The following is a 72,089-nucleotide window of genomic DNA, read 5'->3' as shown; positions in this document are numbered from 1 at the left end:
TTTAGAGGTGTCAACTAATTTAGAGTCTTCCTTAAGTCATATAATTTTTATTTTGTTTAATTAAGCATAATTAAATTTTAGTTAAGATTTAATTAATAGTTAATTAATTATATTTTAAGTTCAATTTAAGTTTTAATTTTGAATTAATTAAGTTAATTAAATTGTCCTTCTGTAAAGAAGTGCACTTAAATTTTTTTTTTTTAATTTTAAATTTATTAAATTAATTAAACTATTTTTATTTAAAAAATTTTATTTACTACTTAAGTTTTTATTAATTTTTTATTTATTAAATTGTTTGAATTATCTTTTTTTTTTAAATTTATCTTTAATGTTTAACTTTTTATTAATTGTTAATTTTAAATTTGCTAGATTACCGTTATTTAAGAGTATCACATCAGCTACCTTATCTAAAGATTTTATCCAAAATTTTAGATAGGATAGCTAAAAACCCTTTGCATAAGTTACCCTATCCATTCCCTAAATTTAGATTTGATGAATAATGATTCTCTAAATTTAGGGAATGAAACTTCTATCCTAAAAATAAAATAATATTTCTTTTTAATCTCTCTCTTTCCACTCAATTTTTTCAATCTCTCTCCTTCCACTCATTCTGTAACGACCACCCTTCTTACTACTACTACTACTCTCTAAGAGTGACCGTTACTTATCTACTACTCTACTTAACCGGTTTATTAAAAATCACATGGAAAACCCTACCGAAAAATTTCGGCAGAGTCTCCCCTGTACCGGTGACCATTTTCCATAATACAAGCATAATATACTCAGCCACAGGCGGCTGGAAATATATTCCAATCAACCACGCAGTTTAATAAGAAATGAAAACTAACCACAACCACGCAGTTTAATAATTCAAATCATGCAGATAATGAAAAACCGAAAACATAACCTCTTACTACATAATTCTCTTATCAACTTAATAAGAAATTAAACTAAACAAATTCTTAAACTAAATGAGTTCTTTAGCTAAGTCCCAAGGACCTCCATAGTCCACACATCACACACTCCTCTTGCATCTCCTTGTCGCCTTCCTTCTAAAAGCTTAGTGAGCGCTATCTACTCACAAAAACTCGATATGCATGTATATAAATAAAAACATGCTAAAACTGAATGCTAACATATAAAACTACTCATGCCCATATATAGCAAAGGAATCATGCTAACTGAAATACTAAACATGTATAGCTAATCATGCTCATAAGAATGAAACTATAAAAGAAGCATACTAAACATGTAAAGCTACTAAACATGTAAAGCTACTAAACATGTAAAACTTCTAAACATGTAAAACTACTAAACATGTAAAACTTCTAAACATGTAAAACTACTAAACATGTAAAGCTAAACAGGCTGAATAATCTAGTAGCAAGGAAACAATTGAAACCACTACTGCATGCTTCAAATAACAAGAAAACTAACTTTCTAATTCTAGACAGATTTGAAGCTCGTTTCATTTGTTTCAAAACTTATACTTTAATACTTCAAAATAATAATAAACTTCTTTTGGGCTCGAGGTAGCTAATCCCGAAACTACTAAGATACTTCTAGGCCTTGTGCCTAGGGGCATCTTGGAGCTCATCCCTTGGACCTTGTGTCCGGTACATGCCCTTTAAAAGTAAAATACTTATTTTCTTTTTTAACTATTACTTCCTTATACTTGTTATTCTTCAATTCTCTTATAATAAAATGTCTTGGCATTTATTTGAGCACTTGATATGCTACTGATCCCAATTCTTAAAATTAGGGATCCTATTAAGACCTTGGTCTCTCTTTCTTATAACTTCTTATAAACCTCTAAAGAATTTATTAAAACTCTTATTTTTCCCACCTACAGGTAGATACTAGAGTTTTTATAGAGCAACAAGATTCTTTAAAAATGTATAAACAGAATCAAGCAAAAGAAAACAAATCAAACTTCTTTAAACATGCTACAATAAACATAAATCAAAAGAAAGAAAACTGAGCTCTCTAAGCATGCTACAACATATATGAATCAAGAAAAACTGAATTTGATTTCTTTAAGCCTACTCTAAAATAAAACTGCTCATGTTAAACTGATCATGCTTAATTATTAGCAAATGGAAAAATTGCTCATGCTTTACTAACAGCAAGGAAAAACTAAACTGTAATACTCATTATATATGGACTGCCCCTGTTAAAGAATTGCAAAGAGGAAAACACAAATCTGTAAGCCTAATGTACTGGACAATTTTGTTCCATGGCAGGGCAAATTGTAAGCTTTATTATAAAAGCCGAACTCCATAATTAAGAGGTTGTTCATGCTTGCTAAGTGGTAAATACAGAATTTCTAATTCACCCGGCAGTGCATACTTATTAAGCTATAAACTCAAACGAAACTAAATCTTTTCATGATCGGTACCACAACAAGAAGACAAAAAGAACCAATTACTACGACATTTATTCCTCCTATCACGTGCTACAGCAGTGAAGAAGAAAAACAATTGCCACATACTAATCTAATTAATTCTTTCATTTTTTCCCAGTCCAACAAATTGAATTGTGATACCCTGTAGCAAGGAAAACTAATTACTGCTATTAAACATGTAACTCGTTTTTGCCCATTGCCCTAATCCATAAAATCACAGCATACAATTCCTCCCGGAATTTTTGAGGCACGGTAGGTTACCAAAAGGAGCTAAATGCTCCTCACACTTCTCCCTTAATTTTCCTTCTCCATCTTCTTCCTTTCAACCTCACGGCAGAACCCTTTAACCCATCAATCCTCACAGAAATACAGAAATCCTTAGGCAGGTTACAACCAAAATGCAAAGGAAATCAATTCAGGTTCATGACAGTAAATCCAAATACAACAGCAAGTTCCGAAACCAAACAAAAAGAGAAGATCAATATCGCGGAACCACTCCTACTGCAGGTGAGAAGCAACTCACCGGGATTTGCTTGGACTTACAACTGAAGGAGAGGAAGGAGAGATCTAGGGTTTGGGTAAAGCTTCAAATCTCGGCTCTTCTTCGTGCTCAAAGCTTCTCCTTGACGAGAAGTGAAGAAAAACCCCTCGGAGAACAACCTCGCTGGCCACCGGAGACGAGTTCACTCGCTGCCACAATTCTGCCCGAGAAGAAGAACAGCGCCGTCGTGAGCACACGAGAGGGAGAAAGGATTTTAGGGCTCGGGAAAATACTTAACCCTTTATAACCTAGGTTTTATCTCTGCCCTTTACAATAACTTAAATATATCTCGCTACATATTTGGTTAACAAATCACGCACAGCCCAGTTGGTCAGCCAGCTTTTAACCAAATCAAAGGTTTGGGCTTCGATTCCTCCGCCGTGCACTTTTATTCCAATTTATTTTAAACGTTCCAACTATAGCTTAAATCTATTTCTCTCCATACTAGGTTAATAAAACCGTGTAGCTCAGCTGGTTGGGCTGTTTTTGTTTGGGCCACAGATCGCAGGTTCAAAACTCGCTGCAACCCCTTTTTTTTCCGAGTATTCTCTATTACTAACTTCTACCTTATATACATTTTATTCTATATATAATTAACAAAACAACTACAGACCGGTTGGTTGGGTTGGGTTCATCTGAGATTCGGCTCGGGTCAAAGTCTCGGGTTCGAGTCTCACATTTAATATTTTTTTATCAAAACTTCTTTCTTTTTGTAACCCTACTAAACGACCTCCAAAAATTACATAAAAATACTCTAAAAATTCCTAAAAATATCTAGAATATTTTAAAAGTATTTCCAAATATTTTTATGGACTTTTAGAACTTAAAATAGGGAAAATTGGGTCGTTACACATTCTATAAATATAATAATTAAAAAAAAATAGAAGAAAGAGAAGAAAATAATAAAAAAATTAATGATGATGGAAATTTTAGGATATTTGATGTAGTGTGTAATGAAAAGTGATTATCTAAATTTAATAAAGTGAGTCATTTACCTTAAATTTTAGATATAGTAATAGAGAAACTGATGTGGATGCTCTAAGATGTTATTTTTAATATTTAATTTTGAAATTTATTAAATTTGGTTATGATTTTATCAAAGTGTTTGATTTTATCCTTATATTTTCATTGTCTTTAAAATTTACATTATTAGTTGAATTTATTATATTAGTTTCATCTATATTAATATTTTTTAATTTTGAATTTGTTAAATTATCTTTATCTTGGATAAAATTCCTTAGCTTGACATTATCTAGATTATCAAATGCATTATTAAGAATTTTATTAATTTTATCTATATTAACTTTGTCATTTTTAAGTTCTTCATTAATTAATTTATTTAAGTTTGAATTAATTGAATTTGAATTTTTATTAAGTTAATATGATTGATCATAATTATTCAAAATTTTCAACCCTAATTTATCATGCAAAATATTATCTAATTTATTGCCCAAATTATTCTCTAATGTATAATTTATTGAGACATTTTCGTAATAAAATGTACTAATCAAAATCGCAACCCCTAATTTGTAGGTTTCTCCATTGGATTTGACTCGAGCTTGGATTCATTTTTGTTTTATTCCTCCGACTTCAACGACTCCTTGTGAAACTTGGTCAAGTGGGTCCAAAACTTATAGGCATTTTGACCTTTCCTACCCTACATGTAACTTTGTTAGATAATAAATATGAAATTAACTTTATTACCTTTTGGTTTGATTTCTAGTTCTGAGAAGATCACTGCAGTACCATGCCACCATTGAAGTCATTTATCAGGACAAAGCTTTCCATTTACATCCTCCATAGGTTGAATTCGTCCTTCTTGTATATCTCGTATGAAGGTGGTATGTTGACATTCCGCCTGAGCATCTCTTTGTGCCCTATTTTTTTTCTTAGACAATACAATTTCAAAGAGAGATTTCAAGACTAGGTCTTGGGATAAGTAGTATGGGAGGAAAAATAAATAAAGATGGGCTTGAATGGTGTTGCACCAATTTTAAGAAAAAATAATAACAAATTTTGTCAGAAGGGATATTTCATTAATTTTGACTAATGGTGAAAAAAATAAATATAGAAAAAGGCATAAGAATGTTATATATATATATATATATATATATATATATATATATATATATATATATATATAAAGAAACCCCCTATTCGATGGTGGTTTTACCGATTCAAAGCAACTTTACTCTGATACCACTTGTTGGATCGTATCGCACATGAGAGGGAGGGGGTTGAATTACACGGTTTTAAATACTTTTCTATTTAAACTTTTTTGAAAACAAAGTACGTATAGCAGAACAAAAAATAGAAATGAACATGCACAAGAACTCAAGCAATTTTACTTGGTTCGGAGCATTCGATAACTTCTACTCCAAGACCCATGCCCCTCGGACCTATCAATGGATAATCCACTAAAACTTCTTTTGTTACTGTCGGAAGTGGAAATTGAGTACAAATAAAAGAATAGGGAAGTGTAATAAACCTACACTTTCCTTTTGTAGATATTTAAAGTAAGTATAAAATTGAAACTAGTTACCAACACAAACACATCAGAGTGAGAGTTCTCGTATCAGTGATGGCCTATCTACAGTAGTCGGGCATGACGGTGTTGTAGCAGGATAGCAGCACGAAGTCGGAGCAGCCGAAACGTCGAATGAATGCATAGATGCCTGTAGAGGAGATGTGTCTTGAAGGCTGGCCGAAACACTCTTTTATTGAGCATTGAATGTAGCTTCCATAGCACTGAAGGCGCCTTCCATCTGCTAAGTTTTATTCCGAACAGTTCACCTCTTATCGTTGACAAAGTCCAATTTTATCCCACCAAAGGCACCTTCCAAGCCAACTTAAGGTGTCTTTTGTTGCATGAAAGACACCTCGGGTACTGTTCACCAGAGGTATTTTATACCTTTTTTACCGTAAAAAAATGTGTTAGTCTAGCACAAAATATCTAACCTGTAAAACAAAGTTAACATAATAAATATAAGTAGTTTAGTAATTAGATCCCGTTTTCATGAGACCAGAATCTAATTATGGTTTCAATTTAGGTTTTCAAAATAGACCTAAATTGGACCTGTGCCTAAAGTCCCCAAATGAAACTCATTCTCACTAGATCACTCTCCTCTAATACTTATCTTACTTACCAATCGCAGACTTCCTTGATACTAGGTCCCTTGATCCACCAAGACTTCCTGTCAGATCTCAACCAATTTAGACTTCCTTCTACCAAATCTCAACAAATCTGGACTTCAGCTGGTTGCTAACCCAACTGGACTTTCTTTTGCCAGATCTCAACCAATCTGAACTTCATGCCAACTATTAACCTAGCTGGACTTCAGCCTGGTGTGTTTCGGTCTTCTAGACCTATCAAGTTTATATCCTGCACACTTGGTAGATTAGGCAAACATAATATCTAACTTTAATTCATTTGTCATTCATTAAAACTCAGTTTGATTATTGGTGCCAATTGCACCAACACACTCTATCATGGATGGTCCCGTGGGCAGTCAGGATATGTAAATAGTTATTATCTACAGGAGTACACTCTATCACAAATAGTCTCGTGGGTAGATAAAATGTATAAGTGGTTACTGTCTGTGGGAGAACACTCTACCACGAATAGTCCTATAGGTAGATAGGATATATACCTATACTAAACCATAATAACAAAATAAGTAGTAATAATCCATCCAAGGATAATGCTCTTCAAGCTACCCTACGGTCTAACCTCACTAGCGTATAGACATGGGCTTAAATGACAACCAAAGGTCTAGTAGGATACTCGATATCCCACACTAGGGTATAATATTACTAATGTATAGACATGAGCCAATATAACAAATAAAGATATAGTAGGATACTTGATATTCTACACTATGGTATGGTCTTTCTAATATATTAACATAACAACAAGGTCTAGTAGGATATTCGATATCCTACACTATAGTATAGTATAATCTTACTAATGTATAAGCAAAAAATAAATAATCACGCCCACAAAATGATAGTCAACCAATCTCATCAAGAGAATACTAGTCATTTAGTCATAATATCTCAACTAACTCCATGATATCATCATATATATAATAAAATAATAGGATCTAAATCAAGTAGTCCTAGATGTCAGTCAGAAGAAAATAACCTAGTGGGATACTCCTATCACTCGGCGAGGGTAAGATATCCATCTCATATAAGCAGGTATAGTTTCACTAATATATATGCACTCATATAAGTATACAACTATACTATAATATCACTAACATATATGCACTCACATAAGTATTCAACTATACTACCCATGATATTGCTAACTTGTAGGCACAAATATAAATACATAACTATACTATGATATAAATGCATGAGAATAAGTCTACAACTACACTATGGTATGACATATCTTATATATATATAACCAATCCTAGCATGAAAACAACGAGACTGCATAGATGTCAATATCGACAAACAAATAAGTGTAAGTACCCTATGGTAATTTTGATGTGATCAACCAAGTCAAGTTTGACCCTGTGTATATTTGATGCCTTGTATCTAAGTATGCAGGAACTTAGAAGTACAAGAAGTCGAGTGAAAGACGCAGCTAGCAAGAAGGATGACACGAGAGGGAGTCGACTGGCTTGGTGCGTCCGAGGGAAGAGGTGCTACGAAAGAGTACGCTGGCAGACGAGAAGAAACACGACATTTCTAAGGGATGAGAGGTCGGAGCAGAAGATTGCTTGAGGAGAAGGCTGAAAAATGAGTTCAAGTAAACCCTATTTCGGATGGCCGAAATCATCCAAGCAAACAAAGCTGAAATTGAGGAGAAATTAGACAGTCAACACTATGTTGACTTTCTAGGCACCTAGACCAAGTCTAGCCGCTCGGATGGTCTGCACCTGGACGCCCTGGGCACCCCAGGGAGCCTCCCTTAGCGAGGCTTCGAACAGGCTAGTCAGCACAGTTAGAGCACTCGGAGCTACTCTAGGTGTCCAGACCAGATAAGCTTGATCCGTTGCGGACTTTTATGACAAGGATAAAGTTTTATTTACACCCAGATGCTCAGAGCCCTTCAAGATGCCCGGAGCTGCCACATTAGCAAATGGTCAGATTCGACTAGCATGCTATAAATAGAGTCATGGTCTCAGTAGTTCAAAACAACACTTGTAAACAAGTTCTGTACTTCAATTTCTAGTTCTATTCTCTATTGTTCTGAGTTTTCAACGTTGTAAGGAGATTTTACAAGTGTTGCTACTCCGCCTTTGAAAGGAGATTTTTAGTGAACTACATTTACCTTGGATTAATAATCCTCTGATTGCAAATCAAGTAAATATTCTTGTTTCTGTCCTTATTTTATGTATTTACTTTTTGTTTCTTAACAAGTGTTTGTCTAACTTAGTCCAAATATCGAGAAAGGATATTATTATAATTTTAGGCAAGTCACCCCCTCTTGCCAGCTGCTCAGGGACCTACAATTGGTATTCTGAAGCAAAGAGTGAGGTCACTTTAGAGGGATTGACCGCCTACCGAAGTAAAGAAATCAATGGCCGGACCAAGCCTCAACCCGCCAAAGTTTGATGGGGAGTTCACACACTAGAAATGCCAAATAGAGGTATTCTTATAATCTGATTTTGAAATTATTTTAGTAATAAAATATGATTTTACAGTTCCTAAGGATCAACAAGGAGAAGGGAAAGAAGAAAATCAATGGACAAAGAAGGAACAAAGTGATTTCGTAGCCAACAGCAGAGTGGAATCCACTTGCTAAGTGTATTACTGTCTCAAAAAGTCAACCACATCAGAAGCTACTTCTTAGCCAAAGAACTCTAGAAAAATTCTTGGAGCTCCATGAAAGCACATTTGAGGCAAAGCTCGCATGACGAGACATTCTTCGGAATCAACTAATAAACATCAATCTAAAAAAGGTGAGAAGATAGCTCAACTATATGCGAAGATCAAGGAGCTGGTCATTGGACTGGTCAACCTTGGTGAAACGGTAACCAATCGGGACTCGATACGCTACACGCTCAACGCCTTTCCCAGAACTCCAGAATGAAAGTCAATCATAGACGCCTACTACATCTCTAAGGACTTGGAGATAAGTGTCTTAAAAGAATTTCTTTTTTTGACCTTATAATTACTTGAATCTAGATGTGCAGGGATGAGTAAAGAGTCAAGCCAGAATCTGACACTAAGAGCCTCCAAGAAGGACAAACCCCAGTCAGACTTAGATATTGATACAGACTAAGAAGCTTATATAGTAAGGAAATTTTAAAAGTTTTTTAAATCTAACAAATTTAAAAAAATACAGACTAGAAAAAATTCAAGAAATAATAGAAATATTCGATGCTACCATTGCCAAAAAGGACATATAAAAGAAGATTGTCCAGAGCATAAGAAGGAGAAAGACAAACAACCAAAGTGAAACAAGCACAAAAATCTCAAAGCCACTTGGGATGAAAGTTCATCATCCGAGTCCGAGATAGAATCATATGCTGGACTAGCATTGATGGCTAGTCATGAAGATCCAAGCAACTTAGAAATTAACATTGATGAAGGGGGAACGACATCAGATGAATGCAGTGATACAGGGGGAGAAACTAGCTTCAGATCTGACATAGTAAGTGAGGTATGTCTCTTATCTCCTAATCAATTGTATTTTGGTATAAAATCGTTATCTAAATCAATGTGTAAATTGAAAACCAAAAATGAAATTTTGTAAAAGGAGAATTTAGAAATAAAAATAATCTTAGCAAAGTAATATTTAATAGAGAATTTTGATAAATTTAAAATTAAAAAATTCTAATTTGAAAGAACAAATAGAAATTTAAATTTTACTACTTTAAATTTTTAAAATTAACAAAGATTAAATTGGTATTATAAATTCCATAAGGGTCAAATCAAAAAAAGTACATTCTAAGAAAATTTCTAATTTATCTAGTAGGTAGAAACCTATATTGAGTTTTAAAATCATGCAAAGATTAAATCCTTATGCATATATTTTTTTAAATTTGATTTAATATTTTTTTGGTTAAAATTATCTAACTTTTACAAATTAATTGTTTCATATAATTTCTATTTGAAATAATTAGAACTCAATTTTTCTGAGAAAAAGAATTTCATTACTTATCTATAGAAAATTTTAAAATTTTTTTTACTGTTATTAAAATTTCTATGATTTTTTTTTTATCAAAATGCTAATTTTTAATATTAAAAAATCTCAAACATTCCATTTTTGCAACTTTTTTTTTTGTAAAAATACTTACTATTTTACATACTCAAAAAATTTTGAGTGATTTTTAGAGCTTAAAATCTATTTTTAAATATTTTTTTATGAAAATATATCTCTCTATATAGAATAATTAATTATTGCTCTAATTAATATTATTTTTCATAAAAAATTTACCACTATTTTGGATAAGTATGATAAACCATTATAATTTTTTTTAGAAATTTTCAATAATTAAAAATAATTTTAAATTTATTCTTTTAAAAATTAAATTTTAAATTATAAAAATTCAATTTTTTTTAAAAAACTTTCCAAAATTTTTTTTCTGAGTGTTAGTCACTAATTTGTGTAACCCTTGGTTTTTTTATTCCCTTATTTTTTTATTCCCCTATTTATGTGATTAACCCTTCTCATACGCGGGCGGACGAGAAGGAAGCACATGATATTTTTGAGGGACGAGAAGCCAGAGCGAAAGATTGCTTAAGGAGAATGCTAGAAAATGTGTTCGGGTGAGTCCTATTTCGAATGGTCAAAATCACCCAAGCGAACAGAGTCTTAACGGAGGAGAAACCTGACAGTCAACACTATGTTGACTATCCAAGCATCTGAACCAAGTCCAGGTGCTTGGACGGCTCGGGCGCTAGGACTCCCGGACACCCCCAAAGCGCCTCCCTTGGTAAGGCTTCGAATGGGCTAGTCAGCACAATCTAGGCGTCCGGAGCTGCTCCAGGCACCTAGACAGATAAGCTTGATCCGTTGTGAACTGTTGTGACGAGGATAAAGTTTTATCCACGCTCAGACACATAGAGCCCTTCCAGGCATCCGGAGCTATCACACTAGCAAATGGTCATATTCAACCAGCAAACTATAAATATAGTCCTGGTCTCAGTAGTTCAGAATAAACGAGTTATGTAATTCAATTTCTAGTTCTGTTCTCTACTATTCTAAGTTTTCAACATTGTAAGAGGCTATTCTGCCTTTGAAAGAAGAAAATTTTTAGTGAGGTACATTTACCTTGGATTAGCAATCCTTTGATTGCAAAGCAAGTAAATATTCTTACCTCTGTCCTTATTTTATGTATTTACTTTTTGTTTCTTAACAAGTATTTGCCTAACTTAGTCCAAAGATTAAGAAAAGATATTATTGTAATTTTAGACAATTCACCCTCTTCTTATCGGCCGTCCGGGGACCTACAATAAGGACAAACAACAAAGATCAATTGCAAAACAATAAATAGTTATATATATATATATATATATATATATATATAAATCAATCAACTTCTATTTAAGTGATAATCTAAACCGATTTTCTCAAAGTCTAATTAATGATTTATCCCCTTAAATATATCATAGGTCTCTGTTTAAATTCTAAATTTTTTTAAAATTTTTTAGAGAAATCTATAAAGTTATTTCTCAAATAACACATATTATTTAATTATCGTATCATACAAATACATTCTGTTAACCTTTAGAGTGCGTTTGGTTCGGGGTTATTCTTGATAACCTTGGTTATCCATCCAAGGTTATCAACAAAAACCTTGTTTGGTTTAGGTATTCGATGATTCCCGAGTAATGTTCCATGCCCGATTTTTTTTTAATTTAAATTTTTTATTTTAAAATTTAATTTTTTTAAAAAAAAATTAAAAAATTTTAAAAAAAAATAAAAAATTTTAAAATTTTAAAAAAATAAATAAATAAATAAAATTTAAAAATGTAAAAAAAAAAAATAATATAAATAATATAAAAATATAAAAACATTAAAAAAATAAAAAAAACATAAAAAATTACCAGGTAATTTGAACCTTATAATTGATAACTTAAATCAATCGCACCCTTAATATTATTATTTTTGATAATATAGGTATTTAATTCTTATAGTTGATTCATTGAAAATTTTCTATCGCCATTAAGATAAATTAAAAAATACAGATGAATTTTAACGAACTATCCAGTGCCATAAATTTTTAAACTCAAGTGTAATGTACTCCAGGTATATTTGAACCTTTATTGTCTAGATTTTTTTTTTTAATTTTTTATTTTTTATCATTACCTCATAACCCTCGTAAAAATTATAGGTAACATTTATGAAACATAATAATAGTAAAACCATCGGGTTATTTTAAAAAACAGCTACATATGAGAAATTGATTTTTGAAGTATAAAATTGAGTATTTTTATGGGCCAAGAGATTGGTGACCATGTTAACGGCCCAAGTTTAAACCTCGATTTTCAAGTATTACAAGGGTAGGAAAAGGGAGAGGTCGCGAGAAGTAACGGAGTGGAAGGCGGCGATGGTGGACGTTGCGAGCACGGTGCTGCACGAGGTCTTGGGCCAGAAGCTGCAGGAAGTAGATGAGCCCATCGTCAGCTACATCATTAACGTCCTCGCCGACGACGATTTCGACTTCGGTGAGGACGGTGATGGTGCCTTCGAGGCCGTCGGTGAGCTCCTTGTTGACTCCGGTTGCGTCCAGGACTACGAAGAGTGTCGATATGTACGTATCCACCTCCTTCCCTCCCTCCCTCCCTCCTCTATCTCCTCAACCTCCCATACCACTACCAATATTTGACGATGCTGTGCCAATTTGGAGTTAAGTTCATCTCTAGTGCTTTTCCAATATGAATAGCCACTGAACTTATAAATCGATAGTAATCTAGTTGCTGATCTGTCAATATGAGGGCTTTGTTCATAAACTAATTAGATTTTTTTTGTGGTAGGCGTATGGACTTTTTACATTTCAAAATTTTAGGACTTATTTGGGTGACATTTATTGTTTATTTTTTACTGAATTCTACGCGGATGTTTGAGAATCTTCCACTGCTATATCAAATTGTAGTGTTCACCAAAAGAATAAATGTGGAAAATCATATTAATTGACTATGGGGAAAGAATTAATCATATGGAGTCATTTGCGATAATTTGGGATGCCAATAATGAAAAAATAGTTTAGTTGTGGTTCCTTCTTTTTTAACATATATTTTGAATGGATCCAATGCAAGATGTATCACGATTGTGTTGATAGGTTTTCCTGCTTTTGTTTTTTTAACATATCCAATTGATATACATTGCCAAAAAATGTCTTCATAATTGATCAATTAGCTATATGCATGCAAATGAGTATCGAACTCTTCTTTTCTAAACTAACACTATTGCTCCCTAATTTCTGAGCTTTTACCACTATTAAAAATCTATTACAAAATCTCTGGCATACTGGCATACTTCATGTTGGTTCATTTCTGAATATACAATGTGGAATTGTGCATTTTCTCCTTTTATCCTAGAGAATAGCTTAAGAGTAGTATATTTACCTTTGTTCCTGATGCCTATAATTTCATTCAAGATAAAATACAGGTTTGCAACAGGCTTTCAGAAAGATTTGGGAAACATGGTCTCGTGAAACCTAAACAAGCTGTTCGAAGTTTAGCAACACCGATGCGGATGTTTGATGGAATGGATGATGAAGTACCAAAGAAACAACCAGAAGTTTTTGATGGTCCATTGCTATCTGAACGTGATCGAGCAAAGCTTGAAAGAAAGAAAAGAAAGGACGAGCGGCAAAGAGAAGTAAGTGTTTGGTTGACAATATTAGATTCTTAAGGATAAGTGAAGTGTGTACCATTTTCCCTTGCAACTTGTTGCATTTGGTTCTGTATTCTGTATTCAAAAGAACCAGAATGCTTATTGATGTAAGAAAAATGATAAAATATTCAAATTTTCTGTCATAGAATCAAAATTCTTAGCATATGCTTCTGAGATAGTTTCATCCAGTAAATAATTACCATGTGTTATATTTGTAATAGTTAGAATGTGCTATGCATGTTGAGATTTGTATTAATAATGTTGCTGTGCAGGCCCAATACCAAATTCATTTGGCAGAGATGGAAGCTGTAAAAGCAGGGATGCCAGTTGTCTATGTAAATCATGGTGGCAATGAGAATGGTCCAGCTATTAGGGACATCCACATGGAGAACTTCACAGTTTCGGTTGGTGGAAAGGATCTCATTCAAGATGCTTCAGTAACCCTGTCATTTGGAAGGCATTATGGTTAGTTCCTGATGGATGTCAGTTGTACCTTTTATGCAACATTTGGTTTGTTCTCTGCAGTGAATTTGGGAATACTGCATTCTTTCACATTTAGTGATGTTATAATTGATATTTTTCAGAGATGGCATTTATCTATGCACGATCACTAGTCCTTAATCTTTTGTACTAGACATCTCTAACTTGTTTAGACTTTTTTGCAGCAAAGTTCTCTCTTGCTTTCATTATTATAATTAATTGAAAATGACGAAAGAAAATAAAGTAAAAATACTGCATATTTTAGTGTATCAATGCAAAAGTAGGCTAGTACCTTTATTTCACGATGATCAAACTAATGCATAATCATGGTATACTTTGCCCTCATGGGTTGGTGCAGTTGGTATCTGTATAGGTGATTGCTCTAATAGGTCTTGGGGTCAATTTTCAGCGGGTGCAAAATGTCATGCTGGTGCCTGACCTTCCCCATGTAAAGGGCCACTGCACTAAGGTAAATGCCTTTCGTGATTTACCCCCTTCCAGAGAATGTGGGGCCATTAAAGAGACTGACTTCACCTTTTGCTCCCATGGTTTACTCTACTTTTGTTTTAAGTATATAGGTTGTACTTTGTAGAATTTGGGGAAAAGAGAATATTGTATTGCTAACCCTAGGAAATGACATTTATATATAGGATTAAAACATAGAAAATCTAGACCTAAAATATCAATGATATCAATGTGTGACTTAACCCTCCATACATTAATATATTAGCCTAATACCTCTATGCTCTAACATTCTCCTTCAAGTTACAACATTGATATTATCTATGTCCGACTTATTATATGAACAATAAAAGATCTCATAACAAATCATAAACTAACATGACAATAATAAAATGATACTATAATACTCACATGCATGAGGGAAAAAAATTCAATTAAGGGAGCACACAACCAATGAAGAGGGACCACAAACACCATCTCTGGAGTGGGCTTTTCCCTAAAGCGATAGGTATATTAACACAATAAAGAGAAGGAAGATGAGAACGCTCGAGGTTCTTGTTAAAGATAGATGGATTAACGTGACCCTTTGTTGGAAGTAGAAAAATGAGAACAATATGTTCTTTTGTTCCAGTGTACTTTGAATTTTAGGCAATGCATATGTGGCACACAAACAAAACAAAATAAGATAGGTTGAAAGAGTGATGAAAGATAGCAAAAAATAGTTAGTGTTGGCAACACCTTGAGGAAAACAAATGTCAAAGGAATCCCCATTGTGATATGATAAATCTCTAGAAGTTCATCAACCAATGCAAAATAAAGGTCAATGAGATATCCTGTTATTTGACCCTTATTTTTCAACATCTTAGAGTTGAAAGGTCATTCGATCCAGTCTAAGTGTTTGAAGACTCTAAACCCTATCTAGAAGTCCAACCCCTTTTGCACCTATATATCCTTTACCATGTCAGATTTTTTTACATGACGATAAACTTTATGCCACCATTATAGCACTGCAAGGAGCTCCTCTTCCCGGGTTCAAGGGACAATATGACCACTATAATGCAGTGTGGGATTTGATTTTGGTGCTCATCTGAAGTAACATTGAAGCTATAATAACTTGATTTGAAACACATGGAGACTCAATTAAAGTGCAATAAAGAGTTAGTCACCTAACTTCAGTAGAGGCAAGCATGCAGTAGTTATAGTCAACATTGATGTTGGAGAGCACAAGAGTGCCTTCGGCATCTTGTGTTATAAAGTGGTGAAAACTCAGAGATAAATGATCAGTCTTTTAATATGAAAAGGAAAGGATATATAGGGTCCCCATATAAATTGGCTTATTCAAAAAAGGCTTTCCTTTGAAAATCTATCTAGTGTCCAACTGGTTCGGTTTGATCAACCAACTCGTTTGCAAGTTGATGGCTCAAATTGGTGGGGCGCCAATATGACAATGTGGATCATGTCCTTTTAGATTCTTGACACATCCTTTGGTTGCTAAGACACCCTTTCAGGTGTTAGATTTACCCTTTCTGGTATTGTCATTAATGTCACTAACTTAATATTGTTGATCATTGAATCACCTTTATGGATGTCGACACACTCATCTGTGTCAATTTATCCTTTCAAATAAGAGATTTTAAGGCCAAGGGAAGGGTGAACCCTCTTTGTTTAAGACGATATTACTCTACCCAAGTGCTAATAGGTTATTTTGTCTTCTAGAGTAGAACGATGGCCTATGATTGAAAATAAGAACACTCCACATTTTGAGCTCTAGTGAACTTTTGAAGTGCTTACGAATAGGGATCACAACTTGACTAAGAGTGATTTGAGAGAGGAGTTTTGGGATTAAGAAGACATAGTGTTCTTTTGATCTCTATTCTTAACCAAGGGAGATTGATCTAGATAGTGTCAGATGACACTAGTACAAAAATGTCATTCAACATCGTGTAAGCAAGAGTCAAACAACACTGCTTTTAGCAATGCTGATTGATACTGCCATTCTTTTGTGTGCAATTAATGTGCGTCCTAGAAGTCCCTTGATTTTAGTCCTGTATGAGCTGATATTTGCTTATATTTGAGTTAGCGTTCATGCATTCATATCTATGAACCACACACGTGTACAAGCTCATGCCCTCGTTTGATCAAGTTGAACTAAACTGATGATATCATGATTTCCTCTATCACTTGAATAATTATAGATAATAATTTCTCATTCACTCAAAAAATTAGGTTATGGTAATCTACTCATGAAATAACTCATGCACATCCCTATTTAACCAATGGGTTATGAAAATCAATTTCTAACAATCTCCATATGAACGGAATTGTGGACAAGTTTCAAAAATGGCTCAAGTATAAGTTCTAGCTAGAACCTATTGCATATGAAGTTATTGGATTTAGGGCTATCTATAGCTTGAATTGTTCAATTGTCATATAAACCAAGACAATTATCCTATACAGTAGTCTCTTAGTCTTTTTTTGGTTCTCTATCATCTCCATTTTGACTATTGATAATGCTTAGGAATTTATAAGTGCTTGTAGTTTAAAGAAACTCACATATCACACTTATATTGGTCATCTCATATTAAAACTATCTTTCAATATTCCATTATACTTTTTGTAACACAATATATGAATCATTAAGAGCCTTTTGTTCATCCTTTGCCCATTTACAAGTTGTACCTTTAGGTCATAGAAAGGTTGGAGGATATACTCTTAGGTGACTCAAATTTTGTATCTTATTCATTCCTTTTGAACCATGATTTTGAGATTTCTAGTTAGTATGGTTGGATTACCACTGCTTGCTTTATATATTGGTTTTTGACTTATTTTCTTAGACATGTAATATCCTTGATCTCTGGGTAGCCTTTTTTATTCAATGAATTTGGTTGATTCTTCATATTCAATGGAAATCTCACTCCCAATGATTTACTGTATAATGGTACCAAGTCTTCGATGAATGTGTTAAGACCTGCCATTATTCACACTATTCTGTACCCTACTCATAGCTTCTCGGCTATCATCAACGAATGTGTCAAGAGTTATCATTATTCACGCTATTTTATATCCTGTTCATAGTCTCTTGGTTATCATCATAACCGTTGGACTTCCAGTTTTAAGTTTAGTCTATTTTGAGGACTTTCAATACACTACTCCGATGTATAGTTATTTGTGGAAAATCAATCTTGGTAGTAAAATGATCAAGTTGAACCAAACTGATGATATCATAATTTCCTCTATCACTTGAATAATTATAGATAATAATTTCTCATTCACTCAAAAAATGAGGTTATGGTAATCTACTCATGAAATAACTCATGCACATCCCTATTTAACCAATTGGTTATGAAAATCAATTTCTAACAATCTCCATATGAACGAAATTGTGGACAAGTTTCAAAAATGTCTCAAGTATAAGTTCTAGCTAGAACCTATTGCATATGAAGTTATTGGATTTAGGGCTATCTATAGCTTGAATTGTTCAATTGTTATATAAAACCAAGACAATTATCCTAGACAGTAGCCTCTTAGTCTTTTTTTGGTTCTCTATCGTCTCCATTTTGACTATTGATAATGCTTAGGAATTTATAAGTGCTTATAGTTTAAAGAAACTCACATATCACACGTATATTGGTCATCTCATATTAAAACTATCTTTCAATATTCCATTATACTTTTTGTAACACAATATATGAATCAGTAAGAGCCTTTTGTTCATCCTTTGCCCATTTACAAAGTTGTATCTTTAGGTCATAGAAAGGTTGGAGGTTATACTCTTAGGTGACTCAAATTTTGTATCTTATTCATTCCTTTTGAACCATGATTTTGAGATTTCTAGTTAGTATGGTTGGATTACCACTGCTTGCTTTATATATTGGTTTTTGACTTATTTTCTTAGACATGTAATATCCTTGATCTCTGGGTAGCCTTTTTTATTTAATGAATTTGGTTGATTCTTCATATTCAATGGAAATCTCACTCCCAATGATATAATGGTATCAAGTCTTCGATGAATGTGTTAAGACCTTCCATTATTCACACTATTCTGTACCCTACTCATAGCTTCTCGGCTATCATCAACGAATGTGTCAAAAGTTATCATTATTCACGCTATTTTATATCCTGTTCATAGCCTCTTGGTTATCATCATAAATTGTTGGACTTCCAATTTTAAGTTTAGTTTATTTTGAGGACTTTCAATACACTACTCCGATATATAGTTATTTGTGGAAAATCAATCTTGGTAGTAAAATCAAAGATTTATTATTTATTGTAGACTTGATTTGATTTGCTGGAATTACTTAGGAGATATTCTATAATTAATTAGGAGATTTTGATTCCTTAAGGAGGAGTATGTGACTTGTATACAGAGGATACACGAATATTGAAATAGATGTGAATATATTTTCTTAAAAACCTGTTATGGTATCAGATCCACCCTAACCTTAAATCTAGTTTTGCCCCGCCATCATCAGCTTCCATCTCTTCCTACGGCTAATTATGTCGGACTCCGAGCAGATTTCAGTGAGCTCTTTCACAATTAATTCTGCTCCAAATCTCCCCATGATGTCGTTATTCCCAACTCAACCAAAAACTATCTCTAGTTCAATTACAATTTACAAACTGAATGACCACAATTATTTTCAGTGGTCACAATCTGTAATGATGTTTATCAGCGGGTGAGGAAAAGATGATTATCCCTTAAGTGATCCAAAACCAGGAATAAGTAGGCTGGAGTACCGAGTCTTGAGAGCCGAAAACAATCTTGTTATGTCATGGCTAATCAGTTCTATGAATGCAGAAATTGGTGAGAATTTTCTCTTGCTAAACCCAAGAATATGGGAGGTAGTTCGGAATACTTTCTCTAGTCAAACAACATTGCTGAATTATTTCACATTGAAAACACTCTCCAAGACTTCAAGCAAGGTAACCACCTAGTGACAACTTGTTTCACAACTCTCACTGGCAATAGGTGGATCTCTTTGAAACCTGTCAAGAAGAGAAATCTGTGTATTAGATACCATGGAGTTATTGACTTATATAGAGGAGGATATACAACATAATTACAATAATATCCCTAGTTATATTACAATATTCCAACACTTCCCCTCAAGATGGAGAATATAGATCATATGTACCAAACTTGTTACATATGTAGTCAATTCGATGACCTTTCAGTGACTTAGTGAATATATCTGCTAGTTGATCATGTGAGTTGACAAAACTAGTAGATATTTTTCTCGATATGACCTTCTCTCTAACAAAGTGATGCTTTGTCCTCTCATGAAAAACTAGGTTCGAGGCAATATGCATGGCGGCCTGATTGTCACATATAAGTGACATTTGTGTAATCTCCCCAAACCTGAGTTCCTGAAGCAACCGTTTTAGCCATATAAGCTCTTGACTAGTTATGGACATAGCTCGATACTGTACCTCTGCACTGGATCTTGCCACAACATTCTGCTTTTTGCTTTTCCAAGAAACAAGGTTGCCTCCGATAAATATACAAAACCCAGAAGTTGACCTTATATCAGGGGGAGATCCTGCCCAATCTGCATCAGAGTATCCTACGACTCGAGTATGTCCTTTGTCTTTATACAAAAGACCCTTCCTCGGTGCGCCTCTGATATATCGAATAATGCAAGTCACAACATCCCAAAGTTCTTTGCATGGAAAGTTGAGAAGCTGACTTACTACACTTACCATAAATGAGATATCCGGTCGAGTAACAATAGGGTAACTTAGTTTCCCTACTAATCGCCTGTATCGTTTAGGATCTAGAAGAGGCTCTCCCTGATTTGGCATGAGCTTGACATTAGGATCCATATGACTATCGACTGTCTTTGAGTTTAACATTTCTGTTTCTTCCAAAATATTCATTGCATACTTCCTTTGGGATGTGACGATCCCCTGTTTAGACTATGCTACTTCTATCCCCAAGAAGTATTTGAGTTTGCCGAGATCCTTTGTCGGGAAATGTCTGAAAAGATGTTATTTCACCTGTGGAATCCCAAGATGAACATTCCTGTGATGACAATATCATTAACATAAACCACTACGTAGATGCAACCAGTAGATGAGTGGCGATAAAAGACAAAATGGTCAGCCTCGCTCCAAGGCATGCCAAACTGTTGAATTACAGTACTAAATCTATCGAACCATGCTCTGGTGATTGCTTGAGGCCATATAAAGATTACTGCAGGCGACATACAAGATCAGAAGACTCCCCCTGAGCAACAAAACATGGAGGTTGCTCCATGTAGGCTTCCTTGAGTAGATCACCATCTAAGAATGCATTTTTGATGGCCAACTGATAAACAGGCCAATGGCGAATTGCAGCAATTGACAGGAATAGACATACAGAAGACATCTTGGTAACAGGAGAAAAGTGTCCCTATAATCTAATCCGAAGATCTGAGTATAGCCTTTAGCGACGAGACGAGCTTTAAGTCTGTCAGCTATATCGTCTGGACCAACTTTCACCGTATACATCCATCGACAACTAACAACTGACTTCCCAGGTGGTAGAGGAACGAGGTCCCTAAGTCCCACTACTCTGTAAAGCAAAAATTTCATCGAGCATAGCCTGTTTCCATCTTGGATGGGAAAATGCATCACCTGCAGTCTTTGGAAGAGAAACATACGACAAGGAAGAAGGACAAGAATAATAGGAAGGAGAAAGACGATGATAACTCAAAGAAACATAGTGAGGAGAAAGATTACGAGTGGAACGCATACCCTTTCGAAGTGCAATGGGAATATCAGAGTCAGGAGATGGGACCGGAGGAAACGACAAAGGACTTGGCTCCAAAGATGTGTCCACGGCAATGTCAGTGTTGGGCGGTGACAAAGTAGGATGAGGACGACGCTGATAAACCTGCAAAGGAGGAGATGAGGCTGGGGATGATAGAGGCGCTACCGGAGGACAAAAGATAGTCACTGGTGCAGGTGGAGAGTGAGAAACCTCGGACGGGGAAGTGGGAAGCCTAAAAAATGTAACTAAATCAAAGAATGTGACATCAACAGAGATGAAGTACCGATGAAGAGTTAGGGAATAACACTTGTACCCTTTTTGAGACCGTGGGTACCCAAGGAAAACACACTTATAAGACCGAGGAGAGAGTTTATCGATGCCAGGATCAAGATCATGAGCAAAACATATAGAACCAAAGACCCGAGGTGGTAAAGGATGAAGAGGATGATGAGAGTAGAGGATATGATGAGGTATTTTACCTTGGAGAGTGGAGGAAGGCATGCGATTGATGAGATAACACGCAGTAAGTAGCATCACCCCAAAACTGATGAGGAACATGAGAATGGAGAAGAAGAGTCCGGGTGGTCTCAAGGAGATAACGATTCTTGCGTTCTGTAACCCCATTCTGTTGAGGGGTATGAGGGCAAGATGTGCGATGCAGCACAGACGCTAAGAAGGAATGAAACTGAGTAGAAAGATACTCGCGTGCATTATCACTTTGCAAAGTTCGAAGAGAAATATCAAACTGAGTGTTGATTTCATGAAAAAAAGATTGAAAAATAGAAAAAAATTCTGAACGTTCCTTCATCATATATGACCATGTACAATGGGAAAATTGTCTATAAAAGTAACAAAATATCATGATCTCAATGTAGAATAAACATGACTCGAACCCCAAATATCAGAATGAACCAAAGCAAAGGGGGTCGTAGCCCGACTCACAGTGCGAGGACAAAAAGAACTACGAACATACTTACCTAATTGACACGACTCACAATACAAAGATTCTAAGTGAGAAAGACTAGGATGTAATTGTTTCAACTTATTAAGACTTGATGTCCCAACTGAGCATGAATAAGAAGTGGAGATGCCGTCGCTGAATCAACAAGAGAGGGTTGTTAAAGCTGATAAAGGCCATGAGATTCACATTCGAAGCCAATCATCCTCCCCATACTCTGTAAGGAAACAGGCGTTCTAGTAAAAGAAATGACACAATTAAGAGACCGAGTAAGTTGACTTATTGACAATAAATTAAAGGGAGCTCCGGGAACATAAAGAACATTATGAATAGAAAGAGACGGAAAAGGATATAAAAAAATAGAGATTTATTACTAGTGATATGATTGGTGGCCCCAGAATCAAGAACCCAAGGATCTGAAGAGCGAGATATGCCAGCAAAGGAATTACCAGCGTGTGCAACAATAGCAGTGGATTCAGAATCCTGACGATCCTCAAACAATTTCAGAAAGTCATTATAGGAAGGTGATGAGGTCGGATCCGGTATTAACTGTGAAGTGAAAGCTGAAGAAGCAATAGAACTCTGAACGATTTGAGCAGCGCAAGGAGGTCGACCATGCAGACCCCAGCACTTATCAATCGTGTGGCCCGGGCGATGACAATGATCACACTAAGGACGACTTTTACTACCCTTGCGAGGCGGAGGTCTGTTGTTGTGTTGAGAGACCAAAGCTGACGAGTCAACAGGAACGGAAGGAGGCATCGTCAAGACCTTGGCCGGGACACGGAGGAGAGTCGCCCAAGTATTGTCCATGGTAGCTTTTGTGGGCTACCTAGGATCTGATCACGAACATGAGAATAATATGTGGGCAGACCATATAAAGCCAGGGATATAAAAATTTTCTTCTTATTTTCAAGCTCTTCAATATGACTGGTCGCTAGTGGTAGCAGTTCGTTAAAGTCACAAAGAAGACTAGAGACAAAACCTAGGTAAGTTGACATTGAATCCTTAATCTGATAGGCACTGAGGATGGTCATGAGATCTTTACAAACTTGATAGAGTCGTCGAGAGTTGTTTGTAAAGAGTTGTTGAGCTTGTGTCCAAATAGCTTTGCAAGTTTTGTGAGTATGGAAGACATTCCTAAGAGATGGATTGATGGTGGCTTGAATTATACAACAATGAGCGTCAACCTTCTTCCATAGATGACGATCGTCGACTTGAATATCTTCTTTAGTTTGAGTGAGATGTGTCTCATAACCCTGTCTAATAAGCCAAAACTCAATGCCTGATGCCCAAGAGATGTAGTTTTTACCATCCAACTGCTTGGAAGAGAGGGGTGCAGTAATGTGGTTAGTAAAGATTGAGGTATCTGGCTTTAGGATGCCAAATGTAGCCATTGATTAGTTTGGAAAGAACTATGAAGAAAGGCTCCTGACTCTTGGAAAAAAAAACAGTGCTGGAGAAGATGAGGGTCATGGTTGCACCCGAGTCTTCGGTGAACAGGATGTGGCTGGTGCGTGGATTCACGTCTTCAATCCGCCTCGCGAGACGTGAACATGCGCATGAGAGGGAAAACTAGGAGGCGTGAAGTTGTCTTCTCGAGGACGCTGGAGATGGGGCTTCTTCACACCGCCGGTGGCAGGTGCCGATTTGCGAGCTGCCTTGGTCGCGAGTTGTTTACGCGGGTCCTTCCCTCCGGTGGATTTTCTCACCGTCTACTTCGTCCGACCTATTGCATTAGATTTCGAAATTGGCAGGAGGAAGAGAGAACTAGGGTGTCGCCGATCCTCGGTGACAGCAGTGCGCGCAAGGACAACAAAGTAGTGACGTCTGTTTTGCGTATGAGGAATGGTGGCTGTAGAATAGCGACGACGTGTCTGCGTGCGAAGAATGTTAGAGGAGAAGGACTGCTGCTTCGCGGCGAATGGCACTGTGCGTGTGCGAGAGAGGAACGACGGTGCAGGCAATTAGGGTTTTGGCTTTGATACCATGTTAAGAAGAGAAATCCGTGTATTAGACACCACGGAGTTATTGACTTATATAGAAGAGGATATATAACATAATTACAATTACAATAAGACCCTTAGTTATGTTATAATATGCCAACAAAACCCATAATTGGAAATATCCTAAAGATCAAATATATTTCAAGAAATTTGTGGAGAACAAGAGAGTTTTTAAATTTATCAGTCCCTAGATGCAGTAAGAGGCAGAATCCTCGGCACAAAATCACTGCAAGTCTTCGGGAGGCATTTTCAGAAGTTTGAAGGGAAGAAAGCGTATGCGGGTAATGTTGGGTCAGCCAAACCCTAAAATTCAGCCTCTCAAGTCAACTGAAGCAAGTGTTCTAACTGCTCGGAATTCCACTTACAACACAAAGACGGGATGCACTTGGTGTGACTACTGTCGAACGTAAGGACACACCAAAGACAAATGTTGGAAGCTTCATGGGAAACCAACAGATTAGAAGCCCTCCTAGGACCACAAAGCAAGGGGAAATTTGGTAGTTACACCCATGGCACGGTGTGACAACTCAGTTCCTTTCTCTAAGGAACGACTTGATATTCTTTAACATCACATTTAGAAGGCAAACATATCGAATTCATCAACAATACATACATCTCCCCACTCTTCTTAGATTGTGGATTCTGGTGCTTCAGAGCACATGATAGATGATAACTTACTTTTCTCCACTTTTTCATTAATTGACAAACCCCAATCAGTGCGTATAGCAAATGTGATATATGCTAAAGTGGTTGGGACATGAACTATTCATCTCTCAAGCACATTAACTCTCCATGCTGTGTGCTATTTGTTCCTGACCTTGATTGTAATCTTGTGTTAGATTAAATAAGGATCTCAAATGTGAGACTAAATTTTTGTCTGACTCTGGTGTATTTCAAGACTTGAGCACCATGAAGATGATTGACAGTGCTGAGTGTCATGCATGCCTTTACTTTCTGAATGCATATCCACCTTCAAGTCATTTGGTTAGTTAAAAATATGAGTCCTAGTAATTGTAGTCGGTCCAATAGAGAAAGTGATATTATGATGTGATACTTTTGACTTAGTCATTCTAATTTTTCATATCTAAGGTATTTGTTTCCCTCACTCTTTATTAATAAAAATCCAAATTTATTTTAGTGTAAAGTTTGTCAAATTGCAAAATATACTCGAAACACTTACTCTCCCCAACTATATAAGCTCACACATCCTTTTTCTCTCATCCATGGTGACATTTGGGACCATTTCGTACTCCTAATACAAAGCTTATGCCTAGAACTGATGAAATTAGCGGCAGATAAGGGGCAATGCCAATGGTTAGTAGGTAAGCTGATTTACCTAACCCATACATGTCCGGACATAAGTTTCTCACTGAGTCGAGTTAGTCAGTTTATGAGTAATTCGTCTATAAATTATATGGAGGCAATGAATCATATATTGAAATATCTGAAGAAAGATCCCGAGAAGGGTCTTAGGTTCAAGAAATCAGGTAGCAGATCTTTAAAAGTATATACTGATACTGATTTGGCAAGATCTCTAAATGATAGATGATCTACATTAGGATATTGCTCTTTCGTATGGGGATATCTAGTGGCATGGTGAAGCAAGAAACAAACTGTGGTTGCTAGAAGTAGTGCAAAAGTTGAGTTTAGAGCACTAGCTTCAGGTATTTGCGAGGGGATATGGCTAAATGATATAAAAATTGAGACATCATTCACTATTCAAATCTTATGCGACAACCAGGTAGCTATCGCAATTGCTAGGAACCCTGTCCACCATGATCGTACCAAACATGTGGAGATTGATCAACATTTCATCAATGAGAAAATTGAAGATAAATCAATCACCTTCAACTACATTCCATCAAAGCATCAAGAGCTGATATCCTAACTAAGGCCTTGTTTAGACCTAATCTAAGTGAGATGAATACGATCCTTGGGTTGCAAAACATCTACCGCCTAGATTGAGGGGGAGGGTGGAAAATCAATCTTGGCAGCAAAAATCAATCTTGGTAGATTTATTATTTATTGCATATTTGATTTGATTCACTGTATTTAGGAGATTTTGATTCTTTAAATAGAAGTATGCGACTTACATATATAGAGGATGCACGAATATTGAAATAGATATGAATATATTTTCTTGAAAACTTTCATTATTTAAGGCACGAGACACCCAAAAACATATAGGTGCTATGGGCCTGAGGTGCACGATACAAGGTGCGCACGATGCAAGGGGAGACACACATCTTATTGAAATAAGACGCTTTGAGTATACATTTTTACAATTCAAACATATATAGGAAATCTTGCCAAAAGATTTCACTAATAAAATTATAGTTTATAAAATATTAAACAATAGTGTAAATATAAAATTCACTAGCAAATAAATACGTAATGCACATAATTTAAATTAAAAAAAACTTTAAATATGCTTTGAGTATACATTTTTACAATTCAAGCATATATATATAGGAAACCTTGCCAAAAGATTTCACTAATAAACATGATGTGATGTTTTAGATTTGTATAGCTGAATTTTCATCCATTTCCTCAAGACTGATTTCTTCCTCCTCTTCAATATGGCGCATGCTTAAAGCGCACAGATGCAAGAGGCTTGCCCAACTGTGCCTTGAGCCTTGGCGCAACTAGGCGAGCACCTCTAATAACTATGCTTTGATGATAAACATGTAACCGCTTTATCAAACATCTAGTTATTATTGCCATATCCCTTTAGGATAATCAAATATTTTTAATTAGTATAATTTGTGCATATTGTTTATCTGAATCCTCCCATTGGTGCTTTTAAACAATTGCTACCATGGATGCTTGAATTACCATTCTTTTATTAGAACCTATCTCTTTCTTGCATTTGCGTTGAATTTATTCTTAAAGAGTATCACATTCCTTGACTTTGTATCCACATGGATGTTTGTTAATATGTGTATTCGTAAATGGTATGTGCTACTATTACCTACATATCTATCGAATATGTAATCAATTGGTTTAGGTCCAATTTTTAATTTGTTTGAATTTAGGATGTTAAGGTGGTTGTGCGGACATGCAAGGATGGACAAAGTAAGAAATGAAAATATTAGAGAGAAAGTCGGGATTTCACCTATTGAGGGGAAACTCTTGGAGACGTTTAAGATAGTACGGGCATATATTAGACGACCAAAAATGCTTTAAGTAGGCGATATGAAACTATGACAAATGCCCATATCAAACGAGAAAGAAGAAGAGGGAGATAAAAAAAAGACTTGGCTAACAATAATAAACAAAATATAATTTATTTAAATATAAATGATGATATAGTAGGGGATAAAGCCCAATGGTATAGAATGATCCATATAGCCAACCCCACCTAGTGGGATACGACTTTGTTGTTGTAGGTAATTTTACATTAGTCAAATACCCCCACACTTAGAGGTATTCATAGCAAGATTTGTGACCTTTGGATGACTTAAAGGGAATTTTAATGTGATTTGTTGAGAGGGTAGCTTCCTCTTAAGTTTTGGGTAATTATAACATTTATCATTTCTTTTAGCATGTGGTTCTTGTGTTTTACAACACCATTGGATTATGATGAGTAAAATGCACTTGTTTGTTACCTGGTGCTCATCTCATAGTAAGATTCCTTAACCAACTTCCCATATTCTCCTTGATCATTATGATAACATTACTTAATTAACACTTTAACCTCATTCTTACATCTCAGCAATTCTGTAATTATACCTCATACAATCATCAGTCAATGTAATAAAGTACTTTTCACCTCTAAATGTGATATTATTGTATACTAGTTCTAAAGGTGTAGTGCTTCTTTCTATTGAAAGGAAGAACCATTTGGTCATTTTAACATTCGGGCTAACAACTCCAATTTCACTAGATTACGTAGAGTGTTGAAGTAGAGTGTTGAAGTTGACATGCCGTAGATGGATATGTCAAAATTTAGACGACTTAGTCAAATGAGTAAGTGGAGTCTAATTGCTTAAGTTCTACAAGTGTTGATTTGAGTAACCCTCTCTCAAGATATCTCTCACCTATGAAGTCTTATTTTTGTAAGTATGACTAGGAGGAAATTGTTTTTGACTAGCCACAATCTAGATATTAAATTTTTCTATGTATCAAGAATGTGTAGTAGGATGTTATTAAGCATTAGCTCTATTCTTGAGGAGGGTGTGATCATACCTAGTCCTACAATCTTGGACTTAAAAGAGTTGCCCATGTAGAGCTCTAGCCCAGAGAGCGAGCATAGGAAGAGAATATCCCTTTTATTGACACAAAAGACTATATCACTCCCGTGTCAATCCATCTACCTTTATTGTATCAACCATATTAGTTTTGAGTACCACCACGGTGAGCTTCGTGCACTGGGCTGTCCTTTTTTTACCACCACGGTGAGCATGAGATCTAACGTTCTAATTGTGAGCTAGTCTGCTTCAGTAAGGTGCATTGACCATTGACCTTGGGGCTTTTGCTTTTGGAGATCTAGTTTCTACTTTTTTGAGAGGGAGTCCTTGCTTTTGTGTTTAGGTGTTCTTGTTCATTCTTAGTTCAACTAGGTGGGCTCATGCTTTATTGGGCTTCTTTTCAGATACTCTATTGTCCACTTTGCTTTTGTGGTTAGGTGTTCTTGTTGGTTCCTAGTTCGGCTAGGTGGGCTCGTGCTTCCATCGAAATCCTTTCATTGGTCCTCTTTTCTATACCTTATTATCCTATTCGATCTGGAGTTAGACGATTAATTTTTTCAACCTTGTCTCTTTGATTTTTTGCTTGAGATAGCTTAATTGTAAGTTTGTATCCTCCCTTTTGTGCTTTTTGTCTAACAACCCTCATCAAGCTTTGATGGTTATTGTTGTACTATAAACGTATAGCATGTTGATGATATAATTCTTTATTATCATCACCTTTGTTTTGCCACGCAATCAATATTTCCATTGTCTTCTAGCATGTTGATGATATAATTCTTGTACATAAAAGCTTTTTTTTTTCTGTGCGATCAATTTTTCTGTTGCCTGAGGGTCATTGTAAATTATGGGCATTTTTTTAATATGAGCCCCTGTGAGGTACAATGTTTTTTAAGTAAAATAGTATGACTGTGTCACCACTTGAAGTCAATTCTAGAGAACAAGTGGCATTTATAATAAGCCATAATCGTAAAATTGTTGATGAGATCCTTTAAAGTTGATCCAATTGGTTCAGGTTCAATGAGTCATCTTGTCAGACTATGTCCCTCTAGAATCTTAACACACACTTTGGGTGGGATGTATTCTTTTCGGTATTGACTTAATATTATCAGTCATTGAGTCAACTTTATTTGAATATAGACACACTCTTTTAGGAGACTTTTAAATCTAGGCAGGGGTGAACTCTTTTCTTTAAGCATCCCAAATTTCGAGTTCATTTAACTTTTGAAGCCTTGAAATTTTTTAGAGGGGAGAGGAGGAGTTGAAGAGAAGAGACCACAACAACTTTAGTTTAAGTGATTTGAGAGAGAAGTTTTGGGTTTTTATATAGTGATGAAGAGGTAGTATGAACAAGACAATGTGAATGGAGGATCTCCATTATTGAAGTAAATAAGTCAAATATTTCTTTTCATCTCCTCAACCAATGATTTGCACGATGTTGGATGACATGATTCCCATTAGGGCTGCAAACGAATCGAGCCGGCTCGCGAGCTTTTCGAGCCGGCTCGAAAAATATTCGATTCGTATTCGAATTTATCGAATTCGAGCCGAACTCGAACCTGTTCGAACTTTTTTTCGAGCCGAACTCGAACCCAAATTATATTGTTCGAGCCGCTCGCGAGCCGCTCACGAGCCTTAATATTTATTAATATAAGTTAAATATATATTAAATAAATAAATTTCGAGCCTTTCGAACCTATTTTCGAGTAATAATTCGAATAGTTCGCGAACATGTTCGAATATTTCGAGCCGAATTCGAACCCGAACCCTAATTCGAACCGAACTCGAACCAAATATTTTAAAATTTTCGAGCTTCGAATCGAGCTCGAACTCGAATATACCTATTTCGAGCCGAATTCGAGCCTTAAATTTTTCAGCATATTCGGCTCGATTCGATTCGTTTACACCCCTAATTCCCATAATATCATTTGTCGATTGACACTACTATTCATTCATGTGCCGTTAACTCACGTCGTTAGTCCAACATGAACTAATATTCTTGCATACTCGAGTTAGCATTAATGTGTCCACCCCCAGACCACCCTCATGTACGAGCTGCTGCCCTCGTTTGACAAAGCCGTACCAAACCAAAGAATATCACAATTTCCTCCATCACTCGAATAGTTTTAGACATTAATTTATCATTCACTTAGGAAATTGATATATGATAGTCTACTCACGAAATAACTAGTTCATTTCCCTATTCAACGAATTGGTTACAAAAATCAATTTCTAACATACAGTACTGCACAATTTCCCTTAGCAAGACTCCCCATGCTCTGGTAGCTTATTCCATTTCATGATAAATGCTCCACTTACCTTCAAATGATTTGGACTGCTAAGGAATCCCACTTAGTGGGTTGCAGTAGTAGACCTAAACAAATGTGGGTGCCTCAAGGGCAGCAACATCGTTCTTGCAGGAAATGGAGGCATGTTCTAGTGCAAAGGGCCTTGGAGTTGGAAGGTGCAACATTGGAAGAGGAACATCAGTGTGTAGAAGGAGGCTTGCGTGGTGGATTCTTGTGTGAGGTTTGCTGGAGTTGCTTAATGTAGGTGAGCAGACACTTGTACGGACACAGATAGTTTGGAGATCTGAAGAGTCATGGTGGTTGCATTAAGTGGTGGCTGGGAGTCACAGTAGAAGGCGGTGGCTCTCTTGAGGAAACAAGGAGATGACACTAGCGGGTTGATGCAGGCAATGGGTTGTGCCTAGGGGTGTAAACGAATCGAATCGAGCCGAATATGCTGAAAAATTTAAGGCTCGAATTCGGCTCGAAATAGGTATATTCGAGTTCGAACTCGATTCGAAGCTCGAAAATTTTAAAATATTTGGTTCGAGTTCGGTTCGAATTAGGGTTCGGGTTCGAATTCGGCTCGAAATATTCGAACATGTTCGCGAACTATTCGAATTATTACTCGAAAATAGGTTCGAAAGGCTCGAAATTTATTTATTTAATATATATTTAACTTATATTAATAAATATTAAGGCTCGTGAGCGGCTCGAACAATATAATTTGGGTTCGAGTTCGGCTCGAAAAAAAGTTCGAACAGGTTCGAGTTCGGCTCGAATTCGATAAATTCGAATACGAATCGAATATTTTTCGAGCCGGCTCGAAAAGCTCGCGAGCCGGCTCGATTCGTTTGCAGCCCTAGTTGTGCCTGCAATAGGTGAAGGGAAGAACGTGCTTGGATGAGGGTAGGCCAAGCGTTCTTTACTAGTGAGAACTAGGGGTGTAAACGAATCGAATCGAGCCGAATATGCTGAAAAATTTAAGGCTCGAATTCGGCTCGAAATAGGTATATTCGAGTTCGAGCTCGATTCAAAGCTCGAAAATTTTAAAATATTTGGTTCGAGTTCGGTTCGAATTAGGGTTCGGGTTCGAATTCGGCTCGAAATATTCGAACATGTTCGCGAACTATTCGAATTATTACTCGAAAATAGGTTCGAAAGGCTCGAAATTTATTTATTTAATATATATTTAACTTATATTAATAAATATTAAGGCTCGTGAGCGGCTCGCGAGCGGCTCGAACAATATAATTTGGGTTCGAGTTCGGCTCGAAAAAAAGTTCGAACAGGTTCGAGTTCGGCTCGAATTCGATAAATTCGAATACGAATCGAATATTTTTCGAGCCGGCTCGAAAAGCTCGCGAGCCGGCTCGATTCGTTTGCAGCCCTAGTGAGAACTCCTCTTGAAAATATTACCTCTAATAATAGGTGCTAAGACCATGTAGAATTTTGGGAAAATATAATTTATATTGCTATCTTACTGGACAATAATATGTATATAGAGGACTTTACATAAAAATCTAGACCTAAATTGTCAATGTGTGACTAAACCCGCTACACTTATAACTCTATTAACTAAACCTTTATGTTTTAAGTTAGTAGAATAAGAGTATTGTTGGAATATTCTGAAACATTTTGATAGCTGTTGTAATCACTACATTTGCTTTATCTGCTTATGAGAAATGATAAAGATCACCTTCAGAGGAGGCAATCTCAACTTCCTGTCTTTCTTAGAACCACAACTAGTCTTCTTCCTTCTTATGCTGAATCTGAAGGCTGTAAAAAAAGTCAATCTAGTATAATGATCTACGCGATTAGGGGCATGTCAAGGTCAATTGTTATGATGATCCTTCAAGCATTGACCACAAAGGACTCTATGTTGGGATTGTGCAAGAGACGATAGAAAACAATATATTGCATTATTGCTTGCACTTGTGAATCACTATGACATATATGTCTTACAAAACACAAGCCTATGCAATCAAAGAAGTGTTGCATCATGCAACACCAACTGGGTAAAGTTGGAGGATTATCACAGAATGAATTCCAGGTGTGATGGGAAATATTATTAAGATGTGTAGCATTATTCTTTCGTGCCTCAACTGTCATAAAGCTACCCACCAGGCAGCTAATTACACTAAATAAGGCTTGATTGGATTGGTATGTTTGCTCAATATTGTGTTGCTTGTAACTGCTTTATCTTAGGGACCTATCCTTCCGCCAACTGCATGTTGTGAAGGGAGACTTTTCATAACCTTGGAATGAGGATTATCTTATCCCAATCATCCCCTTAATCTATCGTTTAGCAACTTGATGAAATTCTTTCAAGTTACAATAGGATGAATAATGCACCAAGAATGAAACTGTATAGTTAACATATTATTTTTTGCCTCTCATACTTTTAACTAAGTTCACAGGAACTGTATCTTGTCACACTTAAATTTTCGTATGCGTTGTTTAATAGATTTATATTTTTGCATGATGGATATTTGTGCTTGATTAATCTCTCATTTTTTTATCCTGAATCAGGTCTTGTTGGGAGAAATGGTACTGGTAAAACTTCTTTTCTCCGACATATGGCCATGCATGCTATTGATGGTATACCGAAGAATTGCCAGATATTACATGTGGAACAAGAAGTTACTGGAGATGATACAACACCCTTGCAATGTGTCTTAAATTCTGATGTTGAAAGGCTCAGGATTTTGGAAGAGGAAGCTCGTTTGCTTTCCTTGCAGGTTGATGCTTTCCCTTTTCATCTTTTTTATTTTTTTGTCATATATTTGATTTGCTTCATTATTTTATTGATATAATTATTATTTCTTGAAGAGGGATCTGGAGTATGAGGCAGAAACAGGAAAGAGTAATGGTGGCATGGATAAAACTGAAATTTCAAATAAGCTTCAGCAGATATACAAAAGGCTTGAATTCATAGATGCAGATTCTGCAGAATCACGTGCAGCATCAATTTTGGCGGTCAGTTGTAAATCCCATTCAGTTGTTACTTCAAGTGTCTGTTTCATGTCAAATTAGAACTTATTTGTTATCACATGCTTCTTATCATGGTGTGATGCTATGAGATAGAATTATTATAGTATTCTATTGCAATTAATTGTATTGTTAGAATACATTTGTTAGAAATACATAACACTTGCCATAGACATGTTTGGAACTCAAGGAAATGGTATTAAGAGCAAAAGAGTTGCTATTGACTTTTTTCCTTCATTGATTTCTAAGATGATATTTTAAAACAAATACTTATAGAATCCATCCCAATGATTAATATAGTCTCTAAGGAATTTGTTGTTATGATTTGTTTTTAAACATTTGTATTAGTCTAAATCTAAATTTTACTAATTATGTTAGATTTTTCATAAGAGTCAAGAAGGATAAAAGATTGTATTGTGTGGGATGCTACAGGAGAGGAGGTGGGTGCAACCATTTGGTTGACAACAAGTTTTTCAAGTTGCTCATATAGGGTTGTGCACAAGTAGCACTATTGAGAGAGATGGAGTTATTGATCGTGGGTCTTTGTGGTGTGGTGGCACCAATAGTGGTGTATCCTCCTGTTGCATGAAAAAGTGGTGGTTTATGATTGGAGAACACACGGTCAATATGGCAATGGAAGCTATGGGTGTGGTAGCTACTGCAGACACAAGGGCTTACTCAGATGTTGGTTTACTGCTATGGTGGTTACTGCTAAACTCAGAGTTTAGCAGACACAACATCTTTATATGGCCTCAAGCAATCTTTAAAGGTTTAGACTTAGTAAAGACTATTTTATATGAAATTTGAGTTTAGCAGTAACAAGCATAGCAAGACAATTGTTAATATAGAAACTTTTAAGTATCTAGGATCAATTTTGTAAGATGATGGAGGGGTTGATACGTAGGATACAAGTAGAGTAGTTGAAAAGGAGGACATTAGGTGTTCTTAAGGTACCTTTAAAGCTTGAAGGGAAGTTTTATAAAATAACGGTTACACTTGCTATGTTATATGAAGTTGATTGATGGGCTATAAAGCAAGCACACAAGCAGAAGATGAGAGTCATATGGATGAGAATGTTAAGGTGGATGTGCGGATATACATGGATGGATTGGATAACAAATGAGAACATTAGAGAGAAAGTCGAGGTTATACTTATTGAGGGAAAACTTCGATAGACAAATTTAATATGATATGAACATGTATTTGGTAACCGATAAATGCTTCAGTTAGGTGATATGAGACTATGATAAATGCACACATTAATTGAGGTAATCAAGGAAGAGGAAGATCAAAGAAGATTTGGTTAGCAATGATAAAATAAAATAAAATTCATTTAATTTTAGAGGATGATATAGTAGGGATCAAGTCTAATGACGTAGGAGGATCTATATATCCGATCTTACTTAGTGAGATAAAGGCTTCGCTGTTGTGTGCATATTTTGGCTTTAGCAATGGTTTCCTTTTTGTGAGATTTGTTATCGGTGCTTCATCTCCTTGTATATGCATGGATTCAACCTATTTATGCCATTGCAATGAATCTCAGTTTGCACATTGAAAAATTTGGGATCTTGAGGCATTTAAATATTTTTTTGAACATTAGCCACTATGGGATTGATTCATGTAAATGGGTTCTTGGTTTGAAATCTTGCACCGTTCTGGAGAAACGATTGAAATGCAGTGTTTTGATAAATTACTGAAACTTGATATCATTCGTAATCAAAGTTCAAAATCTCGAGCCGTGACGTAGTTTTAGTCTTTGACCGGAAAGATACTGATTCAGTATCGTATCGATGCTTCGATGCAGGTTGTCAGTGACATATTGAAGGTTGAAGGATGAAGGAGATGAAACGAAGGAAGAACATATTGTTGGTATTGAGTGGTATCGAGTTTCGATAATTTATTGGAATGATATGTTTCGACCGTTTCACCTGGCATGGTTTAAGATTCAAAACCATGCTTGACACAAACAATGTCTCCTTCCTATGCTTCATCTCCTTTCTTCTTCAACTTTAATTCATTATTGACACCATGCATCGAAACATTAGCACAATACCGAAACAATATTGTTTCAATCAAAGACTAAAACTTCGGTACGACTCGAGATTTTGAACTTTGAGGGAGTTGTCTTGTAGCTATTCATATCCCTTCTTCCCATTTTTTTTTCATTTTTGAATTGTGTGAAAATTATAATAGGCATGTAGCCGTGTATTAGCCTTCACACTTGTACTGTAATTTTTTGGTGCTTAGACTTTTGCTTTTTTGACTTGTGTTTAGACCTATGTAAGTAAAGATGGAAAAACAACTAATTATGTTGTTCAACTGCCATTTGTTGTTGGTGCATACATATGAATGTGTGTTTGTGTTTTCAAAGTCATGATTTTGTTTCAGGGTCTTAGTTTCACCCCTGAGATGCAGAAAAAACCTACAAAAGCTTTTTCTGGTGGATGGCGCATGCGTATAGCTTTAGCACGTGCCCTCTTTGTTGAGCCTGATCTCCTATTACTTGATGAACCAACGGTAATTGTTAAGATTATAATTACCTTCCTGATCCCCTATTACTTGATGAACCAACAGTAATTGTTAAGATTATAGTTTTCCTTTTTTTTCTTTGACTAAATTACACTAATTGTATGTTTGCAGAACCATCTTGATCTTCATGCTGTATTGTGGTTGGAATCTTACCTAGTGAAATGGCCAAAGACATTCATTGTGGTTTCTCATGCGAGAGAGTTTCTTAATACGGTATCTTCATATTTTTCTGATACAAATTCTACACAGTTGTTTTTCTTTAACAAGTTCCTGTAGAAGGAAGCATGCTATTTCCTCATAATTGATTTTAACATGGTTACAAATGTCAGGTTGTTACGGATATTCTTCATTTACATGGGAAACAGTTAACTTCATACAAGGGAGACTATGATACATTTGAGAGAACAAAAGTTGAACAGCTTCAAAACCAACAAAAAGCCTTTGAAGCAAATGAAAAGGCTAGAGCACATATGCAGGTCTATTTTTCTCTAGACTATATTCTGGATTCATGCACATTCACTGAAGTTTCATCTGTGATTTACAGTTTTGAGTGAAAAAATGGCCTCTGAATGCTTAGGAAAAAACTCTTAGAATTGTTGGACCTTGTTAGTCATTTGTTATTCTTAATATAATTATAGTAAGCTGCAAAGTCACTAGCAAATGACTTGCATTTAAGCAGTTTATTGTTTTCTGCATTAGCTCCATCTTTCATTAACCCAGAAGGTAATTTTGTCACTAACAACTCTCAGTTTATTGTTTTGGCATTACATGTTGACAATTGCTATAAAGGTCATCTTTCTACCTTGATTTAACATTTATGTATTTCTGTGTAGGCTTTCATCGATAAGTTTCGCTACAATGCCAAGCGGGCATCCCTTGTGCAGTCCAGAATCAAGGTACAGTCCAAACCTATGTGGTCATTAAGTTGCGCATCACTTAGAAAATTTGTCTTTTACCTTTCAAGGCTAAGGTTTAGTTAGACCTGATACAGATTTTTCATGTGCTTATAAACATTTGTATTGTTTATACTATTGCTGATGATTTGAATAAAAAATTATTCAGGCACTTGACAGGATGGGGATTGTAGATGCAATTATTAATGATCCTGAGTATTCTCTCTTCCAGACTGACAAAGATATTTGTAACCCAATATTTTCCTTGTGCTAAGTTCTTTTTCTGTTTCAGCTACAAGTTTGATTTCCCAACCCCAGATGACAGACCTGGCCCCCCAATTATAAGTTTTAGGTATTATTTTGTAATTACTGAAGGTGTTTTATTATTACTTCTAGATATGCAACCAATAATTGCCATCATTTTATACAAAACTATTTACTTAATGCTATCAATTGAAGAATCTTTGACTTATATTTATGAGTTTTGCTTGTAATCAATTATTCCAAGAATGCATTTAGAATATTTTCAAATGTTAGCACTTTATATTTGTGTTACTACCAGTAATTTATCTTGGCTGTGAGCTTGAAACTCGTCTATTATGCTCAAGATTTTTTGCAAATTAGTTTTTTTTTTTGTAAACTCAGCAGTTGTGGACTGTGAATGTGGGAAACTACCATTTCCTTCTCTCATATTTAAGTTGGAGTAAAAGAAAAAAAATGTTATTTGTCATGCTGTCAATTGACTTTCAGATTTCATTATGTTTCTTTGTTGTGCTTTCTTTTGTTATCTCTAAATTTGTGTTGATGTTTGGTATTATCTTGGGAGGATAAGCTTACAAACTTGTATGTGGTTGCAGTGATGTGTCATTTGGTTATCCAGGAGGGCCAATCTTGTTTAAGAATTTAAATTTTGGCATAGATCTTGACAGTCGGATAGCAAGTAAGCAACGAAATATCTTTCCTTGCATAATAATGTGTTATAGTTAGCTACCATATTATGGTGAATTATAATAGTTCATTTCTTCTCATGCTTTGAAGATGGGAATCTTATCTCCGATCTTCCTTGTCAAAGCTATAATAAACTTCATTATCTTGTTTTTGCAAGTGTAGTCCTTTTATATACGCTTCTCATGCTCTCTCTCTCTCTTTCTTTTTTAACTAACATGCTCTAGTTATTGGCAAGAATTTCTCATATCCATGATGTTTAATCTTCTTATTAATAGTTCTCTTCATATTACTCCTAGTTCGCATGTCTTATGTGTATAAATTAGTGGTAGAGTAGTTATCTGTATGTTGTCACTTCAGTTTTTTTGTCCCTAGTAAGAACATAAGTTTTTGCATTCAGTGGTCGGTCCCAATGGTATTGGCAAATCAACTATACTCAAACTTATATCTGGGGATCTTCAACCAACTTCTGGGACAGTGTTTCGCTCCGCAAAGGTATTATTCATACTCTCATTGTAATTGCATTTTCCAGTTCAAGCACCTCTATCCTTTTTCTTTCATACTTCTAGTGAGCTGTTGCAGAAGTTCAATTTAACATGTTAGCTTTATACATTGATTAAGATTTTGAACTCTGTCCTTGTTCTTTCATACTTCTAGTGGGGACTGTTGCAGAAGCCCAAGTTAACATGTTAGCTTTATGCATTGATTAAACGAGCCATGCCAGTCAACATGATTGATATTTTTTGTTCTGCTGCAGTACTAACTGCTAACATCGACACTGATACATTCTCCTTGTGATCCATACTCCATGTGGTACCTGAAGTCCATTGTGACAACATGGACTCAGTGGTTTCCTCTAATTTTCCTCTGCCGTACCCAAAACCCTTCTTTGCTATTCTTCATCATGATTTTTAGTCGCAATTCTTCCTTGCGATTCCCTTCATGAAGTACCCAAAATCTTACTTTCTTTTTGGTTGATTGGCTGCAATATGAGGCAACATGAGGGAGATGTCAAGGCTTCATCTTCTAGCACTTGCAACATCTCCAGGTAAGCTTCCTCCTCTTCTTCCTCTTCACTTTTTTTCCTTCTCCTTCCTTCTCCTCTTCCTTGCAGTGATCAACACCATTTGCCAACATGGTTGAAACCGCATGAAATCGTTTCGTTCTGGTTGGGGACTGAAACCCCAGCTCGAAACTAGATTTTACATCTGAGCTTTACGTATCACTTGATTGAATTATAAAACGTGGTTGTTAAGAATGCCATTTTCCATATTAAGTTTACAACTGTTATTTTCAGAGATTAAGTTCGTGTGATGTCATAATACTGGCTTCTAATTGTCAACAGTTTGTATTATTAGTTTGTCATTCGAACTACCAAGACAAGTTGATGTTGGAGTGGGAGTAAATGAAATATAAACTGGGGAAGCGAGAAAGGAGTTAGAAATTGAGGAAAAACTGCAATTTCGACTGATTCTACTATCTGGTGTATTATGTCCACTTTTTCTTTCTTGAGAGCAATTTTTTTTTTGAACAAAAATCTAAGATTCAATTTGTTTTAGGTAACCAAGAGATAAGAAGCAATTAAATTGATATGAACCATCTTTCTCCTCAATCTAATTTGGGCTTTCTTTTTTGGTGATGAGAACTAAGTATAAGATCTTGGGTAGCAATATTTTTTCTGGCTGTACCACTACATTTTTTATTTCTGGTCAACAATGTTAAGGGTAAGGTAAATCTTCACTAGTACCAAGAGCAACCTTGAATGCCAGACTTAATTCAATAGAGAGAGAACTCACCAGGCCATGTGGAGACCATGAGATCAGTGAGGATGTCAGTAATGTGCTATCATGAGCATTAGTAATTATGCACTGCCCTTGAAAATTGTCTCCATTCTCTACCCTTGATGGAGTTTTGGAAATTATTAAAGAAATATAGCATGTTTTAATTGTTTTCTACCCTCTAACTCCATGTGTCCTTTAGTGGTATAATTTTCAAACTTAACTGGCTGATAATAGAAAGAAATTAAACTAAGCAAAAGGAGCGTCTGTAAATTGCAGATTTAGTTTCAGTTGTAATTCACTTCTAGTAGTTCTTCTAATATCCATAGCTGAATCTTGACGCCTTCTGGTCTCTAGTGATATAGGACAGCAATTGAGTGCGTCATTGTTATGACCCAAATTACATGATGGAAACTTTGTGTTGTTTTAGCTATATGCACAGAATTGCATATAGTTAATAGGAGCACAGTCGAGTGTCTTGCTAGATGGGTCTTGGTGTCATGATAAGGTTACCTCTTTTGCAACCTTGTGAACACAACTTGTATTTTGTATAAACATGCTATTCCCGTGTCTACCAGGAGTATTTGTTAGATATTTTAAGGTGGTTAACTATTTTCACATTAATTTGTTGTGCTTTTTGAGGATAGACTTTTTATGATGCTGTTAGGCCATGTTTGGAGTGGATGAATAAAGAGGCAAAGAAGAGAGGGGAGGGTAAAGGGATTTATCTGTTGTTGGCATCTCTTTTTAGTAAGGGTGAAGGGAGTTTATCCGTTTTGTAGATGTCTTTTGTAAGGGAAAGGGTCTATTCTTACTCTCCAATCCCAAGTTTTTCCAATCCATTTAATTCAAGGATAATGAGTGAAAACTAAAAAGGGAGTGAATGTATGTGATGAATTATTACTTCCATCTTATCCATCTTAATCATAAGAAAAGGTTAGTTTAGATTGTTTAGTAAGAAAAGTTTCTTGCTGATTCCAATAAGGGAAAAACTTACTCTTCCCTTCCCCTGCTCTCACTCTCTTCTAGGGGTGTAATCGAGTCGAGCCGAGCCGAGCTGAACTCTTGAATGTTTGAGTTTGACTCGCTTATAATCGAGCCGAGCTCGAGCTTTATTTAACGAATATATTCATGGCTCACGAGTTTATTCGAGCTTTTATCGAGCCTAAACGAGCTTAATAAATATAAATTATAAATTTAATATTCATTAAAAAGTAATTATATATTTAGAGAAAATTATAATATTTTTATTAAAATTTATAATTTTATTCTAATAAATAAATAAATTTAATTTATTTGTCTATATTTTTCATAAGTAGAGTGTAAAATCTATAAATTCAATATCAAAACTATTATTTTTTTATTTAAAAGTTGAGTTATGAGCTTAACGAATGTGTTCACGAGCTAACGAGCTGAGTATTGTGAAGCTTGAGCTTGGTTTGTTTATTTTAATGAGCCTCATTAAACGAGCTCAATGAGCTTTTATCGAATCGAGTTTCGAATAGCTCACGAGCGGCTTGGTTTATTTACACCCTACTCCCTTCGCTTTTCTCTCTTTCTGCTTGCTAAAAATTCTTGGTCTTCTATCACTGAATGACCAAATTTCTGGGTTTAAATCTGTCAATAATAAAACTTTGACAGTAAAAGAGGCTACAAACTGAGCAAACTTTTGTTGGGCGCCTGTTTGCAGTGATATAGGTCTAGAATTATAGTTTTCCCTTCAGGTTATCAAAGGCTTTTTCTTCATTGTATGAAACTAAGGGTCTGGAGAAAAGTGGGGATATATTTTGTTACATGAATTTCTTGCACATTTCCTTTTAAAAATGTGCACTTTCATTTCAACGAGAATAAAATTGGACAATTATCGTTTTCAATGCCCCATAAGGATTTATTTTTTACCTTACTCTGTGAGGTTGATAGTTAACTTGCAGGAATTGAGGTTATGTAACCTATCATTGCATGAAAACAGTCCTTTTTAACTCTTTCGTTTACATTGGCCTACTTGATTTTGCACTTGCTTCTCCTCTAGTGTTGCTTTTGCTTTGAGCTGCTAAATATCTGTCTTGGGCAGATTATTAGATTTGAGTTGCTTTACATTGTTAATATGTCTCCACAGGTGCGCATGGCTGTATTTAGTCAACACCATGTAGATGGCCTTGACTTATCTTCAAATCCACTACTTTACATGATGAGATGCTATCCGGTAAGGTGGTTAGTTTATTTTACACCACTCAGTGCTTCATTTCTAAGATATCCACACATTGTGTCAATATCTTGTTTGCTTGACATTTAAAAGAAAAGAAGGGAAATTTTTGTGTTCCAGTGGGAGTTAATTTTGTGTTCCGGCGGGAATTTTTGTGTTCCAGTGGGGGTTAATTTTGGTTCCAGTATTCCAGTAGGAGTTAATTTTGTGTTCTAGTAGGAATTTTTGTGTTTGAGTAGGAGTTAATTTTGTGTTCTAGTAGGAGTTGATGTTTTAGTTTGGTGTTTTATGTTTTAGAGCTGGTTCAGGCACTTTTGGAGGATGATTTTCTTTAGTCTGTTTCTCACCGGTGAGCCTCAAGGATATTAGTCTTGGGCTTAGCCCGCACAAGTTTTACAAGAAAATTAACACCAAAACAATCTCTTCTTCCTTAGATAGTTATCTGTGGTAGACATGGATAAGGATTCTTGAAATAGGAAAAAAATAGAGCCTTCCCAGGCCTAGAGAAGAGCTTTAAGTAGCCATAAACAGATATATTTACAAGAGAATAACTTACAAGCTTGGAATTTACAAAAACTTGAAAAGAAACTTGCAGAATGAAATTTAGTGTCTTCTCGAGAGCCTTTAGTGTCTTCCGAATCATCTTGCTAAGAACTAATCTTTACTGTTCATTGAGTGTGCTGAGTTGTCTTGATAAGAGAGAATTGTTGGCGCAGAGTCAAATCTCCATCATATTGATGAGATTTGCTTCTTCTATAGATCCCATAGAGGCGGGGATCGTTGATGTGGATTGCCCTTGTGAAAAGATTAAGTTGTCTTTGTCATACAAAGTTCTGTTTTTTTTTTAGTAATAATGGCATAGTGTTGTGTGCTGAGTAGTATATTTAAAAGGAAAGAAATCCGTTCCCATTTTGGTATCAGAGCTGTTTTCAACATTGGGACACCTAGTATATGAGTACAACTTCTTTAAATCTAGTAAGAAGGCTTGATTACTTAGATCTAGCTTTACAACCGAGAACGATCATCACTTTAGACCAATGTAAACATCATTGTTATATTCGAATTAAATCCCATACTCACAATCTTTATTTTGAAAGTGCACACTTAAATTCCCTCACAGGCTTACTCATAAGTCTAGGAATTTCTCATGCTCTTTTACATAGATTTGATACGATCTCTCACAAGTTAGTCCAAAATAATCGGATTTTAGCTGAAGAAGTCTTAAGGAATTTTGATTATCTCAAAAATACCCAAGAATCCTTAAAAAGAACTTTACAGTTAGAAAATATTCCTATCAAAAAGGATATTTTGGCCTTACCGAAAACATAAAGTCCAAAGACAGAGTCCAAAGCCTTATTATTACAATCTAAGGAATTGATTGTAAGCAATAAGACTCAACTTTAGGAAAAACTGGATGCTCTTCATAAAATACTTGAAGAAATCAAATATCATTGAATGAACTTAGATTTGAAAATACACACTACGAAAAGTATTAGACCATGCTAAACAATTCTCAGTAACCAAAGAAGGCAGATACTGTAATCTAGAGGTCAATGGGAAAAGTGACCAACTCTTGATCCAACAAAACAACACAATCCTAGCTTTATTAACTTTCCTTCATTACAGACTATCTTTGTTAGAGAACAAATTACTTGTTCTAGAAAAACAAACTATAACACGAAACACTCGAACCACAACTTGGAAAGAAGCATTGGATAACCTGAACAAAGACTTAAGTAAACTATCTTTGGGAAACACTGTCAATAAAAAATTTCTTGAAAATTATAAGTTTTTAACTTACACCAAATCAAATGAGTTTAACAAGAACTGAACCTTTTACTGTTCCCTCACAAACGGTCACACATATGGAATCCAATACTACTTCCTGGCAAGATAATATACTAGCAAGAAGAAATAGTTCCTCTAATATTGTCCACATATTAGAAGAACTAATAGATGTGGAAAGAGACTCAACCATTTTCTCAAATGAACAACTAAACATCTCAATCCTAGGAGATTATACAACCAGGGAATACTTAACTTTTCAACAACGTATACAAACACTACAGACAAGAATCTCTTCATCTCCCGAGGGAGGGAAGTAAGATTAAACTTAATGACTAAAGAAGCAGCCATAACATTATATAATTGTAGACACAACTATATACATTTGAGATTAATTGTATTTGGACTTAGAGAACTTACAATAGCTAAATAGGAGGAAAAGTATTATTGGTCTTATATGACTCCCGTCTTTCTGACAAAGAGAAAGCCATTATAGGATTAATAGAAGTAGACATGAACAATAACTTAGGTATAACTTATGTCCCAATTTTAATATTACTATAAGAGACTTTGTGAAACATATTAAGATATATATCCAGGCCAAAGGATATGGACAATTTCAAGGAGACAATATTCAATTAGACATCATCTTCTTAGGAAAACCTATGAATCATATTCATAATCACTTTAAAGTCACAATCACATATGATTGAAGCACTCACCACTAAAGGAATTCACTTTCTCAAACCTACAGAATTCAATTCCGAAACCTTAGCAGGATTAGAATGGAACACAAGTCTAGACAATCCAGATACAACTTTAAAACCAACAACATCTATTATGTATAAGGATAGAAATGAAAAACTTTCTGTTAGATTTTCTGGTCATCAACTATCAACTTCTCACAATGATTCTCCGAATGATAAAACTATCGAAGAAAATTTCACTTTAATGTTTAGACAAAATAATGATCCTGTTAAAATTCTGAAACAACTTGGAAAAAGACATCTGGACTTAGTACAAAAACAGAAAATACATCAAGCTAGTAACATAATAAAAAATTATAACTTCATGAATATTTCCGAAAATATCAAGAGTTTTTTTGGTGACTTGGATGAATATATCTACATGCCTTCAGAGGCTGCTATACATTTGACCAACACAGACTTATAGAGGAATTAGAAGCCTTTGATAAACAACATAAGCTAAAAGACAACTATATATTATATTTTGATGAAGATTGAAATATAATAACCCAAAAACTTGATGATGACAACATTAGCTTGCCAACATCTGCTAAATATTTAATGAAATTTGGTGAATCATTTGCCACTTCAAAACTAGCGTATGAGGGATTCCCGAAAGCACAATGGGAACCATAGATTATGGATAAGGGCATCCTCCTGAACTAGGATAACTCCTTCAACTAACAATAATCCATTAGTACGGACTACTGAAAAAAAGACGACCACCAGAAGTCATCTTCTTTGGAAAAGATGCTGTACTTTTATACATCATAAGTGTGATCCTCAACTATATAATACTTAGAACAATGGATAGTTTAAAGGAGATTATCAAGTTAAGCATGAACTAGATATAGAAATAGGAGATGCTATGATAAAAGTAGGAGAAAACTATTTAGGAGATGCAACTAGAGCAACTTAGGAAGACTTTAAGTTACATTTTTCAGACGAAGTAACACAGATTGCCACACAAGGTAATAATATATTTAATTTCTGTTATGCAATTCGTAGACTACTTATAGCTAGAGATGCAAACAGAGGATTAGATATCACAAAAATAAGCAATGCGAGACTTGGAACAACTTCTAGGAGACTTGAGCAATTTCAGGAAATTATAATACACCATTTTGTAATGATTTCCTATCACTTAACAACAATTTCAGGAAATTATTGCAATCTTGCTTTAGGGGAACCCAAACTTAAACTAAAGAAAACTTATTATGTGTGGAAAAGCAAAGCAATGAACCCTTATTTAAACAAAGAAAAACATGTTAGAAAATTTAAATCTAAAAAGACTTATGCTAATACCATTACATGCTTTGCCTGTAATGAATTAGGACACCTTTCTTCTTCTTGTCCCAACTGCAAAAATCTTTACAATAGAGAATCCTGACCAGTTGGATGTACCAATCTTGGCTTAATAACAATACAATCAGATGTCTTTGATACGTCTTCTACTTACTCTATTCCGTTAATGATATGGATGAATGCACTTCCTCTTCAGATTACACACTAATCAACTCTTTGTTACAACCTCCTTATGGAAATGATGCGCCATATGAAATACCTCCTTTCTCTCAAGATAATGTTAGTGATTTTAAGGAGACTGTCAATCTCATAGACAACTTTAATTTCATGTATCATCAATTTGTTCCACAAAATTTAACAAACTTAAGGTCGGAACAAAGGACTTGTATCCATGAGTGGATGCTCAAAGAAGGATCCTTTCTTTATTTGTAATTACTATCCATCTGTGTTAAAATGAGCAAACTTGCAAATTATGTAAAAAACAATGCTGTAACATCCGTCTAGAAACAATTTTCCAAATTACAATTCTGCCTGTTCACACTATTCATGTCAGTACACGAAATGTGATTTTAGAAACCCGAGTCTTAGTCTTAGAGACAAGACTCAACTTACTTGAAACTGAACTAACATCCCTAAGGGAACAACAAGCTTCTACACTCCCACATGACAAAGGCAAAGACCTAATAATTTCAGAGGAGCCCGAAGACACAAATTTTGTGTTCATTAAACCCCTATCATTTGTAACACATAAACTTCGGTGGACATCCAAGTTCAGTGTATCCTCAATATTCAAGGACATGAACTCACTCTTCATGCCTTTCTGGATAGTGGTGCTACCACTTCTACTATTGATGAATCCCTTTTACTATCTATTTTACCTGACACTTTGATCAAGCAAACAAATAAACCTTTCATTAGTACCCAATTTGGTGACCAACAAATCTCTTGTCACAAATTTATGAAAAATGTCAAACTTCGCTTCTATACTAATTGTGGTACTTTTAGTCACCCTCTTATTCGGAATCAATTATGGGTACACCCATTACATCATAAACAAATTTCTCTAATCCTTGGTCAATGGAGCTTTTTTACTCACTAAGGATTATGTCGTATTCCTTTCTATGTCTGTCATTGCACCTATACTTTTTGAATATCCCTTTGAGATCCTCACTCGAAAGCATGCTGATACCCCTGTCCATATTTCCCTACTGCAAATCCAACTTCTGCCTCTTGTTCTTGTAAACCAAACAAACCATGTCATCAGTATGAAAACTAATGTCACTTGGCATCTTAAGCCCAGACTTAGACCTAGAAGAAGATTTACTCCTCCACATTCTATAACCAGATACTATCTTATATCCACAAGATTTTATTTTAGTCCAATATACTTGCTAACTTTACTCAAAACACATGACACTTTAGACTCCTTAATTTCTAAACTAGAAAAGCTAGAAACTATAGGTGAAAATCCTACAAAATACTAGGAAAGAGATAAGGTATACTGCAAACTAAATATTATTAATCCCGATCTCACCATAAAGGCTCAAGACTTAAAATACACTGACTGGGAAAGAGAAGAATGCAAAACACATATGTCTCAACTACTTGCTCTTAAGGCTATCCAACGTTCTTAGTCAAGACATAGAAGTCTAGCATTTATTGTAAATAAAGGCGCAGAGCAGAAAAAAGGTTAGTCACGAATGGTGTTTAATTATAAATGTCTCAATGACAATTTTCATGAAGATGATTATAAAATATCAAACAAAGATCAACTCCTGAATAAAATTCAATACTCTAAGTGGTATTTAAAATTTGATATGAAATATGATTTTTGGCAAGTCAAATGCCAATGGACGACGTTCTCTTGTCCAGAAGGACATTTTGAATGATTAGTTATGCCATTTCGACTTAAAGTTGCCCCTCAAATCTTCCAAAGCAAAATGAATGTTATTTTTGGAGGCATTTCTTTCTTTACTTGTGTCTATGTAGATAATGTACTTGATTTTTAACTTATTTGAGAAACACGGGTTAATAGTTTCATGAAAGAAAATGGAAATAGCTACAACCCATATAGACTTTCTTGGTAGTCAAATTGGACAAGGAAAAATAACCCTTCAAACTCATATAACAAGCAAAATTTTAGACTTTCTAGATAAAATGGAAGAGATAAAGAGTCTTAGATCTTTTCTTGGACTTTTAAATTATGCAAGACTATATTTAAAAGACATAGGGAAAATTAGTGGTCGTTTGTACAACAAAACTTCACAAACTGGACAAAGATATTTTAATCAGTAGGATATCAATCTGGTTAATCAAATAAAAGCTATGGTGAAACAACTCACTGCTCTGACTCTACTCTTAGAAATTGATTGTTGTGAAATTGGATGGGGTGGAGCTTTATTTAGAAAAATATATAAATATGACCCAAAAGCTTCTGAATCTTTGTGTAGATACTCATAAGGAAATTACAAAGAAAAATGGCATCTTACTTCACCTGACTACAAAATTTTAGCAGTCATCTATTGTTTAGAAGCTTTCATGTTCTACATATGTAGCAAGGCTGAAATCACAATTAGGATTGATTGTGAAGTAATAGTTCGCTATAATCAGCAAACAAAGGGAACTAGAAAAGGATTAGGTTTACAGTCACCATCATTAATAGAGGATTAAAATAAATTGGGAACACATAAAAGGAACTAATAATTCCCTAGCTGATACTTTATCCAGACTTTTCAATAATTCTCCTCTTGTCTACAGAATATATGGAGAAACAAAAGAAGGTCAGGACTTATGGATACAAGACTATGAAGTTTGGGAACCGAGAACTTCAGCAGTACTTGAGAAGATACTTTCCAATTCGAACTTAAATCAAAACTTGATCTAGTGCAACAAGAACATCCCTACTTCACTAGGAATAGCAAATCACAAAATTGCTATTATAAATGCTCTCTAATTACTTTGTTACAACTATACGAAAACCAATAGGGGAAAAAATTCTCCTATTATGCTATCTTTTCAGGCATGCATGCTGGACTTTACTCAACTTCTATTATGTGGATGAAGCCTATGATTTACTTCAGGCCAAACTAGGCCCAATTTTCTTTATCAGCTCTTCGCTTAGAACAGATGGAACAGTCACAAGTCCTACTTAAATGCCACTCTTAATACTGAGAATACTTTACAGACTCAGTAACTGACTTACTCTCTGTTCCAATAAAACAAATGCCTATGGATTATCAATCACTTGAAATTTTAACCGCCAAGGCTGAGAAAGCTACTTCAAGGAATATATTTTCTAGAAATAATAATATACCAGAAGATATATTAACTTATATTAGAATTCTTGCCGATACTTCTGCTTTAAAACAATTCATAGAACTTGGAGAAGCCCTGAATGGGTTCCACCAAACTCCAACCAGTGGTATCTCTATTATATACGGAGAAGGATATAATTATAAATGGAATGTCAAAATTTTTACCCCCAATGTACAAATCAAGGCACTTTGGCATTAGGATGCGGATGTTAGTCACTTTACTCTTTTAGAAGAGCTAATATTCATTGTGAAACTTTTGAACACAAAAAACTACAGGGGAAGATTAATCACACCCTTCACCCTAATGGACTTTGGTCTTCTTAATCAGCTATGGGTCCATGATTTGGATGCCCTACAAAACTTCCCTTACAAACTTGGCACAATACTTCAGCATATACTTGAAGAAAATGAAATTTTTGTTTTATGTTTCTTTGACAACTCTGCTCCAGAATAGCTTAATCTTAAAATTGAGCCCGCTAGACATCTTGTCAAACTAGACATACAAGGTGTCAATGTTCAACTAGTTACTTTTGAAGATTATCCTTCCAATCCGGATAAAGAATGTACTTCTAATAAATCTCTTGAAGAACAATTAAAATACTGGAGGTTTTCTATACAAGGATGTTCTTAGTTATGGGACCCCTATCAAGATCTGGAAGAATATACACTGGCTAGAGAAATTTTTATTAAAAAATTTACGGGCCAAAAGACATGTGAATGAGTTTCTTTCCTTTTAAACATACTAAGCACATAACATTATGCCATTATTACCAAAAGAAAAGCAAAACTTGGTATGACAAAAACAACTCAATCCCTTCACAAGGGCAATCCACATCAACGATCCCTGCCTTTATGTGATTTGTAGAAGAAAATCTCATCAATATGATGGAGATTTGACTCTATGCCAATAGACAACTGTCCCAGTAAATATTCTCTCTTGTCAAGACAACTTAGCATACTCAATGAACAGTAGAGATTCGTTCTTGGCAAGATGACTCAGAAAGACACTAAAGGCTCTTAAGAAGATAACGACCTCTCCCCTCCTTTTTCCTCTCCTCTATAAAACCCCTCTAAGACTTGCGTGTCAAGGCATCCAAAAATTGTCCCAACTCTTGTAAGTCTGTTAGTCTATAAGCAAGCTCTAGTAGCCTGTTTGTAAGTGTTTACTTTCAGTAATTTCTTTCCTATTTCATAGTTCACTTTGTAACTTTCATCTTTCATCTACCCAACGTGATATTTGGTGTTTAAACACAGTTAATCTGGGTTCAATTAAATTGGACATGAGTCCACTTAACAAATGAACATTGGAATTTCTAGTTGGCACTTTAATATATATGGTAAATTGGGATTGAAAGCATTGATTGGGTTAAATACGGTTTCCCATTTTTCTCAATTTCTTAGATGTGTAAGGCTTTCTACAAAAACTTAATATATACATTATATCACTATTCAACCAAGTATAACCATATGTTCTTTTCCAAAATAAAATTGTGTAATAAATGTACAATAAGGGAAAATGTGAGGGAATAATTAAGATCAATGGGTAAAAAACTTCTATCAGTGTTGCAGATATCTCTGATTTATCATTTAGCAAGTCGATAAGATATCATTATAGGACAAATAATAGAGGAATGAAATGGATATGAACTTTTGGAGTCTTGTTTGATGTCATGATAGGCTAAAATGAAAATTTTAGCACATTATCTACAATCCATTGTATTTCATAGGTCAAGACTGTTAGGTAGTTATGAAAAAATATAAAATGTTGTTGAAATGAAAATGTTAAGATAGATATATGTGGGTTACAAGAAAAGATAAAAATAAAGATGATTATTCATATTTGAATAATTAGACTCTAATAGATCATAAAATGAGAGGAGATATGTTAAGCTAATTAAAAAATGTAAGGGGTGGAGTGCGATCTAAAAAATAATAATGTAATAAAAGTGTTTTGCAAGATGTTAAAATTACTACCAATGTAGTGTCGCATAAAGCTCATTGGATGAATAAGATTATCCTAAATAGTTGGGGTCAAAGCTTGATAATGATGGTTATTAAATATTATATGAATTGGGCTTTTACCTTTTTTCTGAGTGCTGGTTTAAAATGGCTTTAAATACCAATTTCTGGTTGGTTTCTAGAATCCTCATCGTCATGAAAAATGGGCAAACAGATCATTGATGCAGTTCAGTTTGCATAATCTTGTAGCTGAATGACATTTTTCATGCATTGCAGGGCGTACCTGAACAGAAACTGAGGGCCCATTTGGGTTCCTTTGGAGTTACAGGCAACCTAGCTCTTCAGCCAATGTATACATTGTCAGGTAATTATCAATTTGGTTCACCTATTAATTAAAGAGGAAGAATAGTAGTTTATGGTGGTGTAAAGCATGATAGTGCAATACCCCAATGTTCAGAGATCATTATGTTATATTGGGCCAAATTTTGTGTGGTGCCATTTATTTTCAAAATCCTGAAAGGGATGTCCATATTTTGATTACTATCAAAGTGGTACCTTATCACTTTTAATATGCCCATTATCTCTATTTATATTGATTTCTTGGAAAATGAACAATTTCTTTGAAATTGTTCACCTTTGTCAGCTTGATGCAAAAATGAGCCTATTTTCACTTTCCAATATTCACAGGTGTAGTTAAGTAAGATTTTGCTGCAAATTAGAAAAAGCGAATAATTTTATTCAAGCTATTTAATTTTGTTAGGTTAAGAATTTCAAATATCAATTTTCAGATTTTGTAGAAGTTTTAGAATTATATGAGAAATTTTAATGTTTTTTTTTGCTTCAAATTAGCAAAAAGGTATGGTTCAGTAATGTTCATGTTTCAATAACTCAATAATAAAAAGGGGTATGATGGGCATATTTGAGCGTGATAGGGCTTCCCTTCGATCCTAGTCAAAATAGGTTGTCGCTTTGGTAATTTAGAAAACAAGGCGTGCCATTCTGATTATCGCCTATTATTGTTTGAGCACTTTGCATGTGTCTTTTATAACTAAATCTTGGTACTGAGAAGTCTACTTATATTCACATGAATTCATCATCATTATCTTAGTTTTAAGCTTCACTTCTGCTTTCTGTTTCAGGTGGTCAAAAGAGCAGGGTAGCATTTGCAAAGATCACTTTCAAAAAACCACACATCATTCTCCTTGATGAACCATCAAACCATCTAGTAAGTAAATCAAAGTCAACCATGCAATTTTCCTTGTTACACATTTAGTTCAAAGCAAGTCCAATTATAACAACCATGGAATGGTTTGAAAACCAGATTTATTTAGTTCTTATGTCTTATAAACTAGATGATTTTTTTGTTAAATTTACTTTTCTTAATTTCTGAACTCTGAACATTCTGAGCGAACAAAATTTCATTTATTAATTTGAAACAAAGACCAACATCTCTATCTACATCACTTTTCAATATGTTTTTTTTGCTGATTTTGTTGCATTGGGCCTAAAATATGCTGGCCCCTTGGAAATTCTTTCATGTTGTGGCAGATGGAACTAAATTACTTTTAAATGATCCTTGTAGTACTTTTAAATAAATCCTGTCTAGAGGAGGTGCTCATTTATTTAGCGTTGGGCCATTTATTTAGTTAACCCTTTGTATATTTTAATGCGGGCAAGGATTAAAAAAAAATAGTAGGACACATGTTTGATCGATCTTTATAACTTTGACGCAAGATTTTAGTCCTAGATGTATTTTCTATCATTGAATTGCACTTGGCTGAGAGATCTATTCATTTCATTATTGCAGGATTTAGATGCTGTTGAGGCACTCATTCAGGGTCTTGTGATCTTTCAAGGAGGGGTTTTAATGGTATAATATCTCACCTTAATCCTTTAGATTTGATTTCTTTTAGTCTGGTTTACTTGGGTTGAAACACTGGAGTGAAAGGGTCACCCAGTTGCACATGGAGCATGAATTGCTCGTGCATTTATTTCTGTCACTCCCCTCATTGTCCTCCCAAGTCTGCCAATTTCACTCGCGTGTTTATTTCTGTCACTTCCCCCCTTATCTTTCCCCCCAAGTAAGCCTAGTCTTAGCCTCTACGCAGCAGCTTATTTCTGACATTTGATTCAGGTGAGCCACGACGAACATTTAATAGCCGGAAGTGTAGGCGAGCTGTGGGCGGTCTCAGAGAGCAGAGTGGCACCATTTTCAGGGACTTTCCAGGATTACAAAAAGAAGCTGAAGGCTTCTGGATGAGAGTTCTCGGTATCCGCTGTTAATGCCCTTGACTCCACTCACAATTTTATTGCTCCTTTTTGTTGTTTGTATCAACTCTAAAGAAATTTAATGTTTAAATTCTATAGAAGGTTTAGTAGAGATGCTAAATAAACTAAAGTTCAAATATTCTTCTATTCCTAAAGGAAATAGACTCGACTCATGTTAATTATATTCTTTAAAAATAATCAATTGTAGTTCCAGTTGATGTTTAAATGATCTAGGAAACTGTTAATTATATTAATGATATATCCTGGCAAACTATTATAGTGCCAAGTCACGAGGAAAAAAAGATTGACTGTTTTATGTTCAGAATTATGCCTGTTAAATTTATGTAGCCGAGTGGAATTATTTGTTGGATTAATAGAAGATACCATTTATTTCAAGCAGTTCAGTATTGCCGGTTTTATGATAAGATATAATTAGGTAAATTATAAGGGTATTTTATTTGTGTAGTGACCCTGTGTATGAGGATATTAGATATCCAACAAAACATTTCATCTGTTATAAATTATCCTAAAATCTATTAGAGTATAAAACACAGAAAAAGTTACATTTAAAAAATTTTAAAAAATGACATGGACCTACAATGAGGGTCGTGATCTGTAGTATAATAATTCTCTCTCTATATATATAGAGTTTACTATTATCTTACGGACCATTCATTGTGAAACAATAGTTTGGTCGAGGTGTCTAGAATTGATCCAGATGCCTTAATTATTTTTTTACTTTTTGTTATTTTTTAGTCTAGATGTCTTGACGTATGCCAAAGGGCTAAAGCTAGGAGAGATCAATTATTACTTCCGAAAGGTCTAATTATAAGATTGCGGGTAAAGTGTTTCAAGGAACCATTAAATGAGTTAATCAAAGAACATTGGGCGGACTATGAGCAAGGAGAGATCAAGATAATCACAACTGCTAGTCGTGACCTAATTCACGTAATCAGGCATAACAATCCATGACTCGATCGCGCATAAGCATGATAACTCGTTCATGCATGAAGATTTAAGTATTTTAGATTGTTTAATGAAGCATGCGACTTGGGACTCTAATTGTGCATGCATTTATTTTGTTTTGGGTTCCTAGATAGCTTGCACGAGGCATGTCACATTGGGACTCTAATTGTGTATGTACTTGTACTTTTCCTTGTTCGCTCCCACTATATAAGGGAGGGACATCTTAGTATGAAACAACTTAGTTTTTGATGAGATTGTGTGCTCTCTTAGTTCTTGAAAGGACTTTCTGAACTTATCGAGTTTACTCTCGTGGCGTTCAACCCATTGAAACTTATTACTCCGGGTGTGGTGTTTTTTTCCTTTGTAGACTTGGTTCGTGCCAGTTCTTCGTTATGGGTCAAGACTCACACTCTTGTCATATAGTTCTTAGGACTCTATCCACCTTTGTCTCAGGTTCCATCTCATTTGTTGGTAGGGTTCGTATCATCTGGTATCAGAGCTGCGGTTCACAGGCAAGTGCAAATCTATCTTTACTTGTTCTGCCAAAAGCAAAAAAAAAAAATCGTGAAAAAGAAGAAGAAGAGAGCGCAACGAAAAGACAAAAAAGAAGAAGAAGAAGAAGAAGAAGAAAGCGCAGAAAAAAAGCTGCTCGTGCGAATTGAAGTAAATTGTCTTCAACAATCCCTTTCTTGTTTTCCTTATTCTCAAACTTCTACTCTTTCATTTTCTCTTAAAATTTTGTCATCATAAGTTTCGGTGGTATCTTTTGAATTGCTACGTGATATTCCGATTGATTCTAGAGTTTGATTAAGAACTAAGAGATATCATCAATTGAGAGCTTACCACCCAAACGTGAGTTGAGTGTTTGTGAGGTTTTCTTTCATTTTGCAGCCATGCCCAACAACCAGGAGGATGGAGCAAATGAGGGGGCTAGGCCACTTCCGAATTTGCAACTGCAAGCATTAATGGGGGAGATGCAGCGAATGATGAGGGCGGAATTAGAATCTATCCCTGAGAGGTTGGATTAGGTGGAGGATGGGACACCAAGAAGACATCAACAAGACCATATTATTAGACCACAATGAAGACATGCCCAAGGGATTGATGTCGAAGAAGATGAAGAGGTCATTGTGGAAGACTTTGATGAGCAAAACTACAATCGGGGCAGGATTGAATATTGAGGAAATAGAAATGGAACTAGAAGAAATAATGATTTAAGAGGGGATTAAGATGAAGATTTCAACCTTCCAAGGGAGAAATGACCCAGAAACTTACTTGGAATGAGAAACTAAGATGGAAATGGTATTTGAATATCATGAATTCTCAGAGTTTAAAAAGGTGAAGTTAGCTGCCATTGAATTCACTGGTTATGCTATTGTTTGGTGGGATCAAGTGGTGATGACTTGGAGAATGAATAGAGAGCAACCTATGTTCACTTGGGAGGAGATGAAAGTGCTCATTAGAAGGAGGTTTGTACCCAGCCATTATTATAGAAGCTTATATCAGCGGCTTCAAAGGTTATCTCAAGGTTCCAAAAGTGTGAGTGAATATTTCAAGGAGATGGAGTTGTCCATGATCCGAGCTAATGTCGATGAAGATCGGAAAGCCACCATGGCCAGGTTTTTACATGGTTTAAACCTAGATATTGCTGATATTGTTGAATTGCAGTATTATGTTGAGTTGTCGGACATGATCCACCAAGCACAAACAGTGGAAGAACAACTCAAGAGGAGAGGATTAGCTAGGAAGGGACAACCAATGACTACTCATGACACATGACAGACAACTCCAAGAAAGGAGGAACAACCTCAAAATAAGCCAAAGTTTGAACCATTCAAGAAGCCCAAACCCACACCATCTACTATTCAAGGTAATCGCGAGCCCATTTCCTCCAAAATTCGTGATATCAAGTGTTTTAAATGTCAAGGGCATGGTCATATATCTAGCCAATGTGTAAACAAAAGGGTGATGGTAATAAACACCCAACGTGAACTTGAGTCGGAAGATGATGAAATAGTTGAAGAAGTGCCACAAAAGGAGGACAGTGATGATGAACAACATGCCGCTGTTGGAGACTTATTGGTGGCCCAATGAGTTCTCAATCTACAAGCTAAGGAGGAAGAAGGTAATCAAAGGAAGAACTTGTTTCATACCCGTTGCTTTGTCAATAACAAGGTTTGTAGTGTTACTATTGATGGGGGGAGTTGCACTAATGTGGCAAGTACTGATTTGGTGGAGAAATTGTCATTACCAACTCGGAAACATTTGCGTCCTTATCGACTCCAGTGGCTAAACGATTGCGGTGAAATCAAGGTAACAAAACAAGTCTTGGTAGCAATTTCCATCGGCAAATATGAAGATGAGCTGTTGTGTGACGTGGTTCCCATGCATGCATGCCATTTATTATTGGGGAGACCTTGACAATTCGATCGAAAGGTAACACATGATGACCTCACAGATAGGTATACTTTTACTCTGAAGGGCAACCTATTATTCTTGTACCATTGACTCCAAGACAAGTATGGAGGACCAGTTGAGATTACAAAAAGTAAATGAAAAGAAGAGAGAAAAAGAAATTGAGAGAAAAAAAGTTGAGAGAAAAGAAGTCGAGGAAAAAAAAAATGAGAGGAAAGAAAATGAGAGGAAAGAGACAGAAGGAGAGGGCAAGGGAAAAAAGGAGAGAGAAAGAAAAATAGTTTTTATGCAAGAAAAAGTGAGATCACATGAGCTTTGTTTTCAAATCAGTTGCCCCTTGTCCTTTTTTATAAGGAGACATTCTTGAGCACTAATGACCTTAACGGTTCTTTGCCTAGTGTTATTGTTTCTCTCTTACAGGAATTCGAGGTGGTCTTTCCTGAAGAGCTTCCGCATGGTTTACCTCCAATTAGAGAAATTGAGCACCAAATCGACTTCATATCTGGTGCATCCATTGCAAATCGACCTGCCTATAGAAGCAATCTGGAGGAAGCAAAGGAACTTCAGAAGCAAGTTAATGAATTATTAGAAAAGGGGTATGTTCGAGAAAGCATGAGCCCTTGTGTCGTGCCTATGTTACTAGTTCCCAAGAAGAATGGAACATGGAGGATGTGTGGATTGCCAGACCATCAACAATATCACGGTAAAGTATCGCCATCCAATTCCTAGGATTGATGATATACTTGATGAATTGTATGGTTCTTGTGTGCTCACAAAAATTGATCTTAGGAGTGGATATCATTAGATTAGGATGAAGGAAGGTGATGAATGGAAAACTGGTTTTAAAGCCAAACATGACTTATATGAATAGTTAGTAATGTCTTTTGGCTTAACTAATGCTCCTAGCACTTTTTTGCATTTGATGAACCATGTTTTACATGTTTTCTTAGGAAAATTTGTAGTTGTGTATTTTGATGACATTTTGATTTATAGCAGAAGCTTAAAAGAGCATGTTACACATTTAAGGTTAGTTTTGAGTATGCTAAAAGAAGAAAAGTTTTTTTCTAACCTCGTTAAATGCTCCTTTTGTATGGAGAAAGTCGTGTTTCTTGGTTTTGTTATTAGTACTAAAGGCGTTAAGATGGATGAGGAAAAGGTAAAAGCAATCCAAGAGTGGCCAACACTGACAACAATTAGCCAAGTGAGAAGTTTCCATGGTTTGGCCAACTTCTATTGACGACTTGCTTGTGATTTTAGCAATATTGCAGCTCCTCTTACTAAAGTCATCAAGAAAAATGAGTCATTCAAGTGGGGAGAGAAGCAATAGAGGGCCTTCAACACTTTGAAAGAAAAACTAAGTTCTGCTCCTTTACTAATCCTACCAGATTTTTCTAAAACCTTTGAAATCGAATGTGATGCTTCTGGTGTTGGTATAGGTGCTGTGCTTATGCAGGAGATGAGACCCATTGCTTACTTCAGTGAGAAGTTGAGTGGAGCCACTCTCAACTATCCCACATATGACAAGGAGATGTATGCATTGGGGAGAGCATTGGAGACATGACAACATTACCTATGGCCAAAAGATGATTCACACAGATCATCAATCTCTAAAGCATTTGAAGAGCCAACATAAGTTGAACTCACGCCATGCTAAATGGGTAGAATTCATTGAGATATTTCCTTATGTGATCAAATACAAGCAAGGAAAGGAGAACGTAGTTGCTGATGCACTATCTCGAAGGTATGCTTTACTGTCTACTTTAGATACGAAGTTACTTAGATTTGAATATATCAAGAATTTATATACTAACGATACTGATTTTTCTGATGTGTTCAAAGCATGCAATAAGGTTGCATTGGGTAAGTTCTATAGGTATAATGGGTTTTTATTTCGTGAAAATAGATTGTGTGTGCTTATACGTTCGTTACGTGAATTGATCACTAGGGAAGCCCATGGTGGTGGTTTGATGAGTCATTTTGGCGTTACTAAGACTTTAGGGGTTTTACAGGATCATTTTTTTTGACCTCATATGAAACATGACGTGGAAAGAATCTGTGAGAAGTGCATCACTTGCAAACAAGCTAAATCTAAATTGAAACCCCATGGCTTGTATACTCCTTTGTCTATACCTAGTGAACCTTGGACTGATATTTCAATGGACTTTATTTTGGGATTACCCCGGACCAAGAGGGGGAGAGATTCAATTTTTGTTGTGGTAGATAGATTCTCAAAAATGGCACATTTCATTCTATGTCATAAAATCGATGATGCATCGCATATGGCTAAATTGTTCTTTAAAAATATTATTAGATTGCATGGCATGCCTAGGACCATTGCCTCTGATAGGGATACAAAGCTTTTGAGTTATTTTTGGAAGACTTTGTGGGAAAAATTAGGAACTAAATTATTGTTCTCTACTACGTGTCACCCCCGAACTGATAGGCAAACTGAAGTGGTCAATCGAACTTTGTCCTTTTTTACTTCATGCAGTCATTAACAAGAATTTGAGAATATGGGAAGATTGTCTACGTCATGTTGAATTTGCTTACAATAGGAGCATACATTCTGCGACTCAATTTTCTTTATTTGAAATTGTTTATGGTTTCAATCTTTTGTCACCATTAGATTTGATTCCTTTAGTTGTAAGCGAGCATATAAACTTAAATGATAAGCAGAAGGCCGAATTCGTAATGAAGTTTCATAAACAAGCACGACTGAATATTGAGAAAAGAACCTAGCAATACATGCAATAAGCTAACAAGGGGCGCAAGAAAATTGTGTTTGAACTAAGAAAATGGGTTTGGTTGCACCTCCGAAAGGAGTGATTTCCGAACAAATATTGTTCTAAACTTCTACCTCGAGGGGATGACCCATTTCAAGTATTAGAGCGCATCAATGATAATGCCTACAAACTTGAACTACCAGGTGAGTATAGCGTACATTCTACTTTTAATGTTGCTGACTTATCCCTGTTTGATGGAGGTGGTGATTTGAGGACAAATCCTTTTCAAGAAGGGGAGAATGATGTATGCCCAAGGACTGAAGCTAGGAGAGATCAGTTATCACTTTCAGAAGACCCAATTACAAGACTGCGGGCAAAGCGTTTAAAGGAAGTACTAAATTGGCTAATTAAAGAACATTGGGCGGACTATGAGCAAGGAGAGATCAAGATAATCACAACTACTAGTCGTGGCCTAATCCACGCATGAAGACTTAAGTATTTTAGATTGTTTAATGAAGCATGCGACTTGAGACTCTAATTGTGCATACATTTATTTTGGTTTGGATTCCTAGATAGCTTGCATTAGGCATGCCACATTGGGACTCTAATTGTGCATGCACTTATCTTGTACTTTTCCTTGTTCTCTCCTATTATATAAGGGAGGGACATCTTAGTACGAAGAAACTTAGTTTTTGGTGAGATTGTGTGATCTCTTAGTTCTTGAAAGGATTTTCTGAACTTATCGAGTTTACTCTCGTGACGTTCAATCCATCGAAACTTATCATCCTGGGTGTATCGTTTCTTTCCTTTGTAGGTTTGGTTTGTGCTAGTTCTTGGTTACGGGTCAAGACTCACACTTTTGTCATCTAATTCTTGGAGCTCTATCTATCTTTTTCTCGGATTTCATCACAGTTGTTGGTGGAATTCGTATCACGTCTAGAATTGATCAAATGCCTCGATTCTTTTTTTATTTGTTTTTCAAAATAAAAAAATTCTTAAATCTTAAATTCTAAACCCCTAACACACATATCATTTTTGTTAGTTTTAATATTTTTCTTAAATCTAATTGGGTTAATTTGGGAGCTAAAAAAAATAAAAAAACTGCAGAGGCTTGGATCAATTTCAGACACTCTAAGTCAGGTTTGGAGGAATCTACAGCGTATATATATACTAATGTGAACTGCAACATTAGTAAATTATAATTATTCAAAAATTCTTAACAGTCATGGTGCAACGGGACGATGATTAAATTGAAATAATTGATGAACTAATTTAATTTAAAAATTTAGTTCAATTAATTTGAAAATTTATTTTTTATTTTATTGTTTTTGATTATTTCAGTTTAATCAATTTAATCTGGATTTTAAAATTTAAAATTTATTTAAATTGATTAAAGCAAGTCAGTTTAATGTATGAGTCGGTCATTGCGAAGTTGTGACTTGTTAGGATGATAAATTAGATAGTAAATTTGGTAGTCTAATGTTTACATATTGAAGGAGCAGTCAATTACGGATAATTCAGTTAATTTAATTCGTTATCGAATTAATTAATTTTATAACGGTTGATTTTAATAATTAATTTTAAATCGGTATTTATTCGATTTTAATAATAAATTTTGGTGGTTTAGTTTGTCCAAAAAAAAATCTTTATTTAGGTTGGTCTAACTGAATGTTCAGCTCTATTAGGGTCTAGAATCAAACTCCCTATGTTAAGATGACCGGCCGAACAACATGTTGAGCCATGCATTTGATTCGATTTCGTCAAAATGTACCAAGTTTATTTGCTCGCACGAGCTCATGCTATTCGTGTATCGGCACTGGCAGTTTCTCCGCACGATCAGTAACCATTTGTTTATCGGACGGACGAGGAAAAACAAATTACACGAGTCAATTAAAAGGACATTTGTGTATTGATTTTTTGATCGGTAAAATGAGTTTGCTTTCCTTCTGGGCTAAATCCAAGGAGTCAACAATTCTCATCGCGGGCTAGCAACAACAAGCAGAGTCTGTGCTGAAAGCACCGTAATAAGCTCAAGATTTTGATATATAATTAAGGTTAAAATTAGATTTGGTATGATTTAATAAGTTTGTGTTAAGAGTGCAGAGCAGATTACTTGATAGATATATAATAAAATTCTGATTGAAATCAGATATTGGCTAAGTCTTAGTGGAGTTAGGTAAATGAAGTCTCGACCGGACATTACACAGAAGTTAAATCCTAGTTGGGAGCCAATCTAAGTAAATCCTAATTGGGAATTAGGTGGATCAATTTCAAGTGAAGTTAGTTGGAAGTTAAATTTTAGTGCCACTCACGGCTGCCATTTAATCATCATTGCATGCCAGACTTATCACCAATCATTGCTGTTAATTTGATTTACGCTGTCAACCCCTAATGTGATTTTGACAAATTCACCATTGACATGGTGCATGGAATTATATATGTAACACGTAAGGCAGGCTACGCCAAACAACAACTCTTTTAAGAAAGTATAAAAGACTGATTCCTGCTCGCCGACACACCAAACAACAAATCCAGTCTTGGAAAATTCTGTTTGTCAATTAGAACTCTTCTTCCAGTTATAATTAATTAATAGCAAAGTCAAACTCTTCCAATCAACAGCTCCCTTAGGCCAGGGCCATGTCAACGCCTCCCACCCTCTCTATATAAATCCACTTTATGTGCTTCATCAATAACAAAAACCAGAATCCTCTTCTCTCTTCAACGATTCCATGGCTTCTGATCTATCCCTCCTGCTTATTGTTGCTCTCGTTGCAGCTTTGTCTTTCTCTCAAGCTTTAGCCCGTGATCCAGGCGCCCTTCAAGACTTCTGTGTTGCAGACAGCATGTCCAAAGGTATACTAATTACCTAGCTTACATATATGTATATTTGTTACCTTAAATCTTTCCCAACATATATATGCATGGAGATGATCGATGATTAATTTATATACATGCTTCAATGAATTTATATGCAGTTATTGTGAATGGATTCACTTGCAAGAATCCAGAACTCGTTAAAGTTGATGACTTCTTCTTGTCGGGCCTCAATGTGCCTCGTAGCACCATGAACAAAGTTACTTCCAATGTGACGCTCATAAATGCAAATATAATTCCCGGCCTCAACACTCTTGGCATCTCCATGGCTCGAGTGGACTATGCCCCCCGCGGTCTCAATCCTCCGCACATCCACCCTCGTGCCACAGAGCTCCAAACAGTGTTGGAAGGCTCGCTCTATGTTGGATTCATAACGTCCAATCCCGAGAACAAGTTGGTGACCAAAGTGCTTAACAAGGGTGATGTGTTCGTATTCCCTCAAGGCCTAATTCACTTCCAGTTCAATCTTGGTCGGACGAGGGCTCTTGCGATGTCATTTCTAAGTAGCCAAAATCCAGGACTAATCACCATCGCCAATACTGTCTTTGGGTCAAAGCCAAACATCTCGGATGATATTCTTTCAAAGGCTTTCCAGGTGGATAAGAAGACTATCGATTGGATCCAATCTCAGTTCTAGAAAACCAACGAAGGTTAATAATATCATATCAATATTGTTGCTTATTCATTGCATTTGTATCTGCAATAATTCATTCTTTGATATATATATCCATGTTTGTCAATCTCCACAAAAGATAATTTATAATAAGTATGATATGTATTTCTGAAGAAGAACGTTATGGGATTTTTTATGGCTGTCAAAAACCATAAGTTGTGAGCAATTGTTTGATGAGCTAGGGCAAGTATTGGTTATTTTTAATATATAGTTAAAAGATGAACCCTTAGCTTGAACATGATTCGAAAACATGAATTACAGATAAACTATCTAACATGGCACAAGAAGACATGCATATTGATACGACACGTAAAGGAGGGACCTAGGGGTTAGACAGTCAAAAGTTAAGAGCACGTGACAGTCAATATTCAAGAGGGCATGACAATCAACAGTCTAGGAAAGATGGGAGTTAGATCGCCTCGTGTCATCAGCCGCATAATTCCCGGTCGATCACAATCAGGGCAGGTCCCCAGATTTGAGACATAAGACGAAGCTTGGACTAGTTCCTGGCCTGTCCCAGACTGATCGGATTTTCCCGGCTCGGACTTTATATATGGTCTTGGTACTTTTACTAAAACAACTCCCGACCAGCTCTTCAGTAATCAAATCATGAAAGATGGCCCCTCGCCATAGTCTTAGATAAACCCGGTCGGTTCACCATAGCTCATCTTCTTCATCAAGGCTCAGTCCTGGTAGCATATCTGAGCAGTCATCCTGAGCTGTCTGTAGCTGAACCTGGGTAGGAAGGAAAGCACTAAGTGACAACAATGTCAGAGAATTATAACCTCCAGTCAGAGAATAATTGTCATACGTCAGGGAATATTCCAATGGTCTATCACTCCCTGAGAGTGGAACCTTCCTTCTACCAATAGGAGGTCGTCGTACATCCTCTCTCACCCGACATGCCCTGACACCCGACATTTTCTGATAGCAGTCAGGCTCAAAAGGCATGCAGAGTCATACAAAAAGGGAGGTCCTCTTCTTTTGCCAAGTACACACACATCCGCACTCGTCTTCAACAGTTCTTTTTTCCATCGTACACTATTTTTTCGGGGAAAAAGGACCTGACTTGAACGTCAGAGGGCATATGTCGGGGACTTTTTCCCTGGTTTCTGGTCTCTAATGCTCCGGGTGCTTTTCTGAGTGTGTCCAGAGTCTAAGTACCACCAGTTCTCCTACTATACAGACTTTGGGGTTCCATGTCGGGGTTTGCTTTTCCGACGCGCATACACAGGGTGCATCAAAGTCGCCTCTCCGTCAACACCAACACCATCTCCACCGACCTCCGTCTGATTCAAATTCTGGACAGGATCAAATTTGGCGTCGTCTATGAGAATCTTCTCCACTTATTTTAGAATGTGACGATGGAGGATACTGGTAAGATCAATGTAACCATGACAGCCGAAGAGTACGAATTATTCAAGGAAGCCAAGAGGCGAGCAGCTTCCGAGAGGCATACAGCCGCTTCACAACTGTTGGGATTTTCGGGCCGTAAAACCCATTTTTTGGGTTACAAAAACCCCGAAGTCTTGCCATGGATCCGTGTGAAGATATATAAAAATTTTACATGTACATGTTTGTTATCCTAGATCTACCTTAGATCTACATGAAAAAGGAAGTATACCTTTGAAGCGAAGTCTTTCGCAAATCCCGCTTGTCCAAGGTCCGTCGGATCTCAAGTGTGTTCAAGTGTGTACACCTCTAGAAGTATCCACACGAACAAGAGATGGAGAGGAAACCTTAGAGTGTGCTAGCACCCCAAGGAGTCTCGGCAATGGAGGAAGAGAGGGAGAGAAGAAGAAGAGAGGAGGAAGAAGATGACCTCTTGAATTGAGCACACAATTGCATTCAATCACATCTAAAGTGGTCGGCCACTAAAGGAGAGGTTTTAAACCTCAATGAAATACCAAGAGCAATGAAATACCAAGAGCAATGAAATATATTAGACTGATTCCTGCTCGCGAATCTAATCTTGTAAACTTCTGCTTGTCGATAAGAATTCTTCCAGTTTAAAGCAAATTCAAACTCTCCCAATCTACAGCTCCCACAAGGCATTGCCATGTCAACGCATTCATGGCCTCTCTCTCTATAAAAATCCACTTATGCTTCTGCGGTTCTGCCATAACGAAATCAAAATCCTCCTTAATCAAGCTCTCCCATCTTAATTACCTTATCTCTCTTCAACGATTCCATGGCTTCTGATCTATCCCTCCTGCTTGTTGTTGCTCTCGTTGCAGCTTTGTCTTTCTCTCAAGCTTTAGCCCGTGATCCAGGCGCCCTTCAAGACTTCTGTGTTGCAGACAGCATGTCCAAAGGTATACTAATTACCTAGCTTACATATATGTATATTTGTTACCTTAAATCTTTCCCAACATATATATGCATGGAGATGATCGATAATTAATTTATATACATGCTTCAATGTATTCATATGCAGTTATTGTGAATGGATTCACTTGCAAAAATCCAGAACTCGTTAAAGTTGATGATTTCTTCTTGTCGGGTCTCAACGTGCCTCGCAGCACCGTGAACAAAGTTGGTTCCAATGTGACACTCATAAATGCAAATATAATTCCCGGCCTCAACACTCTTGGCATCTCCATGGCTCGAGTGGACTATGCCCCCCGCGGTCTCAATCCTCCGCACATCCACCCTCGTGCCACAGAGCTCCAAACAGTGTTGGAAGGCTCGCTCTATGTTGGATTCATAACGTCCAATCCCGAGAACAAGTTGGTGACCAAAGTGCTTAACAAGGGTGATGTGTTTGTATTCCCTCAAGGCCTAATTCACTTCCAGTTCAATCTTGGTAGGACGAGGGCTCTTGCAATGTCATTTCTAAGTAGCCAAAATCCAGGAGTAATCACCATCGCCAACACTGTCTTTGGGTCAAAGCCAAACATCTCGGATGATATTCTTTCAAAGGCTTTCCAGGTGGATAAGAAGACTATCGATTGGATCCAATCTCAGTTCTAGAAAACCAACGAAAGTTAATAACATAAATATTGTTATTCAATGCATTTATTTCTACATTAATTCATTCATTGATGTATTCATGTTTGTCAATCTCCATCAAAGAGATTCATAACAAGTTTGATATGTATTTTTGTAGAACATTACGGATTTCTTATGGTTGTCGAAAACAATAATTTGTGTTTAATTTTTAGAAGAGTTAGGGTAAGTATTGTTTATTTTTAACATATAGTTAAGAGATGAGCCCTTAGCTTGGACATGATTCAAAAACATGAATCCCAGATACATTATCTAACTTGATATAACAGGACATGCATATATAAACAATGTAAGATGACTTGCTTAATCTAGCTAGTACATAAGATATGCAACAAGAAAAGGAGTTATTGTCAAAAAGCCTTGCATGTTGATCAAACTAGTCGACTAATAGGTGTTTTTTTAGAATAGTGGGCAGTTTTTTTTTATTTAAAAAAAAAATGTAAACCTTGTAGATATACCTTTTTGGCCAAGCTCTTGGATATAATTGGAGGTAGTCCATGAGTAAATGCTGTTAGTAAGAGTCCTAGAATTAATCATATGATGATTGCTATATAGACTCGATGTATCATATTCATATATATATTTATAAGGCATTTGTTTATGGTTATTATACTTATTTGTATTAGTGCCAAATAACTTATAATAGCGTCCTTGAGTAGAAGATTCTTATCTATATCAATCGATTGGTTGAATTGATAGTGAGATGATATAGAGAACACTACTCTTAATCATTCCTAGTCAAGTATTAATATTCAGGGACAATGTTAATGCGATGAGACTAGCATGTAGGTCAACTCGATGACTTGATCTCACGAGTCATGAATATTGGATATCAAGTTGACACATGGGTATGCATTGGAGAATGTATACTGAATGCCCCGCTATGAGAAAGTATCATGGATCGTTATATGAGTGTCATGTACTTTCTCATGTGACTATTAGTATGACTATCAGTCCTTGAACCTGAAGTCACCATGGTTCTCTACATAAGAAGTTGCATACTTTGGCTTCTTCAAAGGTCACCCGTAAATGGGTGGACTATAAAGGCGACTACTGGGTATGTAACAAATTATGCGGAGGGATGTGAGTGATGTAGATGGGATCTATCCCTCCTATATGACGGGAGTGACATCATGATTCTTGATAGAGTGAGACCACTAAGTGCATGACCATGCCCAAATGAGTCAATATGAGATATTGAACTCATTTGATTATAGTGAGTCTACTTGGAGTTCAAGACATAGATTGATTAGAGGATGACACGGTCTATGCCTCAATTGATCAATCTAGATGTCTAGGATAGAAGGACATTGCCACATATTGTGAGAGTCACAATTAGTAGTCACAATGGAGATGTTGGATCTCAACATTCTTGTAACTTGAGTAGTAATAATGTGTTGCTAGATACCGCTCATTACTTATGTTTCTAAATTGGGTTTAGGAGCATTGCCAACGTTACAAGAACCTATAGGGTCTTACACAAAGGGCAGTTAGATGGAGATTAGGTTCATATGATGGACCAAGAGGATTAGGTTCATGTGATGAACCAAATTGAATTAAGAGTAATCCAAATTAGACTAATTGAGTTGGACTCAATTTGATTCATGCGTCGAATGAGTCTAATTTAGATTATGATTCATTGAATCAATTTAAACCAATGAATAGAGATTCATTAAATTAAATTTATTTGAATCAAATGATAGATTTGATCAACCATGGGAGATAAGAGGTCAAGTTTGACTTGACTTGAGAGGGAAGATGAAGGGTCAAGTTTGACTTGACCAAATGCTACCTCATTTGTGACTTGGCATGGGCCGGACAATGATGGTGTTCCACATCATCAAGGCCACATCATTGTGTGCCACCTCATGAGGGAGACCAAGAATCATGACTCTTGGTATTATTACATGGAGGTTTAAAACCTCTCAAGAGTGGCCGGCCACTTCAAGGGAATTCAAGGGGTGTGAATTCAAGGCTTTATCTTCTTCCTCTCTTCTTCTTCTCTCCTTCTCCTCCATTGCCGAAACCTCTCAAGGGTGCTAGCACACTCTAAGTGGTTCTCTCCACCTTTTGTCCGTGTGGATACGTGTAGAGGAGTGTTCACTTGGCACTCTACGAGATCCGACGACTGTTTGGACGAGCGAGATAAGCGAAGGGCATCACTACAAGGGTAAAACTTCCTTTTCATGTAGATCTAAGATAGATCTAGTGTAGACAAACATGTATATGAATAATTTTATTTATCTTCGCACGGATCCGTGGCTAGCTTCGAGGTTTTTGCAACGCAAAAAGCGATTTTTGCGGCTCGAAATTGCTAACAATGGTATCAGGGCCACGTGCGAAGCTTGTACATGTTTTATTTTTGTTATTATGAAAAGGTTTCATATCTGTAAGTTTCTATAATTTTTCTATTTTTATGGATTTTGTGAGTATTTTTCTTGTAGAGGCGAAGCAACAAGTGCTTGGACAATTGTAGGCTTCATCTACCAAGAAAAACCTTCCGAAACGGCAATGTCTCGCTCAAACAAAATTATTTTTATTTGGGACAGTGACTTAAGGCGCTGTTAGATCAAGATGGGACACTCGTGATATTCATTTCGTGAGAAGGGGCGCTGCCCCTAACCCCGCAAGGGGCATTGTCTCACGATCGCGCCCGAAAATCGCTAAACGGGACCGCCGGGGAATAATGACTCATAAAATTGATAAAAATAGTAGTAAAATTATAGAAATTTATGTAAAATACATAATTTAGAATATTGTGATGGTCATGGCCCAAAAACCCCAATATGATTAGTTAAAAATTGTGTTGTAATTTATAATATGGCCTGCGCGCCATTTTTTGTATTATGCGTGTTGTATATGATATACGACCTGCGTGTCGTGCCTCCCCTTTTATGTTCCTATTGTAAATAGATTTTAGACTTGAATGTAACTCGAGTTTCATATTTGTAATGTACAAAATGAAGCGATGGAAGGTCCACTCAAGGAGAAGATACGAGGAGGATACTGTCAACACATGGCGGTTAAAAGGAGACGCTTGAAGAAGCTGTTAACCCTAGGTTGACCGTCCGATCTTCTCATTGGCTTGAGAAGATCGTAGTAGGGCCATGACCTCATCATAATTAATTAATCAGTATATATGATTGCTTATGTGTATGTGATGCATGCTAAAGTAGGGTAATTATTGCCTTAATTAATGCGTATATGATACACATTCATGATTAGATTAGATCTTAATCAAGTCAACTCGAAATGCCTACCAAGTTTTGATACCCATCACTACCTCGATCATTTGTTGTTGTTAAATCTGTCAAAGCAGAGCAACACATATTATCTTGGTAGGGTGCGGAGGGACAATCTTGGTCCCGTCTATCAAAGCTTGGGTGAGTAAAAACTCAATTAGATTGAGTATAACTAGTTAACTCAATTGGATCGGGTAAAACTATAGGTATTTTCCAATGGTTGGAAGAAACAAGAGTTGCATAGAGATGTAATTGATAATTAGTTATCTACCGATCATACTAAGTCTTGGGTGATTTAGCCAAAGCTAACTTAAGGCGTAGTATGATGTGGATCTTGTCCCGCAAGAACTATAGCTAATTGGTATGAATATAGTAGTGTGGTTTGACCACATACATGACTTGATTCTACAAAAGCCCTATAATTCAGTGGGAGCATCATTTAGTTAAAGAACTAATTAAATGATAAGTGGAATATGATATTTACTTTATGCTTTATTTATGTTGTAGATTGCCATGTCGAAAAACACCAACGCTTTCTCCCTGCATTTTGTCCTTGACAAGGACAAGCTCAATGGAGCTAATTTCCTGGACTGGTACAGGAATCTGAGAATCGTTTGTTGGATCGAGACGCGCTAGAGGGGGGGGGGGTGAATAGCGCTCGCGGCTATTTTGTTCGATTATCGGAATCGTAAAACTCGTTCAGAAATTAAAGCAGCGGAAATGAAATAAAGCAATACAGACATGAAGGATTTTACTTCGTTCGGAGCCTGTGACGACTCCTACTCGAAGGCCCGCGATCCTTGATCGCTTTCGGTGGGTAACAACTATAAGCGCGATTATTACAAACTAAGTATTACAAGAAGTGCGCTAAATAAATCTATACCGACGACGGAAAATGAGATCTCAGAGCTTTGGGTCATCGGGCATGAGTAGCAGCACTTCGAAATTCCTTGAGTGGGGTAATTCCTCTCATAATCCTTGAGTTGTCTGGAGGCGTAGGCGATTACCTTGCCATCTTGCATCAGCACTGCTCCTAGTCCCAACTTCGAGGCATCACTATATATATCAAAGCTATCTGTATTTTCTGGTAGAGTCAGAATAGGTGCACTGGTCAATCTTCTTTTCAGCTCGCTGAAACTGTTCTCACAGTCCTCTGTCCACTGAAATTTTTTGTTCTTTCTGGTAAAAGCTGTCAGTGGGGAGGCTATCCTGGAGAAATCCTCTACAAACTTTCTGTAATAACCTGCTAGTCCCAAAAAGCTTCTGATCTCACTGGCGTTCTTGGGTCTTTTCCAGTTACTCACAGCTTCTATTTTACTAGGGTCTACCATGATACCATCCTTTGAGATGATGTGACCCAGGAAGGACACCTGATCTAACCAAAATTCATATTTCGTGAACTTGGCATACAGCTGGTTCTGCTGAAGGGTCTGCAATACTATTTTTAGGTGCTCTGTATGTTCTTCCTGAGTTCCTGAATAGATAAGAATGTCATCGATGAATACGATAACGAACTTATCTAAATATTCTCTGAATACCCTATTCATGAGGTCCATGAAAGTAGCTGGAGCATTTGTCACGCCGAAGGGCATGACTACGAACTCATAGTGTCCGTATCTAGTCCTGAATGCTGTCTTGGGTATATCCCCTTCTTTAACTTTCACCTGATGATAACCTGATCTGAGGTCTATCTTCGAGAACACTGCTGCTCCCTTTAGCTGATCGAACAGGTCATCTATTCTGGGAAGAGGATACCTGTTCTTGATTGTGATTTGGTTCAGTGCCCGGTAGTCTATACACAGGCGCATGCTCTCGTCTTTCTTCTTCACGAACAATACAGGTGCTCCCCAAGGTGAGTGACTAGGACGGATGAAGCCCTTGTCAAGCAGCTCCTGTAGTTGCTCATGAAGTTCCTTCAGTTCTGCTGGAGCCATGCGGTAAGGTGCTTTGGAGATAGGATTTGTACCGGGAATGAGCTTTATCTCAAATTCTATCTCCCTGTCTGGTGCTAGGCCTGGTAACTCTTCAGGGAAGACTGCTGGGTAGTCACATACGACTCGGACCTCTGCTAGCGGTTGGTCCTTGTCCTGACTGGTACTGACTACGTGTGCTAAGAACCCCGTACATCCTGAATCCATCAACCTCTGTGCCTTCATAGCTGAGAGAAACTTCTTGGCCTTTCTCCTGGGTTCTCCGACGAATTCGAACTGTGCTTCCGCTTCAGGTTGGAATATGACTTTCTGTTTACGGCACTCGATGGAGGCACCGTATTTGATCAAGAAGTCCATCCCGAAGATAACGTCGTAGTCGGTCATATTAATCACTATCAGATCGCAAAAGAGCTCTCTGTCTGCTATAGTGACCGGCACTGCTCTGAGCCAGTGCGTAGACGCCATGATTTCTCCTGAGGGTAACGTCGTAAGGAACTGGCTACTGAGTACCTCTGGAGGTACTGCTAACTTCTCAGCAAATGCCCTGGATATGTATGAATGGGTTGCCCCAGTATCGAATAAGACAGTTGTACTTTGCTGTAAAATACTAATCTGACCTGTAACAACTGTCGAGGCATTCGCTGCGTCCTCTCTGGTGA

General features: G+C 36.1%; 3 protein-coding genes across 3 annotated transcripts; all 3 read left to right on the top strand.

Annotated features, from left to right (window-relative positions):
- The first annotated feature begins 12,390 nt into the window (after positions 1-12,390).
- LOC122031825 (ABC transporter F family member 3-like) lies at positions 12,391-53,823 on the top strand. Its single transcript, XM_042590998.1, has 18 exons — positions 12,391-12,664; positions 13,522-13,734; positions 14,022-14,214; positions 33,414-33,622; positions 33,714-33,860; positions 36,261-36,389; positions 36,513-36,614; positions 36,731-36,877; positions 37,235-37,297; positions 37,464-37,510; positions 37,587-37,646; positions 38,152-38,234; positions 38,640-38,734; positions 42,134-42,220; positions 51,606-51,693; positions 52,469-52,554; positions 53,137-53,199; positions 53,464-53,823. The coding sequence occupies exons 1-18, from the start codon at positions 12,461-12,463 to the stop codon at positions 53,587-53,589; spliced, it is 2,142 nt and encodes a 713-aa protein (XP_042446932.1). The 5' UTR covers positions 12,391-12,460; the 3' UTR covers positions 53,590-53,823.
- An 8,584-nt stretch (positions 53,824-62,407) lies between these two features.
- LOC122030898 (putative germin-like protein 2-1) lies at positions 62,408-63,339 on the top strand. The gene is made up of 2 exons (XM_042589943.1): positions 62,408-62,554; positions 62,677-63,339. The coding sequence occupies exons 1-2, from the start codon at positions 62,431-62,433 to the stop codon at positions 63,210-63,212; spliced, it is 660 nt and encodes a 219-aa protein (XP_042445877.1). The 5' UTR covers positions 62,408-62,430; the 3' UTR covers positions 63,213-63,339.
- A 1,883-nt stretch (positions 63,340-65,222) lies between these two features.
- Positions 65,223-66,234, top strand: LOC122030897 (putative germin-like protein 2-1). The gene is made up of 2 exons (XM_042589942.1): positions 65,223-65,563; positions 65,686-66,234. Exons 1-2 carry the CDS (start codon positions 65,440-65,442, stop codon positions 66,219-66,221), a joined length of 660 nt encoding a protein of 219 aa, XP_042445876.1. The 5' UTR covers positions 65,223-65,439; the 3' UTR covers positions 66,222-66,234.
- The last annotated feature ends 5,855 nt before the right edge of the window (positions 66,235-72,089 follow it).

This window comes from Zingiber officinale, chromosome 11A, assembly GCF_018446385.1.
Source record: "Zingiber officinale cultivar Zhangliang chromosome 11A, Zo_v1.1, whole genome shotgun sequence".
In the NCBI taxonomy this organism is placed as follows: Eukaryota; Viridiplantae; Streptophyta; class Magnoliopsida; order Zingiberales; family Zingiberaceae; genus Zingiber; species Zingiber officinale.
This window is presented reverse-complemented; position numbering and strand designations above follow the sequence as displayed.

Coding starts and splice junctions, on each gene's coding strand:
- LOC122030898 (XM_042589943.1), top strand. CDS start 62,431: ATGGCTTCTGATCTATCCCTCCTGCTTATTGTTGCTCTCGTTGCAGCT. Junction 62,555..62,676: donor TGCAGACAGCATGTCCAAAG/GTATACTAATTA, acceptor ATTTATATGCAG/TTATTGTGAATGGATTCACT.
- LOC122031825 (XM_042590998.1), top strand. CDS start 12,461: ATGGTGGACGTTGCGAGCACGGTGCTGCACGAGGTCTTGGGCCAGAAG. Junction 36,878..37,234: donor AGGCTAGAGCACATATGCAG/GTCTATTTTTCT, acceptor ATTTCTGTGTAG/GCTTTCATCGATAAGTTTCG. Junction 37,511..37,586: donor GCAATTATTAATGATCCTGA/GTATTCTCTCTT, acceptor TTTCTGTTTCAG/CTACAAGTTTGATTTCCCAA.
- LOC122030897 (XM_042589942.1), top strand. CDS start 65,440: ATGGCTTCTGATCTATCCCTCCTGCTTGTTGTTGCTCTCGTTGCAGCT. Junction 65,564..65,685: donor TGCAGACAGCATGTCCAAAG/GTATACTAATTA, acceptor ATTCATATGCAG/TTATTGTGAATGGATTCACT.